At 47.4% G+C, this 70,383-nt stretch overlaps 1 protein-coding gene and 2 pseudogenes across 1 annotated transcript; 1 reads left to right on the forward strand and 2 right to left on the reverse strand.

The window, feature by feature from the left end:
- Positions 1 to 6,116: 6,116 nt before the first annotated feature.
- On the forward strand, positions 6,117 to 14,794 carry LOC132087225 (serine/threonine-protein kinase PAK 3-like). Its single transcript, XM_059493234.1, has 9 exons — positions 6,117 to 6,249; positions 8,044 to 8,107; positions 8,797 to 8,845; positions 9,613 to 9,725; positions 10,380 to 10,497; positions 11,180 to 11,279; positions 11,681 to 11,877; positions 13,215 to 13,352; positions 14,711 to 14,794. Exons 1-9 carry the CDS (start codon positions 6,117 to 6,119, stop codon positions 14,792 to 14,794), a joined length of 996 nt encoding a protein of 331 aa, XP_059349217.1.
- A 10,684-nt stretch (positions 14,795 to 25,478) lies between these two features.
- On the reverse strand, positions 25,479 to 26,282 carry LOC132087240 (cytochrome b-like; annotated as a pseudogene).
- A 5,773-nt stretch (positions 26,283 to 32,055) lies between these two features.
- Positions 32,056 to 34,553, reverse strand: LOC132087226 (cytochrome b-like; annotated as a pseudogene).
- Between the last annotated feature and the right edge of the window lie 35,830 nt (positions 34,554 to 70,383).

Genomic DNA, 70,383 nt, shown 5'->3' on the forward strand with positions numbered 1-70,383 from the left:
CAGTAGCAAAGGCATTGCTGTTGCTTTCCTTGTTTACCATTTCAGTGCTTTCAAGAACTAAAAGCTCTGTTTTTCTGAGATAACCTTGCTTGCTGATAGCAGCCAGGCAGGAGAATCAACTTCATATCCATCTAGAGTGCTGTTGAATTGTCTCTTTTTAATTTGGTGGCTGTGACTTAGAACCCCTCTGTCGCTATGAAATGTTACGACTTTTTCCTTAGAAGATGTGGTGGTAGCTGTTAAAAGAAATGAGGTTCTACATGATAGGTACCGGGCTGTCCCTCATGCTTCTCTCTTGCCACAGATGACAGAAGCAAGAGCCGTCTCTCCCCTGGCTCCCGCTGCTCCTGGAGAAGAAGCCAAAGAGGAGCAAAATGAGGTGGATGACAACAACCCTCCAACGTTGTTCTCACCGCCCTATTCCAGACCTGTAAGTGCCAGTTGTGTGTGGTGCTGTCTTTAGTGCAAGGCAGAGCTGCAAGTTTTGGAGCAGCCAGCACTTTGCTGTTGCAGGCTGAGGATGCGGGGTGCTGGAGTCCTGCCAGGAGCTAGGGATTTCCTCCAGGCAGCCACCGCACAACTTGGCCTTTGACCTGTCATGTTGAGGCCGCAAAGGGCTGGTGCCTCTGGGAGAGCATCTGGCAGCTTGGCTCAGGGAAGCTCTATCGCTTGGCTTCTGCAGTGCTATGGCCAAGAGCAAAGGAGGAGGTGCTGGAGGTGCCAGGGCTTGGTTTGTTTGTTTTCCCTTTTTGGCAAGGTGTGTTTGGCTTGTGAAAGTGGTCTGCACTTTCCTTGAGCAGTTCTTCACTGGTAGAGTCTAATTTGGGCACACTGTCTTTTGGCTTTTGATAAGCTGCAAAGGAGGATTGTGTTGTCCATGCAGCTGTGGGGGCCCATTCTTGTCCCATGTGGAAAAGGAACAAAGTGCGGAGTTGCGACGCCTCCTTGTCAGGCCAAAAGCAGAAGCGGCCAGTTTCTGTTGGGGCATATTTTGGTGTAGTCCGCAGCTTCGGCAAGTGCCTTGGAGCCATGAGTGTGGGTTAAGCTGCAAGTCCTTGCCTGCTGTCTTGTGTTTCTCGGAAGAGGTAGACCATCTTGCAATGGTGCCTGCTGTATCTGAAGTGAAATGGGCACCATTGTGTCTGGGGAGCTGCGTGGCCCAAAAGGACGCAGGGCTGGTGGCCTTGAGTAGCTGAAGATGAGGCAGCGTGTGGCCAGGGGGCCAAGAAGGCCAAGGGCATGGTGGCCTGTGTCAGCAGCAGTGGGGCAGCAGGAGCAGGGCAGTGAGCGTGGCCCTGTGCTGGGCAGCGCCGCGGCCACAGCTGGAGTGCTGTGTGCACTGTGGGCCCCTGGGAAGCAGAGAGTCATTGAGGGGCTGCAGCGTGTGCACAGAAGGACAGGGGAGCTGGGCAAGGGGGTGGAGCACAAGGCCAGTGAGGAGGTGCTGAGGGAGCTTCAGCCTGGACAATGGGAGGCTCTTGAGGCACCTCCAGGCAGACTTCCATCAATCCCTGCATGACAGTGCTCAGCACAAGGGCTGTTTCAGTGCCAAACATGCCATCACGGCATCCAAGGGCTTTAGACACTGGAGTGGGTGCCACTTCCATCTTGTGGTTTGTGAGTTTCCTAGGAGGAGAAGCCCTATTCATTTTCTCTTTTTCCAGCAAGTAGGGATGCTTCCGCAAAAACTTTCCTGTCCTTATAGGCACTGGAAGGGATTCTGAGCCCTTTTTACTTTTCCATATCTGCTAAGCAGTTGCAAAGACCTTGCTGGCTCTTTCCTACTTTTCCATTTCAGAGCTTTCAAGAACCAAAAGCTGCCTTTTGCAGAGATAAATTTTCCTGCAAATAGCCAGGGAGGAATATCGAAGTCATAGCCATGTGCTGTTTTTTTGAATGTGCCCATTTTAATCTGGTTGGAGTGACTTAGAATGCCATTGCTAACAAAGTTGATGATTTCTCCTTAGAAGAGGTGGCGGTGGGTATGAGGAGAAACAAGGTTATAGGCATCAGGTAACGTCGTGTCCTTATGATTCTCTCTTGCCACAGGTGAGGAAAGCAAGAGCCGTCTTCCCCCTGGCTCTCTCTGCTATTGAAGAAGAAGCCAGAGAGAAGGATAATGAGAAAGACGACCACTGCCTTTGTCCAGCCATGGTCAGACCACGGCCTGCTCATCATTTCAAGAGAGTAAGTGCCCGTTGTGGGGGGCGCTGTCTTTAGTGCAAGGCAGAGATGCAAGTTTCTGAGCAGCCAGCACTTGCTGTGTCTGGCCGAGAATGCTGAGTACCGGAATCCTGCAGGACGTAGCCATTTCCTGCAGGGAGTGACAGCGAGAAATTGGCCTTTGACCTGTCCTGTTGGGGCAGTGCAGAGTTGGGGGCTTCAGCTGAGCTTCTGTCTGCTTGGTTCAGGGAAGCTCCATCTCTGGGCTTCTGCGATGTCATGGCCAAGGGCACACATGGTAGTGCTGGAGGTCAAAAGGCTTTGTTTGCTTCTTTTCCCTTTTTGGAAAGGTGTCTTTGGCTTGTGGGAGTGTTCTGCAGTTTTCTTGAGTCATTCTTCACTTGTAGAGACACTGTTGGCCCAGCTGTGTTTTGGCTTTTGGGAAGGTTCAAACACCAGATGGGGAAACTTTCGGCTGATCTGTTTAGTGGTGAAGAATGAAGCTTTGGCAAGTGCATTGGAGCCAAGAGTGGGGGTGATGCTGCAAGTCCTTGACTGCTGTCTTGTGTTGCTCAGAACAGGAAGGCCAACCTGCAGTTGTTCCTGCTGTATCTGAGGTGAAATGGGCACCTTTGTGGCTGCGGAGCTGCATGGGCCTAAAGGACGCGGGGTTGCTGCCGGCCTTGAGTAGCTGCAGATGAGTCAGCGTGTGGCCAGGGGGCCAAGAAGGCCAAGGGCATGGTGGCCTGTGTCAGCAGCAGTGGGGCAGCAGGAGCAGGGCAGTGAGCATGGCCCTGTGCTGGGCAGCACCGCGGCCACAGCTGGAGTGCTGTGTGCAGTTGTGGGCCCCTGGGAAGCAGAGAGTCATTGAGGGGCTGCAGCGTGTGCACAGAAGGACAGGGGAGCTGGGCAAGGGGGTGGAGCACAAGGCCAGTGAGGAGGTGCTGAGGGAGCTTCAGCCTGGACAATGGGAGGCTCTTGAGGCACCTCCAGGCAGACCTTCCATCAATCCCTGCAGGACAGTGCTCAGCACAAGGGCTGTTTCAGTGCCAAACTTGCCATCCCTGCATCCAAGGGCTTAAGATATGGAGTGGTTGACACTTCCATCTTGTGGTTTGTGGGTTTCCTAGGAGGAAAAGCCCTGTTCATTTTCTCTTTTTCCAGCAAGCAAGGATGCTGCTGCGCCCTCTTTTCTGCCCTTATCAGGCTCTGGAAGGCATTTCGCACCCTTTTTTTACCTTGATGCAGATGGAGCATTTGTGTTTCCAAGCCTTCATGCATGGCCTTAAAGATCACTTTGGGTTTAACACTGTCTCTGTTTTTCAACAGCCCTGAGAATCACTGTGTGACGTGTTTGGAAATTTAGCAGGAGGTCAATATCCTTGCATTCCATCTGCTCCTTAGAGATCACAGAAACTGGAAGGGGCTGAGCTGCATTTCTATTCCAGCCACTTTAGCACTGTCAGTGTGGTTGAGTCCAAGAGAACTTGCCCGAGCACAGATGCACAAAGAGTGCAGTTCCCACTGCAATGCTCTGGGTCTGACTCCTTTCCATAAGGACCTACAATCTCCACATTCCCCAAGAATGTGCTTTTTTGAGGAACAGGAGAACAATTTCAGGATTGCTGCTGATCGGCACACTGGCTACCAGGTTTGATGTGTGCAGCAACAGAGAGGGCAGTAACTGGAGATTATAGTAGTGAGATCTATCTGTCTATCTTCCTACCTATCTATCTATGTAACATTTACATAACTGAATCTTCCTGGCTCTGGCCCAAGGCAGTTGGGGATGCAAAGATCACCAAAAGCATCCCTTCTGGAGAGGATTAGAGACATGTTCCCTCGACCAATTCTGAGCAGGCAGAGATGTTTCCCCCTCCAGATATGATGGTTTTTCCATTCAGAATTGTTTTCCTCCTTAGGCTTTTTGTGTCCTGATGTCTCCTATTAATTCTTTCAATTTCTGCCTGTCCTAGAGAGGTGCAACAATTCCATGTTTAGGTGGTGTTTGGTGACTCTGGTCATACATGCCATGCATTACATGACACATGGTTTCCTTCACTGGCTTCCTCAGGGCTGTAAGTGCATTCGTTCATGGGACCTTAGGAGAGTGTCTTTTTCTGCTGGTCAGAATTCTCAGTTGACAAAAGAGGGAGAAGAAACACTTTGGTCTTCCTCCATGTACTCAGGTGGCCATAGAGGCTCTGTGACCTCCATCAGAGATCTTTGCATGCATCCTCATCTCCTGAATGACCAGGTTTTCTAGCAAGAGAGTGGATGTCAGAAAGGCAGAAATGCTGGTGCAGGCCTGAAGAGAACATGAACTCCAGGAGTGTCTCTCACAAGGGCTGAGCTCACCCAGGATGCCACCTGCAGAGCCAGGATGGAGCTGTGGGACATGGTGGGGTGTCAGTCACTACTGAAAGACAAACAGGACATGGCAGAAGCAGAGGGAGGCCCTCACCAGACCCTTGAGAAATGCCTCACCTTCCCTGTCAGCTGCCTGAGAGGCTGTTTAAGCTTCAATCCCAGATGGCCCCTGATTATAAGGCCAGGGTCACTTTGGAATCTGTGCCTCCTCTCGGGCAGAGAATGACCCAGCAGAGCAGCAGCACAGTGCTTTTGGAACGTGTGAGCCCAGCAGTCTTTGAGTCTTGACCCACAAAGGTCATGTGGGAAGTTGAAACCCATCTTCTCTTGCTTTCTGTTCAGGTGCTTCTAGAGAAAGAGCAGGAGCAGAGTGCTTCATCAGAGATGCCATGCCAGACTCAGGGAGAGCTGTTCCCAGCCCGAGAGCAGGAAGAGCAGCTCAGGCAGCAGGTGGAAGAGCCACAGGAGAATGGCCAGGTGAGCCTGACTGGCCAGGAGACAGAGGGAAGGGCAGGAAGAGGGGCATAAACCAGAGCTCTTGGGACTGGGGAGGCCAGGAGTCCCACAGGCACTGAAAGCACAGGGCCTTGGAATTTGCAGAGATCAGCCCTGGGACAGGAGGTTTGCAATGGAAGCAGATGTGGGGAGGGAAGCAGAAAGAAGTGGCTGAATAAATGTGATTTTGAGGCTGCAAGAGGAAAAAGCTGAGCTTGATGGCAGCTCCCAGTCACTTGCTCTGCATTTGTGTGCACAGAAGATCAAGGCAGAGCCACAAGCAGAGCTGCCCGAAGCTCAGAGTGCCATCATGGATGTGAAGAGAAAGAACAGGGAAGACATGGGAAGAATTCAAGAGGAGAATCTCCATCAGCACAGGAGCCATCAACAAAACCAGGTGAGTGAAAGAGTGGCAGCCACTCCACTCATGAAGTGTCCTTTCCCTTCTCCTTTACAGTCTATCAAAGGACACGTGCAGGCAGAGCTGCAGGACTCTGAGGCTAGCAACAGGGCAAGGGAGAAGAGGCTGGAGGAAGAAATGAAAATTGTCAGAGAGAAACTTAATCGCCTCCCTCAGGCTCTAGAATGAGTGAAAGTGGGATGCAGTCACTGCAGTCACCAAACTGGTGGTTTCTGCCCTTCTTGCCTTTCCACTCAGAGCAGCAGGGAGTGGGGCCATGCCTCTGAGTGCCATCTTGCTCTAGTGTGTATCACAGTCATTCTGAAGGACATTTCCTGGTGTGCTCAATCTCCACTGCTGCTCTGTTCTTCTGGCCTATTCCTGCTGTCCTTGTTCCTTCAAGTGTTTGTACAGTGGAACGTGGTGACCCACATGGAGGACTGAAACAAGCTGTCTGTATCCCTTGTCAATCTCTTCTTTGCCTTTCCTCACAGTCAACGACTCCTGGCTTAAAGGAACAGGCTGTAGTGTCTGACTGCTTTGTTCTGTTTGACTTGAGGTGCGAGTGTTGACATCTCACCGGGCAGCCTGCAAAGAATTCCAGCCAATGTCTGGCAATGAAGGGCCCCAAGTTTGGAGTGAGGCACAGGAACAGTGCCCACCAGAAGTGCTCCAGGTCCAGCACATCATGGGCTCTGATCCTGCTGCCGCAGCAGCATCATCCCAAGGAAGCCTTTCTGTCGAAGCTCGGAGCTCAAGCTCGGGCAGTTACTTCATCTCCCTGAAAGAGGAGACTGAGAAGAAGCACCTGGAGATGCTGGGTACGTCTGGGGTGTTTCTTGTCTGAGGGACAGTGTGTTGTGGGCAGGTGTCAGCAGAGCTTTACCAAATGCTCCTCCTGAGTTTGGTGTCACAGGGCCATTTAGGACTCCCCAGAGGAAGTGCTGTGCTCCGAGGTAGCGAGAGAGAGCTCTGGGTGTTCCTGCTGCCTCTGAGGGCACCTTGGACTGGCTTGGGTTTGCCTGAGCTTCTCTCTCTGCTAAAGGTTGAAGCAGGGGATGTTCTGGGATCAACAGAAGGCTGTGACCTTGCAAATGATCTAGACAAGTCTTGTGTGCTAGTGCCAAACTGAACAGAATTTTTACTTTCCTAAATTCTCCTTAGACTCCTGACTTCGAACCAGTAATCAGAGCAAAAAACTTCACAGAAATGGACTGGTTTTGGAGTTTTGTCTTTTTGGTTGGGGACTTTTTTTTTTGGGAGTGGGGCCATGTTTTTGTGTTGTTTATTTTTTGTGGAGGCCTTTTTTTTTTTTCTGTGGCGGGTTTTTTTTGTGTTTTGGGTTTTTTCGGTTTATGGTTTGTGGGGCTTTTTTAGTGGAGTTGGTTTTTCTCCATCCTGAAAGCACCCTTCTGCCCCATGTCTTACTGATGGCATTTTTATGACTGCTACTGTTACCACTACTACATCTGCAGTTTATTTTGACAAGAATGCTATCTTTTTGTCAATAAGAACTATTTTGGAAGGACAACAGGTTACAGGACAAATAGAGAGCAAGAGATGTTTTCCATGTGCCCCCAAAGAAAAAAGCGATACTTTTGTAGCAACCTTTATTTAATCTTCTAGTTTTATGCTTATCAAGATGAGTCCAAGAGACGCATCCAAGTGGCATGATCAGATAAAACTGTACTACAGGCATTTCTCAGGAGAGAGCCTCCAGCCCAGCCATGGTATATTCCTCAGATCCATGGCACTTTTCCATACCCGATTCCCACTCTTTCCCATGACTGTTAGAATCCTACCCATTGGCCCAAGCCCTGCTCAGATCAGTCTCCAGGAAAACACATCAAGTCCTTTGTGATTCTGCAGCACAACCCAATGAATCTGCTTCTTGCCTGTAACAGCTGCCAGTGCTGTGCTCTCAGATAAGACCTGGTGGGGCTGAGACCAGAGCCCAGTGGATTCTGTGTCTGCCATCACCTGTTGGGACAAAAAGGGCACTGTTCCACCCCTCGGTGTGGCTGATCTCAAAGCCCATCCTGTCGTGTCCTCAATGGGGGCAACAGCTTGTAAGAGGCTCAGGCTTGCTGTGGCTTCTTCCCACTGCTTGCCAGTGCTCATGCTTGGGCTTTGCCAGCCTTGATGTGCTAGCTGCCCTGCCCCTGAGGGCTGGAGGGACTGCAGAGGCTGCAGCCTTCCTTAGCTGGGAGAGGGGCATCTTTGAGCTCAGCCTGCTCATAAACAGGTCAGGCTCCTGATGCTGAAAGCCCCTTTGGGATCAGTTACAGCATGAGCTGCTCTGGTTTACAAATGGAAATAAATTCCTTTGGCCAACTGCTGAAAGGGTGGGGAAGATATCCTTCTCTCCTGGGAATGCATCTCCCCATGCTTTGTTTCCTGTCAAGAGAACTCTTCAAAGGACTGTACAAAATCAGTCTCTGTGCCAGCCATCTGCACTGCAGGGCTGCCTGTCCTGTTGCTGTTGTGGTTGTGGTTGTTGTTACCCAGCTGACCACAAAGGGCTCAGAGCCCCAGACAGTGGGGCTGCCTTTTGTATCTCCTGGAAGCTGGGATCTCTGCTTTAAAGTCACCATCCCGCATTTTGTTTCCCTCAGAGAGAATGGTGAACCAGGAAAATCCCTTTAGGATATACACCGAAATGGAACACATTGGCAGCGGGTGAGTCCAACCACAGTTACTCCTGCACAGCCATGGCCCAGGTGTTTTTCTGGTGGAATGTCTATCCAGTGTGAAGTCAGGCCAGCTGCAAACATGTTCACACACTGGGGATAAGATGACCCCATCTCTCAGTGCTGCTCAGAATTTGTGAGTGTGCTCAGAAGGCATTGTCAGAGACATCTCCGTGCTGCCAAGGTCTTGCCTGCATCAAGGAACAGGACGTGGAAGATCTCCTTGTGTCTCAAGTGTGGGACAGCTCTGTGTTAATTTCCTTAGCATTTTTGTATGTCTCCAAATCATACTGCCCCATTAATGAGAGAAGAAGAAACTTGCTTGCCTGAAAGAGCAACCTAGCCACTATCAAAGCTGTGTGAGATAACAGTTCCCAAGAACATTTCTTTCCCCTGCTTTGCAGAAGGAAATACTCTGTGGTCAGGATAGGAACCACACAGTTTAGAAAGTGAAACCCAAGAGGAATGACTAAACTCCCTTTAGAAGTTGAATCCCAGTGCTTCAGAAACAGGCCCAGTGCCCATGCACTTGAGAGGAAAATGCATCATCTGCCTATGACAGAGCCCTCCTGCCTCCCGCAGGTTTTTGACACTTCCAGCAGACATCTCCTGTGTGGGCTGGCTTTCACTCTAGGAGCTAAACAGCTTCTCCGTTCTCTGCTTCTGTTTTGTTTCTAGGGGTTTTGGACAAGTGGTCAGAGCACTCAACAATGCCACAGGAGGAGAGGTAAATGTCAACAAGCCCCACAGACTCTGCTGCACATGAGGGCTTTCCCCTCTGGTGTGAGCTGTGGCTGGAGCCCTGGGCAGAGCTGTGCTGAAAAGGCTCAAGAAGCACAGACTGGTGCCAGCCTGCACAATACATTTGGGACTTTGTCCTCCTCAGCTGCCAGAAGGAAGGCACGGAGGCAGCGGCTCTTTTCAGAGAAGGACGTGCTCACTCACTCTCCATTGCTAAAACAAAGGTGGTGCCTTAGAGCACCTCACTGCTCTTTGGGGCTACAGCTTCAGAGTCCTGAATTCTTATTTCTGACTGTCAGCAAATCCATCTGAAAGCTACTGGTAGTTCCTTAGCCACCTGCAGTGCTGCACTTGGGAACTGCACGTAGGGAGAGATCTGCAAGGTGTCCCTAAAAGCCCTAAGCCATGCCCATAGCCCAAGATGTATGCACAGAGTATTAGGGCATGGATTACTTCTTCTGAATCCCAAACAAAGCAGCAGAGAGTGTGGTCAGAGGTTTGTGGGTGATAGCTGAGACACCACTGTTACCAAGTGGACAAGGCAAAACGTCAGTGGCCCCACATGTCCTGTAACTGTCCCCCAAGGGAGCAGAGAAATGGGCTGTTGGAATGTCAGTTCCTAATTACTGCAGTGCCTAATCACAAGGCAGTTTGGCACAGCTCAGCTGTGTCATTGCAAAATCACTTGCTCCATGTGCGTTGTCGTCTCGTGCCACCAACTTCTCGAGTTACTGATTTTTAATGTCATTTTAGGTGGCCATAAAGAAAATACATCTTCAAGGACTGAGAACGAAGGAACTAACTGTTAATGAAATCATGATCATGAAGAAGTGTAGGAGTCCCAGTGTTGTGAATTATTTAGACAGGTGAGAGGTCATGGTCTTATCCCATCAAGGGGCATTTACATACAGCAAACATGAGAGGTTAAAAATCCACTTTGGTCAGTGGCAGAAAGTAGACCTGTTAATTTTTATTTATTCATATTTCTTTACTCATCTCCAATGGATGTGAGGAGAGTGCATCTTGTCTGCATGAGTTTTCCCTGCCACTTGTCGTTTGAAAATTATTCCAAAATTATTGAAACCTGGGTCAGCTGTATCTTACTAAGTCAACACCCTCAGAGTACATTGCCTCCACATTTTTTCGGGATTGATTTTTTAAAGTTTCTTAAATGCTGATGAACCATCCTAAAGTGGATTTCTCTTAGATCGTTGCCCCTCTTTGTCATTGCTGGGCATGCCAGGAAGACTTGGTGCTTATTTCCAGAACCACCATGCCTGACAGGTTTTTACCTGGGCTGTTACTAAACTGCATTTTTCACCTGCTGGCCATCTAAGACATCTCTAAGACATCTCCTTTTTCACTGCTGTGCCTTTCTCCTCCAGACTGCACAGACTGCAGATTGTCTATTCCTTTGATTCTGTCCTAGTCACAAAGGCACCTGGAAACAAGAAACTCGGAAGCAAAACATCAAGGTAGCCATGCATGTTTATTTCCCCGGCCTTGTTTCCTTCTTTCAGCTACCTTCTGGGTGAGGAACTCTGGCTGGTAATGGAGTACATGGATGGAGGCACCCTGAGTGATGTCATCCGCAAGACCTTCCTGTCTGAAGACCACATTGCAGCCATCAGTCGGGAGGTCAGCAATCCCATCTGTGCTTCTGAGGCCTTGGGCAGGATTGTCTGGGAACAGGGGCTCAGAACAGGAGTGATTTCATGTGCCAAGCTTTGTTTCTGTGTGGCTGGTATGCTATGGGCAAGTAAAAGCATCTCAAGTGAAAGGCCTGCCAGTGGCCCTGCACTCACTGTACTCAGTGCCAGTACTCTTATCTCCTACTGTTGTACTCTCGCTCCGCCTCTTGTATTTGCTGTTCCCCATCTTGCCTCGCTAAACTTTTTTCTGTCCTCACTGCATTCCTTGCCTGTTAAAGCAAAGGTGCTGGTGGCAGGATTTGAAACAAACAGCAAAGAAAAAAGTTAGACTCGATTCTCTCAGTCCTTAGCTAAGAAGGATAGAAGTGCAGCCAAAATGCTCTTTGCTTCTGAGCACATCCACTGCAGCAGGAGTCATCCTGGCTGGTTTGCAGGGGAAAGTCTAAAAGAGCAGGTGCTGTTGCTCTTTCCAAAGCTGACATGCCTTTCCTCAGAAAGGTCCTGCTCGGCAAGTGTTGGAGCAGCAAGCTCTTCCTCTCAGTGGCACTGTGTTCTGCCATTACTCCCCATTCCCCTGGAGCGGGAATCTTTTAGATTCTTTGTTTCTTTCTCGTGTGATGAAATCACATCACTCATTTTTGCCCTCCTCTTTCTCTTTCCTCTCGCAGTGCCTGCAAGGACTGGATTTTCTTCATTCAAACAATGTGATCCATCGAGATGTGAAGAGTGACAACATCCTTCTCAGAACCGATGGCTCTGTCAAGCTGAGTCAGTAGATTCTTGGTCAGGTGCAGCGTTCCAGGGATGTGGGTGTGGGGCTGCTTGGAGTGACAGCCAGCTCCCCAAAAATGGTGCTGGTGGCAGCGCAGGGACACCCACTGTGAGCTGAGGGCACAGTTGCCATGTGCACAGAGATAGGACAAGGAACAAGAAGTCAAGAGTAGTGTTATCCTGTGTGTGTCCAGGAAGAGGGAGGGAGCTACAAGTCTAAAGTTTCCAAAGAACAAAAGCCACTGCTGGAGGCAGTGTAAAAAATCGGGGGATTTTTTAAGTTGCCATTGCCAGGAGATTCAACAGCACATTTTCAAACCTCTACTGGGGAATTCTTTTGCTTGCTTTTCCTAATTGCACAGAATTAAAATAAAACCAGTATTTTTCTTTCTCCTCAGCTGATTTTGGCCTCTCTACTCAGCTCAACTCTGAGCAGAGCAGACCGTGCTTGGTAGCCGGGACTCCTTGGTGGATGGCGCCTGAAGTGGCGACAGGTCAACCATATGGCCCCAAAGTGGACATATGGTCTTTTGGAATTGTGGGGATTGAAATGTTAGAAAAAGAACCTCCTTACTGGGACCAAAGTCATGCCTCGGTAAGCAGCAAATACTCACCGATCCCACTGTCTTTCTCACCTCTCCCATTCCCTGCATGCCATTGGACAAAATCCCATTGCCATCTGCTGGAACTACTTCCACCAAGGTCCCCTCTAAAAATGTCCCTGCAACACATCAGCATCTGCTGTAGATTTGGATACATCAGTGGTCGAACTCAAGCCTTACCACATGCAAACAAACTCCATTCTCAGGAAACACTTTCCTTTGGGTTATAAGTGGTTCCAGTTCTTTTGTCTGTGGAGATGGCCCCAGAAAAAGGAAACAAGCATCTTAGAACTTCTGTTATCTTTCCATAAATGAAGGAAGGAAACCCAAACCCAACAAAGTTTCTAAAACTGTAGTCTTTAGAGGGGAACCTAACCCAGTGTGCAGTTTCTTCTCACTGGGAAACATGCCTGCAACCTGGGCATGAGTGTGTAAAGGCCACTGAGTCTCTTCTGCTTCTTGTGCAGTGCTGCTGTACTGCATTTAGTGACCATGTTTTTTCACAGCCCAAGGCACGTTCTCTGTGTCACCAAGCCAGAGCCTGGTGATGTGGAGAGCCTGCCAAAACCTCCCGTTTGTTTCCTGGCACTTTCTGAGATGGGCCTACCACTAATGCATTGACTTGAGTAGCCAAATGAGCAGAGGGTGACCATAGGGATGGCACCTCTCCTTCTTCTGACCATGACAATTTTGTCTTTTGCTGCAAAATGGGAAGCTGCAATTTTCAGACTGCTGAGAGACAGAGCTGCAGGTGGCACCTGTGTGCCCAAGCAAGCATTTCCATCCCAATACACCACAGCAGGCATCTTAATGTGGCTGTGTTGAAGATGAGTTTGTAAATCTTTATTTCCTTACCTGGGGATTACCTGATGGATTTTCTTTCTTTTCTTCCAATTCCCATTGTTTTCAAGAACAGCACAAAAAGCTTGATGAGTTTTGTTCTAAGGCACGTGTGCTTAAAGGACCAACAAGCAGTGCAGAGATGCCTTTCATGAACTAACCCTTGAAATTAGTTAGTATAGCACAGTCCCTCTTCCATAAAGCCTCTAAAACTGGTATGAATCCTCAGAGAAGTAAACATGCTTTCGCTGATGTAGTTCCCACTAACTAGGTCAGTCAATGAAATCAGCTGCCAAGGCAAGATCTGTGGGATGGTGGAAAAGCTGTGGCCGCATCAGGGTTTGGATTTTTGGTTGGGAAAGGAAAGTCATCTCTGGGTCTCTGTCAGGGCAGTAACTGCCACTGAGGAACAGAGGCTAAACAAAGGGATCTGGGAGAGCCTTAGAGATGTGAAAGCAGCAGGTGGAGCCTCATGGGTTTTTTTCTCCAGGCTCGACGCCTGATAGCCAAAGTAGGGACCCCAAAACTGCAGCATCCCAAGCTCCTCTCAGCTTTGCTGCGTGACTTCCTGAGCTGCTGCCTGCAGAGAGATGAGGAGCAGCGCTGGTCTGCCAAGGAGCTCCTGCAGGTAAAATGTGAAGGGGCTGCAGGTGAAACAGGCTCTGAGGGATGGGCTCCTCCTCCACTCAAGTCCAAGACATCAGATGAGCCCTCTTCTTCCTCACTTCCACTCTTGGGGCTCTTCAAATGAAAATGGTGAGGAATCCTAGACTGGGCTGGGCTGGCAGGGCCCTCTAAAGGTCCTCTGGTGCAAGTGTCCTGCAATGAGCAGGGACATCTTGAAAGAGATCAGGTAGCTCAGAGCCCTTTCCCACCTGACTTGAAATGGTTGCAGGGACGGGGCACCTACAAGCTCTTGGGGCAACCTGTGCCAGGGTGGCACCATGCTCCGAGTAAACAAGTTCTTCCTTAGACCTACTCTGACTTGATCCCCATTTTGTTTAAAAATATTCACCCACATCCTATTGTAATTGGCCTAGTTAAAAAAGATGTCCCCCACGTTCTTCAAAGCCACTCTGAAGTCTTGGAAAGTGGCAATAAAGTCTCCCTGGGGCCTGTTCTTCACAAAGCTGAATAACTCCACCTCTCTCTACATTTCCTGAGAGGAGAGGTGCTCTGTTTTCTGTTTCTGTCACGCTCTTAGTTTTTTAATTTGGTGCTGTGTTCAGTTTTACCTAATGTCAAAAGAATTGAAGTAGAGCAATGCAGGGTACAGAGACATGAAATGGAGGTGCAGGAACCCAAGGAAGCCAGTCCCAGCTGAGCAGTCAGAGATTTGGCTGTGGGCAGGAGGGGCTGTGGGGGTTCACTCTGAGCCTCTGAGGGGCCCTGGTTTGTGCCCCCCAGCCCACCCTTAGAGGTTTCTGCCACAAACAGAGACAGCCAGGAGGGACTTGTCCCAGCCCCATCTGCTGCCTGGCACCCTCAAGCAGACGGGAACTGTGCCAGGGTTGCTGCCAGGTTGTGTGGCAGAGTGGGAACTGCAGGGCCCAGTGCCCCTGGGCTGGCCCTGCTGGGAAGGAAGGTGCCGACCAGCACACAAGGGGCAGGGCATGGAAAGGTAGACACTGCTCTGTCTCCCTGCGGAAATCAGCACAGTGCCTGTCTTACAAAGAGAGGGACCAATGAGAGGCTTTGGAGTTTCCTGAAAAGAAGAAACTCCAAGGACAGAAAGCACCATTTCTAGAGCACTGGCAGGGCTAAAATCTCAGCAAGATGAAGACACCTGTATCAATGGGTGAGTGAGATTCTGGGCCAGGTTTGCCTGTGATGGCAAAATCCTGCACATAAAGATGGAGGTGTAGACGGTCCCATTGTTCCTCTTCCTGCATCCTTCTAGGGGCAGGAGCAATCCTGTGAAGCACTGAGCTTGGAAAGTCATGGTTCATTGTATTTTGTTGATTTGGTTTTTTTCCCTTTGGGCAGCATCCATTTGTAAGATATGCTGAGCCTGCGTCCAGCCTGGTGCCACTGATTGTTGCAGTGAAGAGGAAGGAGACAAAAATGTGACAATCACATCAGGACCATTTATTTATTCCTTAACAGGTTTAGAGTAGGATTGTAGGTTAGGACTAGGATTAGGATAAGATTAAGGATTAGGATAAGAATAAGGATAAGGATAAGGATAAGGATAAGGATAAGGATAAGGATAAGGATAAGGATAAGGATAAGGATAAGCATAGGCATAAGGATAAGGATAAGCATAGGCATAAGGATAAACATAAGGATAAACATATGGATAAGGATAAGGATAAGCATAGGCATAAGGATAAGCATAGGCATAACGATAAACATAACGATAAACATATGGATAAGGATAAGGATAAGGACAAGGATAAGGATAAGGATAAAGATAAGGATAAGGATAAGGATAAAGATAAGGATAAGGATAAGGACAAGGACAAGGACAAAGATAAGGATAAGGATAAGGATAAGGATAAGGATAAGGATAAGGATAAGGATAAGGATAAGGATTAGGGTTAAGGTAAGGGTTAGGGTTAGAGTAGGATTGTCTAATAGGACTGCAGAATAGGATTAAAAATCAATAAAGTTTCTGAAACCACAACTCACCTTGAAGATCCCCTTCCTTCTCACTCTGCGAATGAACTCCAGAATTCCATCTGAATTGTCTGTTGTTTCTTAAAGGAGGAAAGTGAAACGGTGTCTTTGGTATGGTGTCAAAGTGGGGAAGGATCTTCTTCAGTCATCCTCTCCAGACCAGACTGCCTTTGGAATATGGCCCACTGGTCAGTTTTTGGCCATCTTTGGTACTTCTATTTGAGGCAGAAAGGACAATGGCATTTGCAGGCAAAAGCAAAGGAAGAATGGGGCAGCCCAAACATCTTATGCAGATGCAGGCCTTCAGCTGTGACTGGAGAGCATTGGAGCTCCTGCCACTTGGACTTGGATCCCTAAATGCAATAATCTCTTTGGCTGGAGGAAAGCCTTGATCAAGTGAGAAAGCAGAAAGATCAGAGAGGGTGCTCGGGAAGGTCTCCTGTGGTGCAGAGCTGTCAGCGCCTGTGAGGTGAGAGCGGGCCCGGCCTTGCCCGGGCTGGAGCCCCAGCTGAGCCGCGGCCGAGACAGGGTGGAAAGAGGCCCTTGGAGCTGCAAGAGGCAGCAGCCGGGCCCTGGGTGCCTCTTCCTGGGAGCAGGCGAATCCTCTGCCCTCAGAGCCCAGGTGGCAGCTGGCTGCTGCCAAGGGGAAGCGCAGCCGTGCTGGGCACAGCCCAGCCTGGAGGCATTGGCCATCTGCAGTGTGCCCAGGAGCAGAGAAAGGTCGAGGGCAGCCGAGGGCCGCTGGGCTGGCGGAGGATTCCTCCTCTTCTGCTGGCTGCCCTGCAACTCCTGGCAAAGGCCAGCAGTGTGTGCAGCACTCTGGGCACCAGGGCAGGGAGCCGGGCTGCTCGGCAGGCTGGAGCACAGGGCAGCCTCCTTCAGGCCCGGCACTTGTGCCAGGGGAAGCGAGACCAGCGTGAGGCAGGGACAGCTTGGCAGGGCCCATCTGCAGGAGCCAGCGCCTCACGCAGCTCTGGGAGGAAGCGCCTGCAACCCTGCAGTTCTGCACTGAGCCAGAGCAAAGGTGTGACATGCAGAGTGTTTGGCAGAAATATGCAGGCCCACCAGGCCAGCCTGCTTTGTGCTCTCTGGCGCACAGCAAGGGCTGTGCAATGCAGCTCTGAGCTCCTGGGAGAGAGGCACATCAGGGATTTGCCTGAGGCTTGTGCTTGAGGAGTGAACTGATTTGGCAGGGGGCAGAAGGGTTTCAGTAGGCAATTTGTGTTTTCTTCATTAATTTCTGAAAGAAAGTCATAATGTGCTGCACACAGGTAGGGTTATTAGAAAAGAAAGACCTTATAAAATCAGGCCTTCCTATTGCTATGTTTGCTCAGTTGTCCCATCATAAAAAACCCCCAAACAATATTAAAAGTAGTAGCAATTTTAATTTATTATTTAAAATAAAAAAAATTAAAAATTGGTTATATTATATTTGATTAAAATAAGGGAGAATTTGGTTCCAATAATAGCACATAAGCAAAAGATAACCACGGAGTGTGGAGTGCAGGGCTCTGGGACCCTTGCCAAATCACGTACGAGCTTGCCAAGTGAAGATTCTTCCTTATATGCCATCTGTCAATGCCATCTCCTCCCATTTTCGATTCAGCACACTTCTACCTCCGCCCTCATTATCATCTTTACCACGCATGTGCCACCACTCGGTTTGGTGGTCGCACAAGTCTTTGGGGGTCATCTGAGGAAGATTTTGTAGTCTTCCTCTTTGTCCTTTAATTCAGCTTTGCGTTACACATGCCCACCAAGCCAATACAATGTAAGCCAAAACTAACAAAATTACTGCATTTAGGCATCAAGGCAATAAATCCCTTATAATTAGCATTTTCCTGGGACACAACCAGAGTGTCCCTTCTTTGTTAGTTTTTAGCAACCATTATCTCTTGCTTTCCTCCTGTTCCTGAACATCTGCGGGGAGGGGGGGGAAGGTAGAGCCCCGCCTCTCCCTTTTTCTTTGGCATTACAACTTTTTACTGTTTTAATATTTCTAAATATTAATTACTGTATCAATATTGATTCTTGTTTCAATTTTTATCAGCATGAATCATACCTATTTACCACACTATGGTAAATTCCCAACTGTCCTGTTGCATCTTCTACATGCAGCCAGCTAACTTCCCATGGGAATAGTCCTGAGTGCAGTTAGCACAACAAGCTATTGTGCTGACAAAACTGTTTGCATCTGTAATAAACAAGAAACCTGTCCATGAGCGTGCACGAAAAAAAATGTAATCACCTGAGTAAGAGTGAGTCTTAGAAAGTGTGAGTCTTAGCATGTACACACTAATACACCTTCTAAGCAATAAATTGTGTGGCAAGGAAACTACCAGCCAGTTGGAGTTGAACACGAGGTCTGTGAAAACAGTATAAAAATGAGTTATTTGACTAAAGAATTGGCTTTCCCTGCATGAAGAAACTGAGTCCTGGCTGCTTTATTGACACAGCAATGTGGCTTCACTCAGCAAGAGCACTTGCAGGGTGTATTGATGAAACACTTGTGTTTGATTCCCAGAATAGGATGGAGAGGCATTAAGTCCAACAAACAGGGCATAGTCTTTTCAATTCCTTTAGCTTTAACAGGAGTGCTGAACCACGTATTCCCCCACTGCAGTGCTTACTGTGTGCAAGTGGCTATCTTGGCCTTGAGAATAAGGAGAGTGGTCCTGCTAAGAAGGTAGCTGGAATGCATTCAGGGGGAAGAAAGTGTTTTTAGGAGGCTCTTGACCACCAAAGGAGAATTTGAGGAATGGGAATATTTCCCAAAGGACTGTGTCAGGAACTGGAGTTGTGTCCCAGGCCCTGCCATATTTGATCCATGTTTGAGCAGGTTGACAAGACAATGAAGAAAAGTGTCTTGTTTAAGAGCTGGGACCTTGAGCCTTGAAAGAGAAACAATGGATTGGTCAATGGGTGGGCAGTCAAGCTTTGAAAGGAGAGCAATGCACAATAGAGCCCTTGGTGGCAGGGAGTCATGGAGTCATCCTGAGCCATCATCTCACACGCCAGGCATGTGTGAGCTGATGCTGTAACTGGGGAAATTCCGCTCCTGAGCAGGAGATACAAGACCTAGTTCTGGGCTGGAGATTTGAGAAGGACGAGATGCATAGCGTTTTGATCAAGGGGATGTCCTGCAAGTGCACTGCCTACCTGCCCCTGCTGCTGAGCACCAAGCTCCAACTCCTTCTCCAGTTGATTTTTGGGAATCCAGAGGTCAGTATGTATTATATGCTATTGCAAGTAATGGAATGAATTTGCTTTGCAAGCCCAGTTTTGTCCTGGGTTATTTTGTGCATGGGTCACCTGAACCTGTGACAATGACCAGCAGGGATCTACAGGGCACTCCTACTCTGATGTCAATAAATTCTGAGAAGTGATTGAAATATGTCAATAAATTGGAGGTAATGTTTAGCCTGTGAGTTTCAGCAAAGTATTGAATATGTCTTAGTTCCATGGATACAAACTACTAGGTGAGATTGCTGGGTGTGCTTGACTTAGGGAAGTTACTCCCTGTGCACCCAGCAATGAAATCAAGTAATGCCTCCTTTCTAACCCTGAGCTGGCAGCAGGGATCAGGCCCTGCTTGGTCACTTTCATTTTGACAACTTCTGTTAGCAGGGAAGAAAGGTCCAAATGAAACCTTCTCCAGCTGTTTTCCTCTGGTTGATCTTTTTAGGCACCAAAGCTCTGTGCCACGGGGGGCCTGGGTGTGTGCAGAGCAATGCAGCCCCCACAAAGCCCTTGGTTTCCCCACAAGTTGCCAGGTTGACTGCTTCCAAAGGGCAAGAAAGGCAGAGATGTACATCCACAGGAGTCCTGGCCATGTCCAATAAAGGTGCAAATATGTGGGGAGATTTGTTAGCAATGATTTCAGCTGTTATGCCAACCCAGTGCCTTCTTTCTTGCTTCTGTGCATTATAGGTGAGTAATGTAATAGTTGGCTCTCACAATTAAGAGATAGATATTATGTGGATAAATATTCTGTTCAAATGTAAAGTGCTGCTATTGTAATATGTCCTCTCATAGTCCTCTTTCTTTTCCCCCTTGTAATAGCCTTGGTAGTCAGGGCAGTTGGGGAGGGCTGGTTTGTGACCAGCAGGCGGGGTGTAACAACACCTGACCTCCAATCAAGATGCAAGAAAGTAATCTCCACCACTGAACGGCAGAGAAAGAGTTGACTGAAAAAACATTGGGAGGGGTTAAGGGTATGAAAAGCAGAGCATCCCTTTTGTAGATGAGCATGTGGCTGCTAATCATGGAGACTTTCCAGTGCTCCAATCTTTCCTTATACAGCCTTTTCTTAAGGTTTAATAAACCTTTAAAAAGTTAAAAGGAGGGTAATTTCTCAGATGGGCAATGCTTTGGGCCATTTTCTTGGGCTCGTTTCCTTTGCTTGGGTGCCATCTGAGTGCTCAGTTGGGGTACAGGCTGTAGGTGCTTTGTGCACTCCTGGAGTTCCTGTTGGATCCCTTGAAAGACAGGGTTTGGCCCGCAAGGGGAATTTGTGCTGCTTTGTGACAGAGGAGAACTTCCCAGGCTATTTTGTGTTTCCTGTAGGGAAGGTTGGTTATTGCTTGGCATAAATTTACAGACCAACATGGAGCGTTTGCTTTGTGATGTCAGGGCATGTTTGCCACCTTGTCGTAGCAACATCAGAAGGTTACCCTGGTGCATGGAAGGCCTGAGTGTCAGAGCAGTCCTAGCACTTGCTCAGTTCAGGAGAATCCTCCTGATTGAGGAAATTGTCAGTGGGCTGTTGCACACCGACAGGAGCCTTGCTTTTTCCAGTGTGTGAGCACAGCCTGCAAACTTGCAGGACAGTGTTAAAATGATTGAGGGAATTGCTCCTTTGCTTTTCACTGCCTATGGAATTACCTATGGTGCCTATTTTGTAGCATATTTCACACGTAAGTAGATGTTTCCCCTCTGCTTAGGTTAGGGTGTATCCTAACCTGGCTTTTGTATGTCTTCCTTCTCTTTCTTAGTGACTGAGTTTCTGGTTTTGAAACAGAAAGAGCATTAGGATACCACTGTTTTGGTAAAGCTCCTGTCAAGGCGTTCATCTTAAAAATGGGTGTCTGCAGCCACAGGGGCAGCATTTGCAGGGGAACCTGCAGGGCTTCCGATGGCTCCATGGGAGAGTCTGTGGCAGCAGAGTCTGTCATTTCCTCAGTTTGCTGGGACAAGCAAGACATCTTTGAAAATGCAGACTGGCAGACCTTCAGGAAAGGCTGAATAGTGTGACTAGGACTACTGTTGTAATGTAGCTTAGGATTTTGCGCTCTGCTAGTGTAAGGAAGGCTACTGCGATTAAGTTTGGGAGGGCATAGGAGTGGGCTATGATGAGGTTAATAATGAGGGTGGTTTGGGTTAAGCTAGGAAGAGGATCGGAACCTCTGAGTTAAAGGACTGAAGTCTTTTGCATTTTCCAAGCTCTGCCACGCTAGCTGGTCCTTTTCTTGGACGTGGTGGGGTGTAATAGCCTTTTGTAATTTAGTTGTTTTCATTACTTAAGGCGAAGGCTTGCTTGTGGTATTGGCCTCACTTTTCCTATCCTTTCGTACTGGGAAGAGTTCATCATAGATAGAAACCGACCTGGATTGCGCCAGAACTCAGATCACGTAGGACTGTTAATCGTTGAACAAACAAACCCTTAGTAGCAGCTGCACCACTACGATGTCCTGATCCAACATCGAGGTCGTAAACCTCCTCGTCGATACAGACTCTCGGAGGACATTGTGCTGTTATCCCCGGGGTAGCTTGGTCCATCGATCAATTGTATTGGGTCTGGATGCTATTAGCATGTTGAGGGGTTGCTCTTAGTCTAGAGGTGTGATCTAATTTTTGGAGGTTTTGTTTTGCTCCAAGGTCGCCTCAACCGAAAAACGCAGACCAGAAGCTTATGTGTCAGTGAAGCCAGTAGGTGAGTATGTGTTTTAAGGTGGTTGCTGGTTTTGAAATTCCACAGGGTCTTCTTGTCTTACAGGTTTATCCCTGCTTTTGTACAGGGAGATCAATTTCACTGATTACTGGTAAGAGACAGTTAAGACCTCGTTTAGCCATTCATACTAGTCTCGATTTGTGGGACAATTGATTCCACTACCTTTGCACGGTAAGGATACCACGGCCGTTGAACGTGAGTCACCGGACAGGCATCACCTTCAAAACTTGTTTTGCATTTGCTGAAGGCTATGCTTTTGGTAAACAGTCGGGCCTTGATGGGTTTGCCTAGTTCCTTTTACAGGTTTTAATCTTTCTTAATGGACGCTCCTCTGTCAGGTTAACAAGATACTTAATACTGTGCTTGTTTGATTTGACGTATATTGGTGGTTTGTTCATAATGTACAGATGTAAGCTTGTGTCATAGAGGGAGGACCCTGGTTACTCATTCTAGCACTATTTCTCCTATTTGAATATAGGTTAGCCTGTTAATGGGGAGGGAGTCATAAGGTTCTTATATTTTTGTAATGTAGAGCTTTAACGCACTCTTTGTTGATGGCTGCTTGAGGGCCCACAATGCAGTTGGAAAACCCAGTATTTATCTGCTCAGAGAGATTGTATTCTTTTTTAAAGGAGCTGTACCTCCTTTAAATGGCCCTTAATTCGCTTCATTAGGGTTTGTAGGTTTTCCTTGGAGAAGAATTAAGAGTGAACTTAGATTCGTTTCACAGGCAACTAGCTATCACCCAGCTCAATTGGCTTTTCACCTCTACTGACAAGTCATCCCACTCTTTTGCCACAGAGACGGGTTCGCTCAATAATAGCTGCTCGTAAGTAGCTCACTTGGGTTTCGGGGTAGCAAACTTAAATTCATTTTGTATTATTTTTCTTGCTAGACCATGATGCAAAAGGTACAAGGGTTGATCTTTGCTGTTTATAGCTTAGTTTTCATTATTATTTCATCTTTCCCTTACGGTACGTGGTCTCTATCGCGCCAATGGTGTCTTTTCTATCACCTATACTGGGAATAGTGAATGCTTTAGTTGGGTGCGGGGGAGTAGCTTTGTTATTCCAGATCATGTCAATTGGGCTAGAGTTTGGCATCAAGACAATCTGGTGTTAGCAGACATTTTTCAGGTGTAAGTTCAATGCTTTTGCTGAAGCTACGTCTTGGTAGCCTAAGTGCACCTTCTGGTACACTGACCTTGTTACAACTTACATCATCTTTGGCTAAGTAGCTTATTAGTTCATTGGGGGGGCGCCTGCGAGGAGGGTGACGGGCAGTATGTAGGTGCCCCAGGGCCAGCTTAAAGAGGGCTCCATTGTCCCACTCTACTGCTAAATCCACCTTCCAGGGGTTATTTCATACCCCTTTGCCGCTATGTTCTAACATAGAAAATGTAACACATTGCTACCTTTCCATAGGCTATACCTTGACCTGTCTTGTTAGCGTGGTGGGGCTATTGAACTCACTGTTGAGCTTTCAGGGGAGGTGGGCTGGTGACAGCAGTATGTAGGCTGTTTTGGCAAGGAATGGTCAGACATATCGTGGATCATTGATTACAGAACAGGCTCCTCTAGGTGGCTTTGGGGCACCGCCAAGTCCTTAGAGTTTTACGCGTTGGTGCTTAAAGCATCAGGAGGATGCTTTAGTAGGTGTAAGCATCAAGATTTAGGGCCAGGCATAGTGGGGTATCTAATCCCAGTTTGGGCCCTGGCTTTCGTGGAGTTCAATTAATCGTTGTTCTAAGATCTTCTTTGATGGGGAGGCCTTTTTGGCATCTTGGGCTTGTGACAACTCAGTTGCTTTTTAACCTTTGCTACTTGGATAGCATGTGACCACTCTTTATGCCGTTATAAAGTTAATTTGGGTCTCCTGTATGACTGCGGTGGCTGGCCCAGGATTTACCAACCCTGGATATGCTATGGCTAAGTCAAGTTTACACTCATTGCATAATATTAACTACTGCTGATTACCCGTGGGGGTGAGGCAATTGCAAGGTATCTTGGGCTACGGTTGTGGTGAGCCTGATGCCCGCTCCTATCTCCCTGATTGAGGTGTTCAGGGCATCTACACTGGAGCGCGGATACTTGCATGTATATACCTAGCAAAAACTAACAGTAAGGTTAGGACTAAGTCTTTTGTCCTTGGGTGCGTGTGGCAGCCATCTTGACATCTTCAGTGTCATGCTTTCTATAAGCTACAAGGACGTGAAATTTGGTGGGTAGCTGGTTGATGGTTTTTCATCATGACTTGTGGTTTGTTTCGGTTTTTGGAGAGGGGCTAGCTTTGGGAATAATATTATGTTTGTTTGGGGGTGGTTAGGGGAGTGTTGATGGTGGCTGGTTATTATTTTTGACAGTAGGGAATATAGAGGAAAGTTAATTGAAAGTGTATTGATGGTAAGTAGTTTGGACAATGTAGGGATATGTGGCTTAGTTATTTGAAAAAAAAAAGTCTAGATAAAAAAACAGATGCATAAAACGGAATTTAAATGTTAATTCCTAGTGAATGATAAAATAATTACTATGTCTGGCAACCATTACACTATCTGTTGTCTAGAGGTAGGTAGCGCGCCCTCCATGAATGGGGTCAAAGTGCATCAGTGCCAAGTTTGCGACAACCTTATCCGTTAGATCATGACATTCTGGGTGTTAGGGGATTCATATGCTTGGCAGTCATGTCATGGACATGTCAAGAGGAAGATAACACCTGCTCTGCACTTGAGGGGCTTATTGAAGAGACGCTAAAAGAAAACAAGTGCAAGAGGTCGGGATGCCGAGGTAATGAAGTTAGGGAGGAGTATTCAACCGACCACTTGTATCTGTGAAGGGCAAGGAGGAAGGAATGAAGCAAGTTATGATCCTGAAGTTACAACCAATAGCGCAAAAGAGCAAGTATAGGAGAGGTATGTGCTTGACGGCAATAAACTAAAGCACATATGATGTTGATAGCTCAGTTCTCGTGAGAAATGCGATCAAAAGATAACCATGTCTGGCTTGGGAGTGCTTGAAGGCTTTTGGCTGAGAATATTACCTAGGAGGTGGGTGAATCCTGTAGACTAGGGGAATTCAAAGGTGTACTGGGACATTCCTCGTTCTCTAGGTTGGGTGTTGCGTACATTAGGTAAGATCCTGGGTCTTTGGGTGACACTTGCGGCTTGGACTTGGGTAGAAATACTTGGGTTGTATGGTACCTGAAGCAATAATGTGCCTGGTAGGTAGGCTGGACGAATACCATCCGTTTGGGTTTTTGGTGGAAGAGCTTGACGTGTAATGTGGATTATCCTACATTTCATGAACTGTCTGATGGGGCAGAGAGTGCGATGCATTATTATACATACCCTGAAAGCAAGAAGAAAACGTGCTGGGTAGGGGGGGAAGGGGGGGGGGGGTAAGGGGATGGGGGAGGGAATGAAGGACGTATTTAGGTGTTCTTATAGTTAAATTTTGTAACGACTGCTTTTCAGGCCGTAAATCTCAGAGAGAGGCCAAGTGGGAATTTATGATAGAATCTGTTCTGTTTTTCGGGCTGAGTTTTGTTCTAGGGGGGTTGGCGGTTGCATTAACCTGTCTCCTTACTATGGGGTGTTGGGGCTGGTCGTAGCAGCGGTTGCAAGGTGCAGATGACTAGTGAGTTTGGGGGTCCCTTTTGTTTCTTTGGTACTTGTTATGGTTTATTTAGGGGGAATGTTGGTAGTGTTTGTGTATTCAGTGTCGCTGGCAGCGGATCCTTATCCGGAGGCTTGGGGTTGCTGGGGTGTTGTTGGTTATGGTTTTGGGATGGGGTTGGTTGTCATGGTGGAGCTTGTTATAGGGGGTGTGTTGGGGTTGTTGATGGACGAGGGGATGGTGAATAGTGGGGATTTGTTGTCGGTCCGGTTGGATTTCAGTGGGGTAGCTGTGTTGTATTCAGAGGGGGTGGGATTGCTTTTGACTGGGGGGTGAAGGTTGTTGTTGACTTTGTTTAGGATGTTGGAGCTTGTGCAGGGGTTGTCTCGGGGGGCGATTCGAGCTCTTTAGCAGTAGGGTCAGGAAGTAGTTTAGTGAAAAATGCCAGGTTTGGGAATTGGAGCAGAGGGTTTGAGTCCTTTCTTCCTGAGGTGTGTGGTGGGGTAACTCTAAAGAAGGGGTTTAGTCTTCAATCTTTGGCTTACAAGACCAATGTTTTTATAAACTATTAGAGTTAATTAAAGTTTAAGTAGCTTGTTTTCTAGGGCGGCCGCAAGGGGGAACAGAACTAGAATGATTGTGAAGTATGTGAATGAGGCTAGTTGGCCGTTGATGATGAAGGGGTGTTCTACTGGCTGGCTGCCTACTCAGGTTAGGATGAGGACATTGGCGACTAGGGTTCAGAATAGGGTTTGTGATAGGGGACGGAAGGGTATTGATCATAGTTTTGATGTATGTAGTAGTGGGGTGAGGAACAGGATGAGGATTGAGGCAGCTAGAGCTACTACGCCTCCTAGTTTGTTTGGGATGGATCGGAGGATGGCGTAAGCAAATAGGAAAGATCACTCGGGTTTGATGTGAGGAGGGGTGACTAGTGGGTTGGCTGGGGTGAAGTTTTCTGGGTCACCTAGGAGGCTGAGGGAGAATAGGGCTAGTGAGACAAGTAGGGAGAGCATTAGTACGAATCCTAGGATGTCTTTGATGGTGTAGTATGGGTGGAAGGGGATCTTGTCACAGTCTGAGGGAATGCCTAGCAGGTTGTTTGAGCCTGTTTTGTGGAGGAAGGTGAGATGGACAAGAGTAAGGCCTACGATGACGAAGGCAAGGAGGAAGTGGAGAGAAAGAATCGGGTCAGTGCAGGGTTGTCAACAGAGAACCCGCCTCAGGCTCACTTGACTAGTGTTTGCCCGATGTAAGGGATGGCAGAGAATAGGTTTGTGATTACTGCAGCTCCTAAGAATGATATTTGGCCTCACGGTAGGACATATCCTACAAAAGCAGTTGCTATGAGGGTTAGGAGGAGGATGACTCCAATGTTTCAGGTTTCTTTGTTTAGGTATGTGTCGACGGAAGGAGACCAGGACATCAATTAGATCATCACAGGCCCGATTTTATTGATTAGTACAGCAGGGTAAATACAGTTCATAATGAGCTTCATACATATTGCAAAAGTTGAGCTCAGGATTGGTTAGTTACATATCAGCAACTACGCCTACTTCTGCATTCTTATGGTTATACTTTTGATACTTTCTACATATTCTCAGGAAGAATCTCTCTTCCCTATCCTCATGTTGCAGCAAGGGCAGTCTTTCCTTGCCTGTCATTGATCACCGACTGCTGACTTCTCCTTTCAGCTTACTGACTGCTGACTTCCCTCTCTCAGCTTAACCAGCAGCATTATGTCAGCATGGCCTTTCTCAGCTAACCAACTATTAATAATATCCTCCACAGGTATAAGCCGTAGTAGAGTCCTCGGCCGATGCGTAGGTAGATGCAGATGAAGAAGAAGGAGGCTCCGTTTGTGTGGAGGTTGCGGATGAGTCAGCCGAATTGTACGTCTCGGCATATGTGAGCGACAGAGGAGAAGGCTAGATTGGTTATTAATAATATCCTCCACATTTCCCCCGTTTTCTTCTTGAGCAAGAAGACTAGTGTGCCAGGTTTTTGCTATTGTACGGCTGACCATGTTTTGAATACAGTTAAAGATACAAGGCAAAATAAGCAAAAACAGTAAAATTACACCCCGAAGTCCTATGGCATAGATCACAATGTTCCTCAGCCATGGCCCAAGTCCTAAGCTTTTAAGCCATTCACCAATTCCTAATCCTTCTTCTTCCTTGAGACTGTGAAGTCCCTGTTGCAGTTCTTTTATCTTAGTGGGAATGGACACCGAATGATCAGACAAATTCATGCAACACATTCCCTCAAACTCTTCACATCCATGCCCTTGTGCTAAGAGCAAAAAATCTACAGCAGCTTTATTCTGCAAAACAGCATGGTTAACACTCTGCACATCTGCGGTTAGCATGTCTAGAATTTGTGATGTCTTGTTTAGCTCATCCTTTGCCCAGCACCCTAATTGCTTTGCTAAATTCATAGCTTTATTGGCAGATCCTCCTGGCAAGATAGTTGAAACTACCACTTGTTTGAATGTACCCCAAAACTGTGGATCTCCTATCTGGCTGCAGTCTAAGTCATGTATGCTACGTCTCTTCCTGTTTGAATTTAGACTCAGCTGCATTAGCAAGGATACGTTAGGGTGAAACAATGACAATTTCCCCAAATGACAGGATCCACCCTGTGGTTTGGCTGGTATACCATTCCACGCCCTGTCTCCACAAATCAAAAATATTCCTATGGGTAATTTCATTGGTGCGGTGATATTTGTGCCGTTACATTGACTGTAATGCTGCGGAGAGAATTTACTCACATTCAGGGATCAATCTAGGGTGGCCCATGTTTCTTTAGGTTGGTTTAAATTCTGAGCATCCGAAAATTTGAAGCTAAACGATCCGCCAGCTGTCGTGTTAGACATACTGGCGTTTGTACTTCCAAAAAGATCCAATTCCTCAGGAGGAGAATGCAAAGAAGTGTTAAGTGATTGGATTAGTAAGCATTGGCGATAACCATCACTCTGACTTGCAGTATACCCTTGTTGTACTGGCAGTGTGATGTTTGACATGTTAGACATACATAAGGTTTGATTGTTTATCAAACTGCAAAATTCTCCAGGAGACCACAGCGGAAGTCCCACCAGGCATGTTCGAAATGGGTTAGTGACTCCTCCAAGACTAAGACAAAGCGATGATTGGTTAGTTTGATTAGCAAGTGTCACCCATAAATTTTCTCTTGGTTGACTAAAGTGTGTTATTCCTACTGCTTCACTTGCTACAGCATTGAGCAGTATAACAAGAACAAACCTCATTTTTCTTTCTGCTTGCTTTGTTTTTCCTTTCTTCGTTGTCTTTTCCCTGGTTTGCTAGATTGTCTATTGTAAGGCTGAGTCAGTTTTTGAATATACTGATCTAACTCTAAATCAGCATCCTTGCTTACAGGTATAGCATGAGGTAAGTTTGAAGGCTCACTGATATCCTTACTCAGATGAAATCATTCCCTTTTTTGCCTTCCTTTTCTTATCTATCTTCAATCTTGCTGCTCCTAATTTTACTGGTCCTGCCACTTGCAAACTCAATTTTTGCAACTTTTCAATGCAGCAATCTAGTGCTCTATCAGGATTCCTCTTGAAGGGTCCTACAATTGAATGCTGTGTTAAAGGTACTAATTTCCTACACCTTATAGAAACTATGCGTGATTTACTTTGAACCTTAATTCTATTCACAATACATTGTACCTCCCATCGATAATAAGCAAGAATTTTCTGTTCAGGAGACTCATAAAGATTTAAAGCTATATATGCATTTTGCCCTGTTTGTCTCCTTAATTCATCTTGCCAGCTTTTACCCCACGTGTACTCGTGCTCACAAGTGTGACACCACAAATCCCACAATAATGATTGTTCTATCCAAAAAGTTCTATCACAACCCCCACAACGTAGGGCTATCCAAGCAGCACAATGTGGATTGTGACAGTCAAGGCAATGTTCTTTCGCTGGATTTGTTAAATGAAAGGTTGATAATGAGTCAATAAAACCAATCAGCTCCTGGGCTGTCCGGTAGTGATGTGTCAGTGCTCTGTCCACCGCTTTCGAGTACCCCTTCAATTGTAACAGTAGTGGTTGTAGGACTAGAAGCAGTTTTTTCCCCAGTCGCTCCTTGTCCTTCTCCGTAAGGCGATCCACCAGATGCTGCATCAAAAACAGGTTTAGTCCACTTAGCAGGAACCCACAAAGGCCCTGTAGGTGAGGAAACACAAAGATACCCCCAACCCCAGTATAACACTTTTGCAGGTTTTTCCCATAATCCTGTACTCGGGTTCTTATACTTGACCCAGACCTCTGTTTCCTTAGTAGTTTCCTGACTTGACCTCGGGTGATGTTTAATTGCGGGGGGGGTATCGTCTTCCCCAAAAATACATAAATGGTTAATCACATACAGAACCTTAGCCAAACATGCTTGTGGATCTCTCAAATCTTGATGTTTTTCAATATACTGCTTAAGGGTGCCGTTTGCTCTTTCCACTATTGCCTGTCCAGTAAGGGAGTATGGAATACCTGTCACATGCTTAACAGACCACTGATTCAAAAATTTCTAGCACTTACTAGGACTCTAGCACTTACATAAGCTGGACCATTATCCATTTTGATACTCTTTGGTACTCCCATAACAGCGACGCAACTTAACAGGTGTCTGGTAACGTATAAAGCTTTCTCTCCTGCCTGAGCCGTAGCCCATATGTAATGACTATATGTATCTATAGTGACGTGCACATGCTTGACTTTACCAAATCTAGCTATGTGTGTAACATCCATTTGCCATTTCTCATTTATTTCTAAACCTCGAGGATTAACCCCGATGCCTAGACCTATTCCACCATTATGATAACTACATGTTGGACATGCTCTAACAATGGCCTTAGCTTCTGACAAACTCAGCTCAAAGTGTTTTGCTAATCCTCTTGCATTTTGATGATACCTACTATGTGCTTCTCTGGCCAATGTATGCTTATCAATAGGACAAGAATTATCAATGGGTAGGGTAACCAATTTATCTGCACGTTCATTCCCTTCTCCTAAACCTTCAGACCATTTATGACTCCTAATATGAATCACAGAATACGCTGCTTTTCTCTCCCGTAAAGCTTTCCTTAACTGTATCAGTAACTCATACAATCATTTATTATTCACTTCCTTAATTGCCGCTTCCTCTATCCGTCTGACTACTCCTGTGACATACATAGAGTCTGTGACCACATTTAAAGGTTCCTGTAAGTTGGACACTGCCCATACTACTGCTAACAATTCCAGAGTTTGTAAGCTATCTGCAAGGTCTGCTGTGAGGAGTTGATGCTTCCATTGTCCTTTTTCTTGCCAGGTGACAGCAGCACGCCTTGATTTCTTTCCTGCATCTGTAAAAGCTGTAATAGCTCCTTCTATGGGTTATTTTTCTCTCAAAGGTCGAGTGATCCAGTTCCATTCTGTCATCCATTGCAAAACTCTAGGCACTAATTTGCTAGTCTCTACTTTAGCAAATGATATCAATAATGCTTCCTGTAAATCCTTCGAATTAATCAAGTACCAGTCCAAGGTTTCTTCTTCCATAGGCAATCTAATGCTAGCAGGTTCTCTACCATCCACTTCAAGAATTCTGAGACGCCCCTTTTTAATTAATGCAGCCAATTGTTCAATTTTTGAAGATATTGTTTTCTTATGCTGTAGTGGTGGTGACAACCATTCCAACACCCGTATCTCCCCCGTTTTCTTTTGTAGTTGAGAGAGAGCACCAGGCAAATGGCAAGGGCTATTCCAAATAGTAAGGTCAATGGGATGATCAAGTTGTCGACGAGACACATACCCTTGCTGTACACAATTACTAATTTGCTGCAAAGCAAGATGATGCTCCTTTGTCAGGTGTACAGGAGTAGTAGGGTCAACGCCCTTTAACAAAGGCCAAAGGGTTTCTAATAAATGATTTGGTATTCCCACAATGGGCTTCAGCCACTGTAAGTCTCCCAGCAACTTCTGTGCATCGTGTAGAGTCTTAATGTCCAATTGTAATTCAAATTTTTGAGGTATTACTATCTGATCCGTCAAAGTCCATCCCAAATATTTCCAGGGCCTTGTAGTTTGAATTTTCTCTGTAGCAATAACAAGTGAATATGCAGCAAGAGTATTTTTAATGCTGTTAATCTGTAAAGAGGAGAATGGCTGTTGCTGTGCAAACAAAATATCGTCCATGTAATGATATATTATAGTTGCTGGCCATTTGCGACGTAGTGGCTATAATGCAGCATCAACATAAAGCTGATATAAAGTGGGGAAGTTGCACATGCCTTGCGGAAGAGACGTCCATTCAAATCTTTTATCCGGTTCTCCACAATTTATTGCTGGTAAAGTAAAAGCAAACCTCTTCATATCATCAGGATGCAGCCCAATAGTGAAAAAACAATTCTTTAGGTCAATAATTAAAAGTGGCCAGTGTTCTGGAATCATAGCTGGATTTGGAAGACCAGGCTGTAAGGCCCCCATTGGTTCCATCTGGTCATTTACAGCCCTCAAATCATGTATCAAACGATATTTCCCTGATTTCTTTTTGATTACAAAAATAGGTGTATTCCAAGGGCTCGTGGATAGTCGTAGGTGTCCCTTTGTATATTGTTCCTTTACCAATTCATGGGCATGCATAAGACTCTCCCCTTTTAATGGCCATTGCTTAACCATCACCGGTGTATCCGTTTTCCAGGTGAGTGGAATGGGGAAAGTCCAAGCAATGGCAATTACCCCAAAGGGTGCTGATTAGTTAACACCACTCCCAATTGTGTTAAAATGTCCCTTCCAATTAAACAGGAAACTGTAGGAGGCAGTTGAACAATTGAAAACACAGCAGATACTTGTCGATTCTCAATGCACACAGACAAAAGCGGCGATCTGCTTGCCAATGTAAATCCTCCTACTCCTGTGAGCATGTTTGATGATGGAAATAGAGGCCAATGTTGTGGCCACGCTTCTGGAGAAATGATGCTGGTATCTGCTCCTGTATCCAAAAATCCATAAAGGGTTATGCTTTGATGCCCATAAGTAATTAAAACCTTTTGCTTTGATCTATTTTGTAAATCCACAGTCAAAAGTGTAACGCCAGTAGAGCCAAAACCTTTTTCATTCCGTGTTTGCCCAGTAAATGATTGTATTCCCGATGTCATTTGTGATAGTGGTACCAATTGTGTGATGCGTTGTCCTTTTGTAATTTTAATCGGAGGATAAAGGGTGTAAACCAGGTGAGATGGACGAGAGTAAGGCCTACGATGACGAAGGCAAGGAGGAAGTGGAGAGAAAGAATCGGGTCAGTGCAGGGTTGTCAACAGAGAACCCGCCTCAGGCTCACTTGACTAGTGTTTGCCCGATGTAAGGGATGGCAGAGAATAGGTTTGTGATTACTGCAGCTCCTAAGAATGATATTTGGCCTCACGGTAGGACATATCCTACAAAAGCAGTTGCTATGAGGGTTAGGAGGAGGATGACTCCAATGTTTCAGGTTTCTTTGTTTAGGTATGTGTCGACGGAAGGAGACCAGGACATCAATTAGATCATCACAGGCCCGATTTTATTGATTAGTACAGCAGGGTAAATACAGTTCATAATGAGCTTCATACATATTGCAAAAGTTGAGCTCAGGATTGGTTAGTTACATATCAGCAACTACGCCTACTTCTGCATTCTTATGGTTATACTTTTGATACTTTCTACATATTCTCAGGAAGAATCTCTCTTCCCTATCCTCATGTTGCGGCAAGGGCAGTCTGTCCGTGCCTGTCATTGGACACCGACTGCTGACTTCTCCTTTCAGCTTACTGACTGCTGACTTCCCTCTCTCAGCTTAACCAGCAGCATTATGTCAGCATGGCCTTTCTCAGCTAACCAACTATTAATAATATCCTCCACAGGTATAAGCCGTAGTAGAGTCCTCGGCCGATGCGTAAGGTAGATGCAGATGAAGAAGAAGGAGGCTCCGTTTGTGTGGAGGTTGCGGATGAGTCAGCCGAATTGTATGTCTCGGCATATGTGAGCGACAGAGGAGAAGGCTAGATTGGTATCTGCTGTGTAGTACATAGCTAGCAGAAGACCTGTGACGATTTGAGTAATTAAGCAAACGCCTACTAGATACCCAAAGTTTCATCATGTTGAGATGTTTGATGGCACTGGGAGGTCGATTAGGGCGTTGTTGATGATTTTGAGGATTTGGTGGTTTTTACAAAGGTTGAGGGCCATTGGTTATTTCTGTATGTGGATATGAGGATGATGAGAATGGATAAGGCGAATGATCCTAAGTAAGCTTTGATTAGGCCTGAGTGGAGGGTGGTGGCAGTTTTGGTTGCTATTAGTTGCAGGCTGGCTAGCCCCTCTGGACCTAGTATTTTGTATCAGGAGAGGTCAGTTAGGTGGGATGCGATGTTTTCTCCTCCTTTGAGGAAGTTGGTTATACTTAGGCAGTGGGTTAAGGGGTTAAAGTATCCTAGGGATGTTGAGAAGTTTTAGAAGGGAGCTTGTTTTGTGAGGATGAGTGTTTGGTCTATTTTTGAAATTTCTAGAACTAAAGCAATGCCTAGGGCTGTTACAATTAGGGAGGTTATTTTAATAGAGGGTGGCATGGTTATTGGAGGGGTTTTTGTGGGGATGATGAATGAGGTGATGAGGAATCCTGCCAGGATGCTTCCCAGCACAAGGCGAGTGACAGGGGAAGTTACTGCGGGGTTGTTTTCACTTACTGGGGTCAAGGGCGGAATTCAAACAAAGCCGATCTGTACTAGTACGGTTATGCGGATTGTGTGTACCGTGGTGAATGATGTGGCTAGAAGGGTTAGGAGTAGGGCTCAAGTGTTTGAGGAGGATGTGTTTAGGCTTTCAATTATTTGGTCTTTTGAGTAGAATCCTGCTAGGAACGATGTTCCTGTTAGGGCGAGGTTGCCGATGGTAAGGCATGCAGTGGTTGTGGAGAGTATTTTTTGGAGTCCTCCTATTTTTCACATGTCCTGTTCTCCATTTAAGCTGTGAATGATGGAGCCTGAGCATAGGAAGAGCATGGCTTTGAAGAATGTGTGAGTTGAGATGTGGAGGAAGGCTAGTTCGGGTAGGTTTAGTTCAATTGTGACTATTATTAGTCCTAGTTGGCTTGAAGTGGAGAAGGCAATGATTTTTTTAATGTTGTTTTGGGTGAGGGCGCACATGGCTCCAAATAGTGAGGATAAAGCTCCTAGGCAGAGGCACAGGGTTTGGGTGGTTTGGTTATTATTGAATAGAGGGTGGGTTCGGATAAGTAGGAAAATTCCAGCAACTACTATTGTGCTGGAGTGGAGTAGGGCGGATACGGGCGTTGGTCCTTCTATTGCAGCTAGGAGTCATGGCTGGAGGCCGAATTGAGCGGATTTTCTGGTTGCAGCTAGGATGAGACCTAGTAGAGGTAGTGTAGGAGATTGGGATGGGGTAGGAAGTTGTTGGATTTCTCAGGTGTTTGTGGTGGAGCCTAGTTGTGCTATGCAAAGGATAAGTCTGATGTCTCTGATTCAGTTGTAAAGTACGACTTGGAGGGCGGCGGTGTCGGCCTCTGCTCGGCTGTGTCATCAGCTGATTAGTAGGAAGGTTATGATTCCAACTCCTTCTCAGGAAATCAACAGGACAAATAGGTTGTTGGCAATGATTAGGATGAGTATGGTGATTAGGAAGAATAGTAGGTAGTTGTTCCCAGAATTCAGGGAAGATTCTTTCCTTCTACAGTTTCTCCTGAAATAATCTGTCTACCTTGACCCTTGACTGAGTGCTAAAATAGTGATCTTCCCATTGCAATGAAATGCAAACTCCAAAGCAGTGAGTGTCTGCTCAAGAACCATGGAGATGCTGCTGTGCTGTTTCACAACAGAAATGCCAGAGCTCAGAGGGATTTTGGGGAAGATTTTCTGGGCAACAGTTTCCAGCAAGTTTAGAAGAATTGGTGCATGCAACTGATTTTTTTTAAAAAGTACCTGAAGGAGAGGATTTTAGAAGCATTTTTATGGTTTTGGTAGAACAGTAGCATTGAGTGTTAAAGAAGAACCTGCATTTTCTTGGTTATGTTTTTAGTCATTTACTGGCAAAACAGGCCAAATTGTAGGCACAACCAAGAACATTGTCCTGATCTCTTGCTGGCTGTGTGAATGAAACGTGTCTCCTGGAGGGAAGTTGGCAAACAGGAAATCAGCTTGTTTGGGTTTACTTGTTCTGTGGGATTCAACAGCCCAGGCAGTTTTCTCACAGCATCTGACTCATTTCCCGTGCCCACTACAGGTCACCTCAGGCGTGTATTCAGCGGTGCTGATTCTGAGCTGAGTGAGAAAGGGACATTTCATGTTCCTGGTGTTTAAGAATTCTAGAGCTAGCTGTCACCTTGGCCAGTAGCAGTAGAGGACCGGCTAGGGAGACCGAAAGAAAATCCATTTTGATGCCTTCAACAAAGGTAACAAAGGCGTAAGTGGATAGTTCCTAGTTTCCCTCTCAGAGTCCTGAAGAACTACAAACTCAGTTTTGCAGAGAAAATGTCACTTGCGGACAGCAGCCAGAGGAGAACACTGAACTAAGAGCAACATCCCAGAGAGTAGAATTAGCCCAGTTCAATTTAGTCAGAGAGACTGAGAATTCTATTCCTGTCAATTTAGTGACATCTTAGAAGATGCAGTTGTGGAACAAGAAGGCCATCTTGAAAAGGTGGATGCTGTATTTGAAGTCAAACAGGCAACTTTTTGCCTGGAGAGCTGCGTGGGCCAAAAGGAGCCAGGGGTGGTGGCCTTGAGTACCTGAAGATGAGACAGCGTGTGGCCAGGTGGCCAAGAAAGCCAAGGGCATGGTGGCCTGAGTCAGCAGCAGTGGGGCAGCAGGAGCAGGGCAGTGAGTGTGGCCCTGTGCTGGGCAGCGCCACGGCCACAGCTGAGGTCATTCTTGGAGTTCCTCTTGGATCCCATGAACAACAGGCTTCGGCCCACAAGGAGAATTTGTGCTGCTTTGTGATGCAGGAGAACTTCCCAGGCTCTTTTGCATTTGCTGTAGGGAAGATTGGTTATTGCTTGGTATAAATTCACAGACCAATACAGAGCGTTTGCTTTGTCTTGTCGGGGCATGGTTGCCACCTCGTCATAGTGACATCAGAAGGTTGCCTTGGTGCATGGAAGGCCTGAGTGTCAGAGCAGCCCTAGGCCTTGCCCAGTGCAGGAGGAACCTCGTGTATGAGTCATTTTTCGGTGGGCACTTGCACACTTTCAAACGCCTTGTTTTTTCTGGTGTTGCAGCACAGCCTGCAAACTTGCAGAGCAGTGCTATAATGATTCACCATCTTGCTCCTGCGCTTTTTGCTGTATATGGTGTTTCCTTTTCAATCTACTATTTGACTCTTTTTTCACATAAGTAGAGACAAGATAAGAAGAGCAAGAGCCGTTTTTCCCCTGACTCTCTCTGTTATTGCAGAAGAAGCCAAAGAGGAGCAAAATGAGGTGGATGACAACAACCCTCCAACGTTGTTCTCACCGCCCTATTCCAGACCTGTAAGTGCCAGTTGTGTGTGGTGCTGTCTTTAGTGCAAGGCAGAGCTGCAAGTTTTGGAGCAGCCAGTACTTTGCTGTTGCAGGCTGAGGATGCTGGGTGCTGGAGTCCTGCCAGGAGCTAGGGATTTCCTCTAGGCAGTGACCGCAGAACTTGGCCTTTGACCTGTCCTGTTGGGGCAGTGCAGAGCTGGGGGCTCCGGCTGTGCTTCTGGCTGCTTGGTTCAGGGAAGCTCCATCTCTGGACTTGTGTGGGGTCATGTCCAAGGGCACATGTGGTAGTGCTGGAGGTCAAAAGGCTTTCTTGGTTTCTTTTCCCTTTTTGGAAAGGTGTCTTTGGCTTGTGCAAGTGTTCTGCAGTTTTCTTGAGTTGTTCTTCACTTGTAGAGTCACTGCTGACTCAATTGACTTTTGGCTTTTGAGAAGCTGCAAACAGCAGACGGGGAAAGTTTCTGCTGATCCATTTTGCACTGAAGTCTGCAACTTTGGCAAGTGCCTTGGAGCCCAGAGTGGGGGTGAAGCTGCAAGTCTTTGACTGCTGTCTTATGTTGCTCAGAAAAGGAAGGCCATCTTGAAATGGTGCCTGCTGTATCTGAAGTGAAATAGGCAATTTTGTGGCTGGGGAGCTGCATAGGCCAAAACAAGCCAGGGTTGCTGCAGGTCTTGAGCAGCTGAAGATAAGGCAGCGTGTGGCCAGGTGGCCAAGAAGGCCAAGGGCATGGTGGCCTGTGTCAGCAGCAGTGGGGCAGCAGGAGCAGGGCAGTGAGCGTGGCCCTGTGCTGGGCAGCGCCGCGGCCACAGCTGGAGTGCTGTGTGCAGTTGTGGGCCCCTGGGAAGCAGAGAGTCATGGAGGGGCTGCAGCGTGTGCACAGAAGGACAGGGGAGCTGGGCAAGGGGGTGGAGCACAAGGCCAGTGAGGAGGCGCAGAAGAAGCTTCTGCTTGGACATGAGGAGCCTCATGAGGGACCTTCAGCATTTCCCCAGTGCATCCAAATATTTGAGCTGCTTTTGGAAGCAACTTCTCCCCCTTTTTTTCCTTAGTAGTTTCTTTTTGTTTGTTTGCTGGGAGGAAGAGGCTTTTTCATTTTCTTTTTCTCCCAACTAAAGTTGTTTTCATCATTTTTTTCTGCCCTTTTATAGCACTGGGACTGAGTCTGCTAGAATTTTAATTTCCAATGTATCACTTCTGGAGAATGCAGTAGTTTTGCATGAGAACACATCATTCTGTGCAGGGACCTTGGTGCAGAAGGAGCTGTTGTGGTTCCGGCATGGCCTCACACATCACTTTGAGCTTAGTAGTGACCGTGCCTTTTTGCAGCCCAGGGAATCAGTGTGTGTTGTTTGGGAATTGAGCAGCAGGTCAATGCCCTTGCATTCCAGCTGCTCCTCAGAGATTACAGGAGCTGGAGGGAGATGGGCTTTATTTCTCATTCCAGCCACTTTAGCACCACCAGTGTGGTTGAGTCCAAGAGAAGAACTTGCCCGAGCACAGATGCACGAAGAGTGCATTTCCCAGTGCAATGCTCTGGGTCTGATCCCTTTCCGTAAGGACCTACACGCTCCAGATTCCCCAGGCGTGTGCTTTTTTGAAGCAACAGGAGAGCAGTCTCAGGATTGTAATTGAGCAGGGCACTGGCTACCAAGTTCTGATGTCTGTAGCAACACAGAGGGGACAGTAAAGAGAGATTTCAGTAACGCAATCTGTCAATCTCTCTCTCTCTCTCTCTCTCTCTATCTATCTATGTAACATTTGCATAATTGAATCTTCCTGGCTCTGGTCCGAGGCAGTTGGAGGTGCAAAGCTCACCTAAAACATCCCTTTCTGGCTAGGATTAGACACATATTCCCTCGACTGATTCTGAGCAGGCAGAGATGTTTCCCCCTCCAGATATGATGGTTTTCCCTTTAGAGTTGTTTCCCTCCTCTGGCCTCTTCTGCCCTGAAGTCTCCAATTAATTCTTTCAATTTCTGCCTGTCCTAGAGAGGTGCAACAATTCCATGTTTAGGTGGTGTTTGGTGACTCTGGTCATACATGCATTACGTGACACGTGGTTTCCTTCACTGGCATCCCCAGGGCTGTGTAAGTGCATTCGTTCATGGGGCCTTAGGAGAGTCTCTTTCCCTCAGCAGCAGCAGCAGCAGCAGCAGCAGCAGGGAGCGGTGGAGGGTCAGGACGAGGAGGAGGTGCCTGCCCTGGCCCTTTGCTCCCAGGCCCCAGGCCGGGAGGGCTCTGGCTGCAGCAGGGCGCTCTTCGGGCAGCCCCTGGCAGCCTCTGCACGGAGCACAGCGCGCTGCCCCGTCCTGCTTGTGCCACTTTTTTTCAACAATACCCTAGCTCCTCTTCACAAGGAAAAAACTCCAGCAATGTAAAAAGAGCTAATTCAAGTACAGTTCTATCTGCCTTTGTATTGTAGTTCAGGGCATGTATTTTTTTGTCTAGAATTTCATGATTTTTATGAAAACATGCATTCATATCTGCACATTTTTGTGGTTTTAATTATTCATATACCAAAACACTCCTTTTTAAACTCTTGATTTATTGCAGTTGATAATTCTGACGTTGTATATTTTAAAATGTCATACAACAACACCCTTTGGGTAGTTTTTCTCACACTTTAAAAAAAACCCTGTAAGTAATTTTAGTCTCTGTCTCTCCAAGTTGGTTCATACTGGCCTGTTTTAAATCAGGGCTATAATACTTTTAGAGGCTTGAGAGAGGTCCAATGAAATGCACACCAGTGATTCCTCTTCTGCAATGTCCTGGCCCTGCCAGAAAGCCTCTTTTCACTTTTTTTTTCTCTCATTAGCTCAACTGCAAACACACGTTTAGTTGCAAACTTACACAAGATGAGCAAAATGAAAATGATGTGAGGGGCCTTTGGGAGCTCCTTGCTGATCTTTCTGCTTCTTCAGCTGTGCAAGGCTCTGATCCAGGCAAAGCGATTGCACTTAGTGCTACACAACCATTTGTCTGGAACTCTGCTGATTTCTAGGGACAGCTGGAGGCCTCAATCTCCCTAGGATGTTTTGGCTGAGCCAAGCTTTGCTGGGTTTTGGCTGCAAATACCATTGCCCTTGCTGTCTTATATCCACAAGTACCATGGCTGGGCAAAAACTGCCACGTGGGCCATCTTCCAAAGGCACTTTGGTCTGGAGTTTGTGACTGAATGAGAGCCTCATCCACTGCCAAACCACATGAAAAAAATCATGAAACACAACTTCCCATCCTTAACAAACAACTGACAATTCAGAAGTGGATCTAGAGCATCGGAATGAAAAGGAAGGCAATCTTCCAATGGAGTTGTGCTTTCGGGAGTTTTTCTTCTGACTCCCACTCACAGCTGGCACTGGAAAAAGACACGTCTCTGCAAGCGTCAGTATCTTCTGTCTGCCATCAGTTGTTTTGCTGCAACAATCAGAACAGGCAACAGGCTGGAGAGAGGCTCAGCTGATGCTAGCAACAGGAGCTGCCCCAAGGAGAAAAAAGAAATGAACTTTTACCTCCCAAACCCAGAGGCTCAAGCAGTATTCCTCTGGTTCCCAGAAATACAAAGAAATAGGGCTGAGAAGACCCTCTGCAGCTATGTGTTCATGCACAAGACTTTGCTGATGCCATTTGCGTTTTGCCTTTTTTTCTTTTCTATCTTTTCTGTATTCCTTGCACATCAATTTAGAGCTCTGTAGGCTACTCTATATGTGACTACTTTTCCCAGTCCATTTCCATGGCCTTTGCCTAAGTAGAAAGACAAACTTCCAGAGCTCCAAGCGCCGGCGGGTAGAAGGCCCCAGTGTTATCTTGGTTCTTCCTGGGACAGACCCCTCTGGGGAGATGGTGGACTCACCATCCCTGCAAGCCTTTATAAGAAGACTGGATGTGGCACTCGGGGCCATGCTTTAGTTCACGTGTTAGGCCATGGGTTGGACTCGATGGTCTTGAAAGTATCTGTCTTCCAAGCCAGGGATTCTGTGATTTTGTGACTGAGGCAGCTTTTCCTGCAGCCCTGGAAAGGGCTGCAGGGGCACTTGGCCAAGGACCGGGATCAGGGCTCATGGAAAAGAAGCGAAGGGCTCAAGGCGAAGGCCGAGAGGGCAGAGCTGCCACAGCGCGGCTCAGAGAGAGCCTCATGTCCTCCTCCTCAACCTGCGCCCTCTGCGCTGCCCTTTGCGGCGCCGGCGGCTCCTCTCGTTGCGGGGCTCCAGGGCGTGCTGGGGACCGGGCCCCTCGTCTCCGAGAAGCGCCGGAGCCTCGGAGGCGAGCGGCAGCTATTGTGACCGGCAGGGGAGAGCTGTGGCTGCGGCCCTGGGCACGGCGAGCTGCCGCTATGGCCGGCTCCTGCCGCGGCTCCTGACTCTGCTCCGGCCTCTGCTCCTGCCCTGTGCGCACAGACACGGCCGAGGGCTGCCCGGCAGCTCCCTGCCGCTCCGCAGCGGGCCCGGCCGGGCTGCTGCTCTCTGCGGCCTCTGCCCGCCGCTGCCAGCCCCGCCGCGCTCCCGCCGGCCTCTGCCGCAGCCGGACCCACACGGGGAGGCAGCACATTGTGGCCAGCTCGGAAAAGCCCTGCCCGCAAACCGCCCGCCGCAGCCTCGGCCTCAGGGCACAGGCTGCCGGCGTCCTCGCAGCTGCGAGCCGGCCCGGGCCGCCTGCCGGCCTCGGCCACAGCTCCCGCCTGTGTCTCCATGGCCGCGGCTGCTCGGCACAGCGGGCTGAGCACAGCCAGTGCCAGCAGCAGCTCCTCACGGGCCCAGGCTCCGGGCGCTCCGAGCCCGCCCTCCCCCGAATCCCAGCCCTGAGGGGCCTGGCGTCCCAATGCATCCCCTGGGGACAGCAGGGTCGGCCGCTGAGCTCAGCCCAAGATGACACCACCAAGTGAACAATGGAAAATACACCAAATCCTCATCAGAGACAAGAGAAAACTCCCATGGTGCCTGACAGCCTGAAGCAACTGCCAATTACAGATCATTCCATCCATGTGGTAAAAGAGACTTTTGCGTTAAAGCAAAACAGTTATTAAAAAGGAGGACAGGAACAAACAACAAAGTTATTTGGACTCATGCTTCTTGTCTCTGTTAGAAAGGCCAAGAAATGCAATCCTTGCTCTTCTGACACAGCTCTCTCTGTTCATGGTGTGGGACAGCGAGTGCTGATGATATGCAGGACCTAATGCAAGGGACAGGGAGGAGGATGCAGCAGGCACAGTGCCAAGCTGACAGAGGGACGATCTCTGGCAGTGGCACTGAAGGAGAAGAGTTTGCAGGCAGCACAGAAAATGGCTCTTTTTTTCCCCTCTTCTTTCAGTGTTGCTAAGAATGTAGCCTGGAGCAAGCTGGGAACACCAGAGCATGGAGCCCTTTCCAGGCAGGGCTGCATCTGCTGAAGGGGCACAGGGAGCTCAGCAAGAATCACACACAAACCAGCAGGGGACTGAGGAGCCCCTCTGGTGGCAGTGAGCAGCCTCGGGCTCTGCTTACTGCTGCTGCCATTTTCTATTGAACCATCTCCAAGGACTTCTGTTGTGCTCTGTATTTCTAAGTGGTTTCCCCCTTGTTTTTTTTTTTTTTGTTTGTCTCCTGCACCTTGATTTCTCCAAATTTTCCTATCCTGTCAGCAGCAGCCCCTGTCCAGAACTGGCTCTAAAATATCATCAAAGCAGCTAAGAACAACAACGGATGGTATCCTGTGGCTCAGGAATTCGTATGCCAGAGCCCTGCCTGTGCATTATGCTTTGTCAGGACCTCCTTTTCTGTGCAAAAACTAGTGAGCAGTGCAGTTTTTTTGCCTAAGAGCTCCTGAGAAGCAAATGTTGTGCTAGGTTTCTCAGAGTGTATCCGTTAAATTCGTTACTGGCAAACAGAAAGTAAGGCCAGGGTAGCAGAGCACCTGGGAGCTGGTCACTCCCTGCAAAGGGCTGGTGTATGATGTGAGAACACCACGTTGCAGGATGGGCGAGCAGGGTAAATGTGCTCAAGGTGCTGCAGGTGAGGTTTGGGCTCACTTACAGGGCAGTCAAGGGTGGTGAGCACTGCAAGATCCAGCTGCAGTCCCCATCCGCATCCCTTTCAGTGCTGGCTTTAGTGTGTCTGCAGCCTGGATCCAGAGTGCCCTGGGCGGCTCCTGAGGCTGCCTTTTCACTCAGGGTGAGGATGCCCAGGAGCCCCTGAGGCCGGCAGTGGAGACCAGGGCTGGGGCTTGTGGCCTGGCCGATGTGGCTCTGGGGGCTGGGACATGCCAGGGCATGGGTCACTGTCACTGCCCTCCGCAGCCCCGGCTAGCTCTGGGATGTTCCAGGGACAATGCCAAGAGTGGAGAACTGGCTAGACTAGGGTTTGCCTGAGCCAGAACCTCTAGGTCAGCTGCCTAGCAGTAGAGACCCCTGGAGGACCAAGTAGAGAAGACAGCAGAAGCTCTTCTGTGGTGTAAAGCGCAATGAATTTATTAGGAGCGGCTGAAAGAAGGTACTTAACAGAAAATCCCCAAAGGGAAGCAAAAGTTAAAAGAACCCCCAACACCCCTGTGCACAGGTTTTTAAAATCTTTCAAAAACGGGGGTGGACACCATACAGTAACCAATAAGTGACTGTTGGGGTGTGGTTTCGAGGGCCACAACAAATCAGAACAAGGGGAGGAGAGAGGGTTGGGATAGAGATTGGATCTTGGGGTAAGAGACAGGGAACTTTCTGGAACAAAGGGTAGGGTTTGGGCTGATGGATGGGCCAAAGGGGCCGGGTTGTCTTGACAGACAGGGAAAAATCTGGTGAGGAGGGAGGGGATTCCTTGAGAGACACGTAGGGAAGAGAGCATAACACGGGGGAGAAATTAACTGTAATAACTCGGGGAACACTTGAACATACCCCAAACTAACAGAACATTTGGCTCAATAAACTAACACACTGCAACACAGAAATTCAGGCTTTCAGCAGCTGAGAGGTGGCAGTGTTAGAACCCGCAGCAGCTGGTGAAAGCCATCTCTCTCCTTCAGGTTCTTGCTGTGTGGGAAGGTGCTGTGAGTTGTGGTGGCTGCACTCCCCCTTTGCTGGGAGGATGATCTGTACCAGGGGACGGCACAAAGCTGCCATGGTGAGCAGAACATGCTCAGAGCATTACAGTTCAGAGAATGGCACTGCCCCTGAAGGGCAAAAAGCTTGAAAGCATAGAATTCTGTGCAGAACCGTGTCACAAATTTTCTCTTCTAGAACATGCTCATTTTTGAATACTGTAAGCGAATACTCTGGGTTTTATAGAATACGTGGGGTTTTTCTCTTAAGGTTTTTGGGAGAACTCTCAAGTTTATTTTTAGTTGCATTTTACATCCAGCAGGTATACAGATTTTTTTTTTTTTAACTGTTCTTTTGTAAATACTTAGGGAAAAAATAAGTAAGCATTTTTAAATCTTTTGGGATATTGTGGTTAATATCCTTAGAAAGAAAACATTATTGAACAAGTGTGAAAAGACAGAGAGAGGGAAAATAGCATAAAAGTCTTTTAGTACAGGGTGTGTAATAAGGACTGCAGAACTGAGTAATTCCTCCAAGGGCATAGTTAGCAAGATATATCACCAAGAATACCTGCCAAGATACTTCCTTAAAACAAGGGAAATGTGCCCTGCAGCCATACGAAGTACAGCCAAAGCAAATGAAAACCTTTGAAAAAGAAGGAATTTTGCCAGTGACATGAGTCTGTCTGGATAATTGAGGGATGCCCATCAACCTTGCACTGAATTCCTCAATATTTGTAAAGTCTTTTCTCCCAATTTCTGTGAAGTGAAGAAGCTGCAGTTGTTTAACCATTAATTTAAGCTCTTTGGGGAATTACCAAGCACCGTGTATGTTCTTTTGTAGCTGAGCAGGACTTGAGTTTCCCAAATCTTTTACAAAGCAGAAGGGAACCACAGAGTTACTTGTGCTAGTATTAATGAAGGGTTTCATGAAAGCAGGTGAATGAGAGCATTGCATTATAGAACTTCCACATTCATGAAAACAGGAGTCCACTTAGAATAAAACCTATAAGGCTAGCATAACATCAGAACAGGATAAAATGAAATTACGAGACAGGAAGTGGTGCGTCAGAAATGAAGTGTATCATTTCTGATACATCTGCATGCATTTGCAAGCTAAAACAGAAAAAGAAGGGCAGAGATAGAAAGGAACGAAGATTTTGAAATTGCACCATGCAGAAGACACACACAAACCATCAGTGTGAACACAGCTGAGAGATTCATCTTGGAGATGGATTAGAGTGGAATCCATTCACTGAAGATCTCTGGTGCACAGGAGTGCAAAGACTGAGGAAAAAAGGAGAAAAGTTTAATTTCTGAAATCTATTTAGATTCCTGGAAGCATTGTCCAGAGACGTAAAAATCTAAAGCCTCAGAGAATCTGAACCTCAAACTTCCCCAAATGGATTGATCGGGTATTATGGGCACATCTCTGCTGTTTTCAGGGTCAATGAAATTGACAATGGGCTTCTGGAAATTAGGAGTGCCCACCCAGATTTTACCTCCATTACTTGAAGAACACCTTAATAAGGCACTTCAGGAACTGAACACTGACGTTCTCACCCTGCTCTATTTACTTTACGTTTGGGTACAGGCTGGTAGAAGGAGAGATCTGGCTTTGATTTCCAAGAGGAAGGTAAGGAGAAAGACAGGCAGCACAGGAAGCACAAGGCCCTGTCAGAGGACCTGTGGAAGGTAACTTTGTGCCCCAGCACTGTTAGAGGACGTTCCCTGTCATTGGTGCAAGTAGCTGGAGACATAAATACTGATTTATTTGGGGGCCGCAGTCTTGGTAAGTGCAGAGGTGGTTCAGTAACGTGACATGAGGGAGTTCCCTCAGGGCAACTGGGATGCCTGAAAGAAGTGAACAGCTCACCACAGCCTGGGCCGCTCGGCTGCTTTCTCTTTCCGACCCTCTTGGGGAGGCTCTGACATTTCCTCTTCCCTGATGGAAGTGCTGCTGCTGCCAAGAGAAACGTCCCCTTACTCACTCAGTGTTCCCTTTGCTTGCCGGATGCCCCATCTGCTGTCGCTGTCCAGGAGAGCTGCTCTGTACGGGAGGAGGAGCCCGAGGGAGAGGCTTTGAAGATGGGGCAGCTGGGATCCCTCTGCTTGGAGCTCTGTTTAAAGATACACGGACTTGCATGTGAACAGGGATAATTATATGGACTTGTACATATGTAGCCTGCTATTTGTACAGGCCTATTTCTGTACATATGCTATCAGATTTATGAATGTACTGTGTATATATGCACTTATAGATACCTGCATACATACAGGTTTTCAGTCACATCTTTGTGTGTATATGTATCTAGTTCTTTATGTGTATTGTAATATCTGTGTTTAGATTTCCTTATGTATACAGTTGTGTAGGTATCTATTTCTATTGATGTATTGATGTAGTTTTTTTTAAATAGCTATATTGGTATTTGTTTTGGCATGTATGTATTTTTAAATTTTTTTAGATGTGTATTGATGTATTTCTATATATATTATATTTACATATATATCCTTATATATTGCTGTAAATTTGTATTGATGCAGTTGTACAGATATTTAGATTGGTACTGCTGTTTGTCTATTTACAGATAGGTTTGTTTTATGTATCTCTTTCTTGAATGTAATAGGTAACATTTAATCTGTATTCACATCTGTACATTGTGGTGGTTATTTATGTATTCAGTTCTATTTAAAAGTGTCTGGAGTGGTATAGTGGTGGAATTCTATTTGTAGAGTACTTGGTATTACAGTACTTGGTATTTCGTATTTGTATATGGGCTGTATGTTTGCCATAATATGCAATAAATTAAGTTATTAATTTTCCCTTGATCTCTGTGTATAGTGAGTGTTTGTAGAGGTTTGCAAAAAATTAGTTTTTGTTACCAGAAATTGTTATTTGTATGTTTTTAAATAGTGTGGTGTAACAAATACATAAATTACTTTTTTAAAATTTAACAAAGATTTGTATGGTTCTGTTTTGTCAGCACTGGTGTAGCAATTGGTAAGAAATGCCATTTGTCAAGTGAGATGAATGTGTTGTAATTTGTGCTACCCAAAGCCATGGGCAGATGGCCATGCAAATCTCCAGCCATGCCCAGCACATGCCCCACCTGCACTCAGGCTGGGCAAGGGAAGCGCAGATTTGGGCTGGCAGCAGAGCCCACGTTGGCTCAGAACTCGCTGCAAAGGCCTGCTGGCTGAGAAAAAGATCAGGGATACATTTTATATATTCTATTTCTTACAGTACATATACTAAAATATATATTATGTAGTGTATTGTAGAAATCCTTAAAATCAGAGGAATTGCTGCTTTGGAAATTTGGAAAGCTGCTTCTCAGAGAAGAGGATTTCTAGGCTAGAGGAATATAAAAATAAAAAGAAGACCATGGACAGTGCCATTGCCAGAGGCCCAGGCTGTTAAAAGGAGGAATGGATCGTCCCCTTTGCCGTCTGTAGCTGATACCCCTGTCAGTAATAAGTAGCAACTCCGGGGGCAATGAGATGGGAAACCATCTCTCTAAACCAGAATGGGGCGTCTTTTAAACCAGCTAGAGGCAATTTTACAGGGTAAAGGACATTCAAACATCTCAAAATGTGAAATAAAAGACTTACTAATCTGGGTAAAAGTGAATACTCAAAATACAGACTTGAAGTCTGATTTTACCTTTGATTTCTGGGACCAGATAAAGTGGAAAATTCACAATCTAGTCTCTCTCAAAAAGGAAGAGTCTTTGGCCAAACTTACGCCTGTCTCCAGAGCTTTAATGGAGCGCTTTGATCAGAATGATTGTAACAGAGACTTTCTCAAACATCAGAACAGAACACCTGGCTCTGAGACTTCAATTCTGTGTGGTGCTGGACCTTCATCCTCCTCTGGGGAGAACTTGGATTTTGTTCAGGGTGTCCTGGCATGTCCAGGGTTTCTCCAGGCAGTGTGGACAGCACCCCGAAGCCCGGAAAAGGGGAGTCAGATCAGCTTCCAGCTTTGGTCGTGCACTCTGTTTTTTCCAGGATTCCCTGAGTCACTGACGCTGCAACCAGGCATCGTCCCAACTCCTCCGGGAAATCATCCACCCCCAGAATTCCCAGAAAAGTGTTTGGGATTTTTCTTGCATTCCAAGAGTTTGGGGGCTCATGGGACATGTTCTAGGGAGGCTGGGAATCAAACGGGTCCAGGAGATTAATGTTTGGTGAAGCTTTGCAAAACAGGAGCTGCTGTTTCTGTGCTCTGCTGCTCTTCTGAAAAAGATGCGGCTGGATCTTATTCTGAAGTTGTGCAGGTGGGGTCAGCCAAGGGGGGGCCTGGATCCGCTCTGCCTGGCTGAGAGGCTGCAGGGTCGCTCCTGTCACTGTTTGCCCTTCCCAGGAAGTCACCCCCTGGGATCGGGCTCAGGCTGGCAGTTTGCTTTGGAGCTCTGAGGACTCTTTTCATATAGATTCCTCTACCAAAACTTTCCAGGATTTTCACCACTTTTGGCTCCCCAGCCTCCGGTTACAGCAGGTGGGGGGGCTTTGGATTTGGCTCTGCCTGCAGGGGAGCGGGCAGGGGGGAGGACAGAGGTAGCGGGGGCAGCCAGGGCTTGAGCAGGGCATGAATGGCTCTGCCCAGAGAGATGGATGGGATGGAGGTGGAAGAGCTCAGGAAAGTTGCTGTGGAGGCACAGACAGTTCATTCAGAAGCCTTGAAGCCTGTCTCATTGGCTGCTGGAGTTGGGGTGGAAAGCATGCTGAGATTGCAGATCAGACCTGAGAGTTTTCCAGCTGAATCCCTGCGGGCAGGGATACAGTGTGGAACCTGTCACAATCCATTGGAAAGCATCACAAAGACAAAGTCGGGGTCTACAGCTGGAGAGCAGCCCAATTTGTATGAATCTAAAAAGATCCAATTTAGTGAATCCAGATGTGAGATAGCAGGCTCTGGCCTTTCTTCCTGTCACCAAGAACTTGGAGCTCTCCTCCCCAGCGCTTCCTGGCAGGGCTCCCAGGAAAGTTGCTGCAGCAACACTACTGCCAAGTGACGCCGGCCAGGGGCTATTTACAGACTACAAACAAGACAGGGCTGCTTTGGAAGGTGCCTAGAGCTGTTTATTTTTCAGCATCAGTCTCATTACATGATTATGATAATGGGAAGCTGCTAGCAGCTCACAATCCAGGCAGCAGGCCAAAAAATGTAAGGTTACAACTTACTTTATAAGCTTCTTGTCCAATCACACAAAGCAAAAGCATATTGACAGTAGTTCTATCCAATCACCAGAAGCACACGTAGCTTTGGTTAAAACAATGCTGTCTTATTTCGAATACAATACCTGTTGATAAGCCTTAAAACACAACACACAGAACTCCATTATTAAGCTTCAACCTTCCTACTATCTTGCTAGATAAGCTTTCTGCAGCTTAAAGAGCTATTCAGACAAGCATTAATACACAGGCTTATTGTTCAATTTGCCCTTGCCTTTTCCTACTGTTTAAATATTTTTTTCTGCTGACCTATCTCATGACTGTTGCTTTAGCTCTGCTCACAATTCTGCTGTATCTGAGGCCTGCCTTTTGCAGCTTTCCCAAAACCCTCTAATTTTATGGATTCCCTCAATTCCCTCTCTCTCTTCACCCAAAAAGAAACCTTACCAATCGTATCATTTATTACTTGCGTTTTGTAGCCTTACTATAATATTTTTGTTTCTTATCTGCTTAAAGCATGTTTTTGTTGGCACTAAGCATTGCTGTATTACAACACAGTAATTTAATGCAGTGAAGGTCCAGTCATTGGAAAGGGCATAAATTATGCCTGACAATAGTTACAAGTCATTATTCAAAAATCTCTTGTCGATTCCAGGGTCTTAACTCAAAACCTTCCTCCACTTCTATTCCTTCATCCACCACCTCCATGACCTTTTGAGCACCTGTCTGTGAATCCATTTCCTACCTCTCTCTCTTGTGTGAGAGAAACTTCTTGGACAGTTTTGTTAAACATTCATCACACACACTGAAGTGTTCAAGGTATTACTATTAATATCACTACCAAAACACCCAAAACATGAGACCTATCTTGCAAAGTTCCCTTAGCCAAGGTGCAAAGCTCTATTCTTGGAACAAATCGTCTAACCAGGACCCACTATCTTCTTTAATTTGGGCTGTCAAATCTCTCAGTTTTTGTATGCTTTTGTGGGTGGATTCAGAGTGGTCAGACAGGTTCATACAACACAATCCTTCAAATTCTTCACAACCATGTCCTTGTGCCAGTCAAAGAAAATCAGTTGTTGCTCTATTTGGAAGGGTAGCATGTCTAACACTATTAACATCGGTCAACATGTCACTGATTGCAGTGGATGTGGCATTAGTTTGTTTACTCAGCCAATATGCAAACCAATCTAATTGTTTCAATGCCATTGCTGAAGCCAGTTGGGGTGAAAACAAACCTGCTGAAACCCTTTTCGCAGCCTTCCAAGGCATGAAATCACTTCTACAGTTCTCATCTTAATGATGAGAACTTGGAGCTTTTTGGCAGCATTCATGGGATGGCTGATTGCTGTGAAAACACTTACTGTTCTGATGGATCATATACAGGAGTGATGAAAAGGAAAAACAACCACGGTCTAAATCTTCCATTGCAACTACCTAATTGGTCTAATATTATTCAAAATTTAGAAAAACTTTGAATTCAAACAAACACTTCCTTGCCTTACCGGTAAGATATGGTCATAATGATGTAAATCCACAATACAAAATTCCTTCTCACCATGAGATCAAAGAACTTATAGGAAGAATGCAAAAAAAAAATTATTATAACTTTACCTGATCAGCCTCCAACTGTAACAGAGATGCTAACAGCTTGCAGTAAGCTCACCTCTCCAAAACATCTTGCTAATGTGCTAGTCAATGCTTTTGGAAAGCAGATTGCAGATTCTTAAGAAAAGTTAGGAAACCATTGGGAGATAATTTGGGAAAGGCTTTGGGAGAAAATTTGGGACAAAAAATGGAAAAGCTTGAAAAGACCCTTGAAGCATAAAGAAACATTTTCTAAAAATCTGCTGGTACAGTTGGACTCTGATAAAAAGGCTTGTGGCTTTGCTTGTGGTAAAGCAGGACACATGAATAGAGATTGTCCTACAACAACAATCAAACTTAAACCTCTTTCTATTTGCCCTCAATGTAGGAAAGGGAAGCATCTTGCTAAGTACTGTCATTCTCAATTTGACATCGATGGCAAAGCTTTATCATTATACTCAAAAAAGAGCTCGGATTATCACCACACCTCGACACAAGTAGTGACCTCCTTACAGTCAATTACCCAGTCAAATGGCATTGGTACCTCAGTCATTTATCCCTCAGTCATCCATCCCTCAAATGGTCCCAGGTCAATACCCTCATGTACAAGGTTTGAATTGGCCTCCTCAAAAATTGATACACCTTTTAAATAAGTTCTGTTATGAAAGTATGAGACGGAGTGGGGATCCATTCTGAATTAGGTGAAGTGCCTAGAAGAGGTGAGAGGTCTGTAGGGCCAAAGCTGAAGAAAGGCCGCATTCCAGAGACAGCAAGGAGACAGAGAAAGAAAAACAGAAATTACCGCAAGGTCGATCTGCCCCAGACCTAGGAATTCCTCTGATAAAGAAGAACTAGTGCTAAATGTCACGCGGAATGAATATGTATGAACTTATTGTGAAACTGTATGCATATGCATTTGGGAGGGGATAAAAGACGACCTGAGATCTTCAGAGGTACGCATGCCTTGTTGGGGGACTTGCGTCCGGCGCGTGTCGTAAAATAAACATACCGGGCTTTACAACTTTTATAAAGTTGTGAAGTTTCTTCTTTTCTCCGCAAAACATTATGGCGAGCCAGATAGGAGTTCTCTGTCCCCGCAGGGGCAGGGGGGATAGACGGACCTCCAAGGCGCGCCCTAGGATTTTTTCCTGGTGGGGCTCCGCTCGTCTCAACTTGCCACCTGCGAGGACAGACAAGGACCTGCTGGCCTGCGGAGGAAGATACGGTATGTACTGAGGGGCCCCTGGGGGAGGGAAAGGAGAGCAAGGGAGTAAACCACCCGGAGACGTCTGGGTTCAGCTGATAGAGCGGCTGTATTAGAGATGGGGTTCATCGTTCTGATAGAGCAGACCGCTAGTGGCTCTGGGGGTGAGCCGGGTGAACCCGTGTATGTGTGTTGAGGGTTCATAGTTCTGATAGAGCAGAACCGCTAGAGGCTCTGGGGGTGAGCCGGGTGAACCCGTGTATGTGTGTTAGGGGTTCATAGTTCTGATAGAGCAGAAGTGTTGAGCCCGTGTATGTTTTGTTTGCATGTGTGTGATGTCCAGACACTGTGTTGCTGTATGGTTAATGTGTGCATTGTGTGGTCGGTGCACTGTGTTTCTAATCGTGCAAGTGTATAAGTGTATGGTGTATAAAAGAGAATAAATCTACAGTGCGGGGGGGTCAGTACTACCCGTGTTTGAAGCAGCCGAGTGAGGCCTGAGGCGCCGGCTGCAGCAGGCTGTGGGGGCAGGGACAGAAGTGCCCCGCAGAGAAGCGAGTGGAAGAATGTCAGTGATGGTACTTATCGTGTTTAAATGTAGTGATTTGTGTAGATCTGGTACATTTTAACCGTGAGTATGAGTGTGAGCTCAGAGAGTTCCTTTGCCTTGGATGTTTGATTTTGATTGTGTCCAAGAAAATTGATGTGAGTAAATGCTGAATTATGGTATGCTATGTTGTGTTGAGAAAAGTGAGCACTTTGAGAGATATGCCCTTTCCCAGTGGTTTTGTGTGGTGATTTTCTTCCGCTGCATTGTGGTAATTTGATTTTCATTGTATAGTAGTGTTTGTGGAGATTTTAAGATTTTGTTGCAACAAGAGTGGCATTTTACATAGGAGAACTATAGTACAGTGATTTATGCTTAACTACGATAGAGTTAAAGGAATTCTAAGAATTCCCCCCCTCACAGCAATTCAAGCCTTGGCTCTAGGGAATTTGAGATAAAGGGGGGTGCAGGTGCGAGTGTTTCTGTCTGAAGGCATATCAGAGTTTCGGCTGTGACTAGCACAGCCTTTTTGCAAAGCAGTAAAACAAGTGTAAGTAGGCACAGTGCTTAATTAGATTGTGCAAGGAAAGAACTAGAAAAGACTGATATTTTGTCTGATCAGAATATAGTGTCTATATCACGTTTTTGATTAGCATGCTGTGTGAGGTGACAGTGGCTGTCCCCTGGGCACAGGGACAGCTCTGGCTGCCCCGTCTCCCCAGGGAACACGGGATTGGCCTGTGAGCAAAAGCTGGATGTGCAGTTATTATTGCAGTGCGGTGTTTATGAGAAACACTGGTTTTGCTGTTCTAATAAGTGTTAGGGCACATGTAAATTAGAAGTTTCTGGTCAAGCAGATTCAGAACCTAAGGTCTTAGAACTTGTGTGTGGGAACCACATCTGATACCTGCCACCTGGAGCTGTGTGTATAGGAGGAAAACTGAGAAACTACTGTGAAGGTCTGTAAAAAGGTTTGAGTGGAAGCGAGATAGGGCAAAGAGAAATAAATAATGAGAACTGACCAGAGCAAAGAGGTTCCTAAATTAGCCCCTTTTGAGAGGGGCTCACTGGGAGAAGGCTGCCAGTAGGAGCAGCTCAGAAAATAAAAAGATTTATAATACTTCATTGCTGTTAGTACTGTTTTAAAGTAGGAGGATAAATGGGATAGAGTTTTGTATGCTGAAATGTCTTTGTGTTTTAAGAAATCACCCAGATTTCTTGAAAAGGGAAAACAAGGCAAAGAGAAAGCAAATCAAACATGTTGTTCAGCATGCAGCATAAGATAGCAACGTATGAAACCAGGCAAAGATCATCATGCTGAAATGCAAAGCAATCACAGTTCACAAAATGAGTACACATGATTTGCTAAAGGCTCCTCCCAAGGTAAGGGAGGAAGGGTAAAGATGACCTCCCCAAAAGGGAAGAAGTTTTGTTGACACAAGGGCCATATATTCAGTTTTAAATAAAACTTTAGTACCTGTGGAGAATGTTTATGTTGTAGTGTGGGGAATGAACAACTGGCCAGTCTGAGAAGGCATACTTGTGCAAACCTTTAAAGTAACATGTGTACTATGTGTACCTAAAAGCTTTTGTACAATTCGCTCAATTTGCTAAACATTCTCAAGTGAGAAAGGTTACTCTGGAGGCAAATGATATAAAGATGTTTAGCTTAACATTAACAGACACTGAAATTAAGAAAGACATTAGTAAGGAGGTATTAGAATAAGTAAACAAGTGTTTTCAAGGGTATGGGCCTCTGCTGTACCAGGGAGACTGAAAGATGCTCCCCCATGAGCATCAAGTTTAAGGAAAGAACACAACTAGTGAGAACAGAGTAGTACCCTCAAAAGAAAGATAAGGAAGGAATCAGCCCAATAACTGATAGTACTGGATTAAGAGCTGTCAATAAGATAACACAGAATTTATACCCTGTGGTAGCAAATCCATATACCTTACTAACTTGTTTAACACCTGAGCTAACCTGGTTCACTGTTTTAGGCCTAAGAGATGCCTTCTTTTGCCTCCCTATCCACGAAGCCAGCCAGAAAATTTTTGCATTCAAACACAAGCTCACATAGTCCATGTGCCTGAAGGCTTCAAGATTCCCCACTCCGATTGGAGAACAGCTTGCAAAGACCCAGAGTCCCAGGAAGCTCCACAAGAGGAAAGGAGGCTGTTGCAGTACATGGACGATTTTCTAGTAGCCACTCAGATGAGGGAAGCGAGAGAAGCCTGGACAGTAAGCCTTTTGAATTTCCTAGGACTCCAAGGACGCAGAGTCTCAAAGAAAAGGCACAGGTAGTGAAACAGAAGGTAATCTACCTGGGGTAAGAATTATGGACTGCTCGCCAGACCCCTCTATGCTCTTATTGCCAATGGAAACAGAGATCTCCAGTGGACACAAGACACCACATGGGCCTTTCGCCAACTAGAGGGAGTGCCCTCGTGTCAGTTCCAGCTTTGAAACTTCCAGATGTAAGTAAACCATTCTTTCTGCAGGAAAACATTTTGAAGATCATTAACCAGGACCTGCTTGGAAAGCAAGGGTAGAAACTCTTTCCCTCCCTGATGGGATGCGGGCTGGCAACTGCTGCTCTGAAGATGTGCAGCTGCTCCTGTCTGGAGAGGCCATGGAAGGGCTGTGATGGTCTACGGCAACCAGAGGAATGATGAGCTCAGGTTGGCATTTGAGCTTCATGGGAACAAGCAGAATGAAGAGCTCACAGTGGAGATGAAATTTGCCTGTGCCTGGCTCCTCCAGTGAAACCCCAAGAAGTCCAGATGAAGCAAACACCTTCTCCCAAGAAGCTAGGAAACCTCAGAGTCCTGAGCACCTGCACTTAGCCTGGAAAGGCCGGGAGGCAGCTCTAAATCCTCAGGTGAGGCAGCACTGAGGTCCTGGTATGAGAGCGCTGTGTAGCAGTGAGGGAAGGAAAAGGGAAGCAAAGGGAAGGCTGGGTCACTTTTGGTCTTTGGGTGTGTTTCCCTTGGCAGCAACTGTACTGTCAGGGAAAACAAAAGCTCCCTGAATTGTTAAAACTGAAAATCAGGGACAAAGACTCTCTAACTAGTCAAAGTTAGAAGGTGTTATGTTCAAATGAGCCAATATTCTGTTACTAATTGTTGTGGGGACTCATCTAGGTCATCTGCTTGTCAGCAGTTTCACCCTTAGGGGACACTGGGGTAGTACAGTTGCACCACAAACTTGAGTATCTGTCCACAGGATGATGGGGAGTAACATTTAACTGTGGATCTCCCTGGTACTGAAAGGCAGCACAGAATTCCATTAGAAATGAACCAAGAATTCCAATTCTTGAGGTTCAGAAGGTGCTTTAAAGAGATCAGGGGCTCAATGATGCCAGCTGCTTATGGGATTGGTCTCGTTGGCAGCCTCACACCAATATTTGTCACGATTGGGTATTGGCCATTCCTTGGCTGGCACTGGCACACCGACCAAACAGGTCACAAAGGGTTTGTCTGGGCTCAAATTGGTCAAACATATGGTGTCTGAGCCTGGTGACTTGGCTAAAGCAAGGTAAACGTTCATTTTTGGTTGATCTACAGGCACATATGCACTGCAAAAGCAAGCAAGCAAAACCAACAAATGCCAGTATATCATTTGATCAAGCTCCATGTTCCTGTGCAGCTGCTTTTTGGCAAAAGCTTCCCCATCTCTTTCAGTTCTCAAGCAAATCTTTTAGCACTTGTTCAGGGACTGGCCAACTATAGGGCACTAAACTGTCCCTCTGAACTCCAATTTCTACAAATGTGGATATCTTAGAATTCTTTTGAACAAAATGGGCACCATGCTTTTGCTGAAAGAGCTCTATGATACAAACAATTTTCACAGTCCAAGAATCAACAATCAGACTCAAGATTTGTAGCTTTCACAGGTTGAACAGGGAAGGTCTGGCATGAACCATAGTTTCTCGGTGTGGCTCACGTCTGCGTGCTCAGTTCCCTGCTGGTGGAATTGTCGGTGCGCTCTTGTGTATGAGACGGTTTCATGTCCTTCGCAGGGACCCACTTAGGTCTGGCACCTGTGCAAATAAATACAAGCATACCCTTTGCCCCAAGTGATTAGTGCAAATGTCCTTCAATTTGTCCTAACTCAAGGTTTCTGATCAAAATTTTCTTACAATTTTGCCTGTGTGCTGTTTGAAAAGTGCCTAAAAATTGGAGGATTATGTCCTGCAAATGAGCTATTCAAAGCATAAAGACATCTAAAGCTATGCTCAACACCTTATCAGAGGTGTTGCTTGGATCCCCCTTTTGTTGACCTAGAAAGGGTTTTAGAGTGTGGTGCGTCCTTTCAACAATTGCCTGACCTGTGTGGGAATAGGGAATTCCAAAAGTGTGGCAAACACTCCAGTCCATCAGAAATGTTGCCAATTTTTGAGCTCTGCATGTGGGGCCATTTGTCAGTTTTTGCCTCGTGGGGGATCAGTTTGGCGAGCTCTGGACTCCAGTGACACTGACAAGGACAAAAGCAAAAGACGAGAGGCGGTCTTTCTTCTCGGGACCAAAGTCCCACTGCTTTAATGGAGAACAACTCCAGGAGAGAAAGGGGAGAAAGGGAGCATCTGGGAGAGGAAAGAGGATGTCCAGGAGAGGAAAGAGAGCGTCCACCTGGTGGCAGGAGATTTTTAACCCTGGAGGAGGGGGGGTGGTAGAAAGGAACTACCATAGGTCAACATACGTAAATCACCACACTGTAGTTTTCTGCATAAATTGCTGCACTTGTTGCAAACAAAATCCTAAAATCTCCCCAAATACAACCATTCAGTCCCAAATGCTCACAATGAGGGAGAAAAACCACTCAACCCCCCTGTATACCCAGGCACCCGGTGTCACAGGGAGTACCAACCCCTGCAACTACAAAGTCCATACACACAAGCTCACCGGGAAAGGAGTATCTCTTTATGAGGGGACAGAGTGCTCGCTTTTCTCAACACAACACACACCATAAATCACAACAGCATCCACCCACATCATCTTCCTCAAACATTCACACACTGAAAACACAACCACAATTACAACACACAGGAAAAATTGCAGCAATAAAACAGGATTTGCTCAATTCACCCCCAGAATTGCTAGCAGGTCCTTATTGACACAGCAAATCCTTTCTGCTGGCGGCCAGACCCAAACCCAAACTGTACAGGCGTACGTTGTGCGCAGGACATCTCTGTGTGACTTAGGAACAGCCCTTCCCCTGCGTTCGCCGTACGGGTTACTTTATACAGAGTTAAACATTCCCTTTCTCCACAGTCCCAGCAGTCTTGTCTGTCCTCCATGAGGGACAGCCAAGAGCGGAGGTGCCTCCAGGAAAGGAATGTCCTGGCAGTGCCCAGAGACGTCCACAGCGCGGCTGTTCTCGCTGGAGCAGAGAAGCGTTCCTGGCGCGGTCACCAAATGAGGTGTGGAATAGAACTCACCACAGCTGAAGTTAGAAGGTGGTGTGTTTATTAAAGCACCAGGCACAGGAGGAGTTGTCTCCTAAAGACATGTGTGAAGAATCACTGGCTCTCTACTTATCTAAAATATCTTACACATTCATATAATTCCCAAAAAACCCAACACATATTCATTAGGTAACACTGCCTACCCTCCTTTGTATTAAAATGTATTATAATTGAGTCCAAAGTTCCTTCATATTTCTGCAGTCTTTCACTTCAAATGGGTTGGTGGGTTTTAAAGTGGGGAATGGTGTCCTTCTGATGAAGGCCAAGATGTCTTCCTCAATTTGACCTCTTTCCTTATGACCTGTTGGCAGGCTTTTGCACTTCTTGGCTATAGCTGAAGTTTCGGGGCCCAGGTGCAGGCTCTGGTCCTCTTCTTTGTCACAAAGAAATCCGCATCCCATCCTGCTTCTTTAAACATAGTAAAGACAGGCAAGGGATATATTACCCTAGCCTTAACTACCTTACCTGCAAAACATTAACTATCCCTTATTATTTCTACTCTTCTTGCTATTCTCCTTCCCCCTAACTAAATCTTGCTGAAATTTTAACTCTTCCAGTTCTTTTAAATCCTTGATTCATTGGCCTCATCTCGCCAGCCATGTGTGAGCCAATGACGTAACTGGGAAATTCCACTCCTGAGCAGGAGATATAGGGCCCGGTTCTGAGCTGGAAGGGTGAGAAGGATGAGATGCACACCATTTTCATCCAGGGGATGTCCTGAAAGTGCACTGCCTACCTTCCCCTGCAGCCGAGCACCATGCTCCACCTCCTTCTCCTGCTCCGCAGATTTTTAGGAATCCAGGGGTTGCTGTGTATTATTTGCTATTGCAGCTAATAGAATGAATTTGCTTTGCAAGCCCTGTTTTGTCCTGGGCTCTTTTGTGCATGGGGCTCCTCCTGAACCTGTGACAAAGGCCAGCAGGGACCTACAGGACACTCCTATACTCATGTCAGGAAATTCTGAGAAGTGCTTAAAGTATCAATAAGTCAAAATGTATCAATCAGTAAATCAAATAATTTGGCGGAATATTTAGCCTGTGAGTTTTAGCAAAGTATTGAAAATGTCTTAGATCCATGGGTACAAACAAGTAAGTGAGATTGCTGGATGTGCACGTATCAGGGAAGTGATTCCCCACACACCCAGTGCTGAGATCAAGTATTGCCTCTCTTCTAACCCTGAGCTGGCAGCAGGGATCAGGCCCTGCTTGGTAACATTCATTTTGAAGACTTCTGTTGAGCAGGTAAGAATGGCCCAAATTAAATCTTTTCCAGCTGTTTCCCTTTGGTTCACCTGTTTGAGGGTTAAAATTCTGTGCTGCAGGTCTCCTGGGTGTGTGCAGAGCAGAGCAGCCCCAGAAACCCCTTGGCTTGCCCACCAGTTGTCATGCCTTGCTGCCAGGTGTGCCCAGCTGTGGCAGGAGAAGGAGCCCGCAGCGCAGTGCGCACCGTGCCCTGCCCAGCCGGGGCTCTCTGGCACAGAGCAGCAGCAGCGCCAGCACTGTTCAACCCGCGCCTGCCTTGGCTTCCCCTGGCACACAGAAGCCTCTGGAAATCAGCACCGCCAGCAGCGTTCCCAGCTTGGAGCAGCTGCTGCTGGCGGGCAGATGCTGCCGGTTCGACTGCTGCCAAAGGGCAAGAAAGGCAGAGATGTACATGCACCAGAGCTCTGGGCATGTCCAAGAAAGGTGCAAATATTTGGAGAGATTTGTTAGGAAGGATTTCAGTTGTGATGCCAACAGTGCCTTCTCTCCTGGTTCTGTGTGTTCTAGACAAGTAATGCAATGGTTGGCTCTGACAATTAAGAAGCAAATGTTATGTGGATGTTCAAATGTGTAGTGATGATATTGTTATATATCCTCCCATAGTCCTCTTTCTCCTCCCCTTTGTAATAGCCTTGGTAGTCAGGGCATTTGGGGAGGGCTGGCTTGTGACCAGCAGGCAGGGGGAAACAACATCTGTCCTGCAGTCAAGGTGCAAGAAAGTAATCTCCACCAATGGACAGCAGAGAAAAAGTTGACTGACAAAACTTTTGGAGGGACTAAGGGTATAAAAGGCAGAGCATCCTCTTTGTAGATGAGCACATGTCTGCTAGTCATGGAGGCTCTCAATGCTGCAATCATTCCTTATTCATTCCTTTGTTAATGTTTAATATACCTTTAAAATGTTAAAAGTGAGAGTCATTTCTCACACTTGCAATGCTGTGGGCCATTGTCTTGGTCTGATTTCCTTTGCTTGGGTGCCATCTGAGTGCTCAGTTGGGGTACAGACTGTACGTGCTTGGGGCACTCCTGGAATTCCTCTTGGATCCCTTGAAAGACAGGGTTTGGCCCATGAGGGGAATTTGTGCTGCTTTGTGACAGAGGAGAACTTCCCAGGCTCTTTTGTGTTTGCTGTAGGGAAGGTTGGGTATTGCTTTGCATAAACTCACAGGCCAACACAGAGCTGTTCCTTTGTGATGTCAGGGCATGGTTGCCACGTCGTCATAGTGACATCAGAAGGTTGCCTTGGTGCACAGAAGGCCTGAGTGTCAGAGCAGCCCTAGGCCTGCTCAGATCAGGAGAACCTTCCTGGTCAAAGCATGTGTCAGTAGGCAGCTGCCTACTGACAAGAGGCTTGTTTATTTAGCTTTTAGAAAAGTTGCAGAAATGCCAATAATGAACCATCTCGCCACTGCAGCTTTTGCTGCATATGGCATTGCTTATTCCATTTATTATTTTACGAATTTCGCACGTAAGTAGAGGTTTCCCTTCCGTTTAGGTTATGGTGTAACCTGACCTGGGTTTTCTATGTCTTCCTTCTCTTACTTAGTGACTGAGTGTCTGATTTTGAAACAGAAAGAGCATTAGGGTGCCACTGCTTTGGTAAAGCTCCTGTCAAGGCATTCATCTAAAAAGGGAGTGTCTGTAGCCACAGGGGCAGCATTTGCAAGGGAACCTGCAGGGCTTCCATTCCCTCCACAGGAGAGTCTGTGGCAGCAGAGTCTGTCATTTCCTCAGTTTGCTGGGACAAGCAAGACACCTTGGAAAATGTAGACTGGCAGACCTTCTTGGAATGCCTTTTAAAATCTCTGCAGTTGTTCCCAGAATTCAGAGAAAGCTTCTTTCTTTTTAAATTTTGTCATGAAAGGATTTGACTAACTTGACCTTTTACTGAGTGCTAAAATAGTTGTTCCCTTGGAAAGCAAGTGCAAACTCTAAAGCAGTGAGTGTCTGCTCCTGAACCTCAGAGGTGCTGCTGTGCTCTTCCACAATAGAACTGACATAGCTCAGGGGGATTTTGGGGAACCTTTTCTGGGACACTGTTTCCTGAAAGTTAATCAGAATTAGTGCATGACACTGATTGAAAAAAGAAGGAGTACCTGAAAGAGAGGATTTCAGAAGCTGTCTTATGTGTTTGGTAGAACAGGAGCATTGAGTGTTAAAGATCAATTTGCATTTTCTAGATCAAATTTGTATTCATTTACTGGCTAAACTGGCTGCAGTGTAGGCACAAGCAAGAAGATTGTCCTGATCTCTTGCTGGCTGTGTGAATGAAATGTGTCTCCTGGAGGGATGTTGTGAAACGGGAAATCATCTCTGTTTGGGTTGACTTGCTCTGAGGGATTCAGCAGCCCAGGCAGTTTTATGAGAGCATCTGGTTCATTTTCCCTTCCAAATACAGGACACCTGAAGCGTGTATTCAGCAGTGCTGAAGATCCGGAGGTGAGTGAGAAAGGAGCATTTCATGTTGCTGGTGTTTAAGAATTGTAGAGGAAGATGTGAGCTTGGCCAGTAGAAGTAGAGTGTAGAGGGCCAGCTAGGAAGGCCGAAAGAAAATACATATTAATGCCTACAACAAAAATAACAAAGGCATGAGAGGATACTTTAAAATTTCCATCTCAGAGGATGGAAGAACGACAAATACAGTTTTGCAGAGAGAACCTTGCTTGCTGACGGCAGATAGGGTGGAATATTTACTTAAGAGCAAATTCCTGTACAGTTGAATTAGACAATTTTAATTTAGTCAGAGTGCCTTACAATTCTATTCTTATCAAACTTCATGACATCTACTTAGAAGATGTCGTTGTAGAAAAGGAAGGACACCTTGCAATGGTGCCTGCTGTATCTGAAGTGAAATGGGCACCATTGTGTCTGGGGAGCTGCGTGGCCCAAAAGGACGCAGGGCTGGTGGCCTTGAGTAGCTGAAGATGAGGCAGCATGTGGCCAGGTGGCCAAGAAGGCCAAGGGCATGGTGGCCTGTGTCAGCAGCAGTGGGGCAGCAGGAGCAGGGCAGTGAGCGTGGCCCTGTGCTGGGCAGCGCCGCGGCCACAGCTGGAGTGCTGTGTGCACTGTGGGCCCCTGGGAAGCAGAGAGTCATTGAGGGGCTGCAGCGTGTGCACAGAAGGACAGGGGAGCTAGGCAAGGGGGTGGAGCACAAGGCCAATGAGGAGGTGCTGAGGGAGCTTCAGCCTGGACAATGGGAGGCTCTTGAGGCACCTCCAGGCAGACTTCCATCAATCCCTGCATGACAGTGCTCAGCACAAGGGCTGTTTCAGTGCCAAACATGCCATCACTGCATCCAAGGGCTTTAGACACTGGAGTGGGTGCCACTTCCATCTTGTGGTTTGTTGGCTCCTTGGTTTGCAAGCACGAGACAGGCTGTTCATTTTCCTGTTTATCCAGCAAGCAACGATGCTTCTGCACAGCGTTTTCTGCTTTTTCCTGCCCTGGAAGGGATTCTGATCCAGTTTTAGGTTTCCACATCTGCAGCAGCAGTAGCAAAGGCATTGCTGTTGCTTTCCTTGTTTACCATTTCAGTGCTTTCAAGAACTAAAAGCTCCATTTTTCTGAGATAGCCTTGCTTGCTGATAGCAGCCAGGCAGGAGAATCAACTTCATATCCATCTAGAGTGCTGTTGAATTGTCTCTTTTTAATTTGGTGGCTGTGACTTAGAACCCCTCTGTCGCTATGAAATGTTGCGACTTTTTCCTTTGAAAATGTGGTGGTAGCTGTTAAAAGAAATGAGGTTCTACATGATAGGTACCGGGCTGTCCCTCATGCTTCTCTCTTGCCACAGATGACAGAAGCAAGAGCCGTCTCTCCCCTGGCTCCCGCTGCTCCTGGAGAAGAAGCCAAAGAGGAGCAAAATGAGGTGGATGACAACAACCCTCCAACGTTGTTCTCACCGCCCTATTCCCGACCTGTAAGTGCCAGTTGTGTGTGGTGCTGTCTTTAGTGCAAGGCAGAGCTGACAGTTTTGGAGCAGCCAGCACTTTGCTGTTGCAGGCTGAGGATGCTGGGCGCTGGAGTCCTGCCAGGAGCTAGGGATTTCCTCCAGGCAGCCACCGCACAACTTGGCCTTTGACCTGTCATGTTGAGGCCGCAAAGGGCTGGTGCCTCTGGGAGAGCATCTGGCAGCTTGGCTCAGGGAAGCTCTATCGCTTGGCTTCTGCAGTGCTATGGCCAAGAGCAAAGGAGGAGGTGCTGGAGGTGCCAGGGCTTGGTTTGTTTGTTTTCCCTTTTTGGCAAGGTGTGTTTGGCTTGTGAAAGTGGTCTGCACTTTCCTTGAGCAGTTCTTCACTGGTAGAGTCTAATTTGGGCACACTGTCTTTTGGCTTTTGATAAGCTGCAAAGGGAGGATTGTGTTGTCCATGCAGCTGTGGGGGCCCATTCTTGTCCCATGTGGAAAAGGAACAAAGTGCGGAGTTGCGACGCCTCCTTGTCAGGCCAAAAGCAGAAGCGGCCAGTTTCTGTTGGGGCATATTTTGGTGTAGTCCGCAGCTTCGGCAAGTGCCTTGGAGCCATAAGTGCGGGTTAAGCTGCAAGTCCTTGCCTGCTGTCTTGTGTTTCTCGGAAGAGGTAGACCATCTTGCAATGGTGCCTGCTGTATCTGAAGTGAAATGGGCACCATTGTGTCTGGGGAGCTGCGTGGCCCAAAAGGACGCAGGGCTGGTGGCCTTGAGTAGCTGAAGATGAGGCAGTGTGTGGCCAGGTGGCCAAGAAGGCCAAGGGCATGGTGGCCTGTGTCAGCAGCAGTGGGGCAGCAGGAGCAGGGCAGTGAGCGTGGCCCTGTGCTGGGCAGCGCCGCGGCCACAGCTGGAGTGCTGTGTGCACTGTGGGCCCGTGGGAAGCAGAGAGTCATTGAGGGGCTGCAGCGTGTGCACAGAAGGACAGGGGAGCTGGGCAAGGGGGTGGAGCACAAGGCCAGTGAGGAGGTGCTGAGGGAGCTTCAGCCTGGACAATGGGAGGCTCTTGAGGCACCTCCAGGCAGACTTCCATCAATCCCTGCATGACCGTGCTCAGCACAAGGGCTGTTTCAGTGCCAAACATGCCATCACGGCATCCAAGGGCTTTAGACACTGGAGTGGGTGCCACTTCCATCTTGTGGTTTGTGAGTTTCCTAGGAGGAGAAGCCCTATTCATTTTCTCTTTTTCCAGCAAGTAGGGATGCTTCCGCAAAAACTTTCCTGTCCTTATAGGCACTGGAAGGGATTCTGAGCCCTTTTTACTTTTCCATATCTGCTAAGCAGTTGCAAAGACCTTGCTGGCTCTTTCCTACTTTTCCATTTCAGAGCTTTCAAGAACCAAAAGCTGCCTTTTGCAGAGATAAATTTTCCTGCAAATAGCCAGGGAGGAATATCGAAGTCATAGCCATGTGCTGTTTTTTTGAATGTGCCCATTTTGATCTGGTTGGAGTGACTTAGAATGCCATTGCTAACAAAGTTGATGATTTCTCCTTAGAAGAGGTGGCGGTGGGTATGAGGAGAAACAAGGTTATAGGCATCAGGTAACGTCGTGTCCTTATGATTCTCTCTTGCCACAGGTGAGGAAAGCAAGAGCCGTCTTCCCCCTGGCTCTCTCTGCTATTGAAGAAGAAGCCAGAGAGAAGGATAATGAGAAAGACGACCACTGCCTTTGTCCAGCCATGGTCAGACCACGGCCTGCTCATCATTTCAAGAGAGTAAGTGCCCGTTGTGGGGGGCGCTGTCTTTAGTGCAAGGCAGAGATGCAAGTTTCTGAGCAGCCAGCACTTGCTGTGTCTGGCCGAGAATGCTGAGTACCGGAATCCTGCAGGACGTAGCCATTTCCTGCAGGGAGTGACAGCGAGAAATTGGCCTTTGACCTGTCCTGTTGGGGCAGTGCAGAGTTGGGGGCTTCAGCTGTGCTTCTGTCTGCTTGGTTCAGGGAAGCTCCATCTCTGGGCTTCTGCGATGTCATGGCCAAGGGCACACATGGTAGTGCTGGAGGTCAAAAGGCTTTGTTTGCTTCTTTTCCCTTTTTGGAAAGGTGTCTTTGGCTTGTGGGAGTGTTCTGCAGTTTTCTTGAGTCATTCTTCACTTGTAGAGACACTGTTGGCCCAGCTGTGTTTTGGCTTTTGGGAAGGTTCAAACACCAGATGGGGAAACTTTCGGCTGATCTGTTTAGTGGTGAAGAATGAAGCTTTGGCAAGTGCATTGGAGCCAAGAGTGGGGGTGATGCTGCAAGTCCTTGACTGCTGTCTTGTGTTGCTCAGAACAGGAAGGCCAACCTGCAGTTGTTCCTGCTGTATCTGAGGTGAAATGGGCACCTTTGTGGCTGCGGAGCTGCATGGGCCTAAAGGACGCGGGGTTGCTGCCGGCCTTGAGTAGCTGCAGATGAGTCAGCGTGTGGCCAGGGGGCCAAGAAGGCCAAGGGCATGGTGGCCTGTGTCAGCAGCAGTGGGGCAGCAGGAGCAGGGCAGTGAGCGTGGCCCTGTGCTGGGCAGCGATGCGGCCACAGCTGGAGTGCTGTGTGCAGTTGTGGGCCCCTGGGAAGCAGAGAGTCATTGAGGGGCTGCAGCGTGTGCACAGAAGGACAGGGGAGCTGGGCAAGGGGGTGGAGCACAAAGCCCGTTAGGAGGTGCTGAGGGAGCTTCAGCCTGGACAATGGGAGGCTCTTGAGGCACCTCCAGGCAGACTTCCATCAATCCCTGCATGACAGTGCTCAGCACAAGGGCTGTTTCAATGCCAAACATGCCATCACTGCATCCAAGGGCTTTAGACACTGGAGTGGGTGACACTTCCATCTTGTGGTTTGTTGGCTCCTAGGTTTGCAAGCACAAGATAGGTTGTTCATTTTCCTGTTTATCCAGCAAGCAATGATGCTTCTGCACAGCGTTTTCTGCTTTTTCCTGCCCTGGATGGAATTCTGATCCAGTTTTAGGTTTCCACATCTGCAGCAGCAGTAGCAAAGGCATTGCTGTTGCTTTCCTTGTTTACCATTTCAGTGCTTTCAAGAACTAAAAGCTCTGTTTTTCTGAGATAACCTTGCTTGCTGATAGCAGCCAGGCAGGAGAATCAACTTCATATCCATCTAGAGTGCTGTTGAATTGTCTCTTTTTAATTTGGTGGCTGTGACTTAGAACCCCTCTGTCGCTATGAAATGTTACGACTTTTTCCTTAGAAGATGTGGTGGTAGCTGTTAAAAGAAATGAGGTTCTACATGATAGGTACCGGGCTGTCCCTCATGCTTCTCTCTTGCCACAGATGACAGAAGCAAGAGCCGTCTCTCCCCTGGCTCCCGCTGCTCCTGGAGAAGAAGCCAAAGAGGAGCAAAATGAGGTGGATGACAACAACCCTCCAACGTTGTTCTCACCGCCCTATTCCAGACCTGTAAGTGCCAGTTGTGTGTGGTGCTGTCTTTAGTGCAAGGCAGAGCTGACAGTTTTGGAGCAGCCAGCACTTTGCTGTTGCAGGCTGAGGATGCTGGGCGCTGGAGTCCTGCCAGGAGCTAGGGATTTCCTCCAGGCAGCCACCGCACAACTTGGCCTTTGACCTGTCATGTTGAGGCCGCAAAGGGCTGGTGCCTCTGGGAGAGCATCTGGCAGCTTGGCTCAGGGAAGCTCTATCGCTTGGCTTCTGCAGTGCTATGGCCAAGAGCAAAGGAGGAGGTGCTGGAGGTGCCAGGGCTTGGTTTGTTTGTTTTCCCTTTTTGGCAAGGTGTGTTTGGCTTGTGAAAGTGGTCTGCACTTTCCTTGAGCAGTTCTTCACTGGTAGAGTCTAATTTGGGCACACTGTCTTTTGGCTTTTGATAAGCTGCAAAGGGAGGATTGTGTTGTCCATGCAGCTGTGGGGGCCCATTCTTGTCCCATGTGGAAAAGGAACAAAGTGCGGAGTTGCGACGCCTCCTTGTCAGGCCAAAAGCAGAAGCGGCCAGTTTCTGTTGGGGCATATTTTGGTGTAGTCCGCAGCTTCGGCAAGTGCCTTGGAGCCATGAGTGCGGGTTAAGCTGCAAGTCCTTGCCTGCTGTCTTGTGTTTCTCGGAAGAGGTAGACCATCTTGCAATGGTGCCTGCTGTATCTGAAGTGAAATGGGCACCATTGTGTCTGGGGAGCTGCGTGGCCCAAAATGACGCAGGGCTGGTGGCCTTGAGTAGCTGAAGATGAGGCAGCGTGTGGCCAGGTGGCCAAGAAGGCCAAGGGCATGGTGGCCTGTGTCAGCAGCAGTGGGGCAGCAGGAGCAGGGCAGTGAGCGTGGCCCTGTGCTGGGCAGCGCCGCGGCCACAGCTGGAGTGCTGTGTGCACTGTGGGCCCGTGGGAAGCAGAGAGTCATGGAGGGGCTGCAGCGTGTGCACAGAAGGACAGGGGAGCTGGGCAAGGGGGTGGAGCACAAGGCCAGTGAGGAGGTGCTGAGGGAGCTTCAGCCTGGACAATGGGAGGCTCTTGAGGCACCTCCAGGCAGACCTTCCATCAATCCCTGCATGACAGTGCTCAGCACAAGGGCTGTTTCAATGCCAAACATGCCATCACTGCATCCAAGGGCTTTAGACACTGGAGTGGGTGACACTTCCATCTTGTGGTTTGTTGGCTCCTAGGTTTGCAAGCACAAGATAGGTTGTTCATTTTCCTGTTTATCCAGCAAGCAATGATGCTTCTGCACAGCGTTTTCTGCTTTTTCCTGCCCTGGATGGAATTCTGATCCAGTTTTAGGTTTCCACATCTGCAGCAGCAGTAGCAAAGGCATTGCTGTTGCTTTCCTTGTTTACCATTTCAGTGCTTTCAAGAACTAAAAGCTCTGTTTTTCTGAGATAACCTTGCTTGCTGATAGCAGCCAGGCAGGAGAATCAACTTCATATCCATCTAGAGTGCTGTTGAATTGTCTCTTTTTAATTTGGTGGCTGTGACTTAGAACCCCTCTGTCGCTATGAAATGTTGCGACTTTTTCCTTTGAAAATGTGGTGGTAGCTGTTAAAAGAAATGAGGTTCTACATGATAGGTACCGGGCTGTCCCTCATGCTTCTCTCTTGCCACAGATGACAGAAGCAAGAGCCGTCTCTCCCCTGGCTCCCGCTGCTCCTGGAGAAGAAGCCAAAGAGGAGCAAAATGAGGTGGATGACAACAACCCTCCAACGTTGTTCTCACCGCCCTATTCCAGACCTGTAAGTGCCAGTTGTGTGTGGTGCTGTCTTTAGTGCAAGGCAGAGCTGACAGTTTTGGAGCAGCCAGCACTTTTCTGTTGCAGGCTGAGGATGCTGGGCGCTGGAGTCCTGCCAGGAGCTAGGGATTTCCTCCAGGCAGCCACCGCACAACTTGGCCTTTGACCTGTCATGTTGAGGCCGCAAAGGGCTGGTGCCTCTGGGAGAGCATCTGGCAGCTTGGCTCAGGGAAGCTCTATCGCTTGGCTTCTGCAGTGCTATGGCCAAGAGCAAAGGAGGAGGTGCTGGAGGTGCCAGGGCTTGGTTTGTTTGTTTTCCCTTTTTGGCAAGGTGTGTTTGGCTTGTGAAAGTGGTCTGCACTTTCCTTGAGCAGTTCTTCACTGGTAGAGTCTAATTTGGGCACACTGTCTTTTGGCTTTTGATAAGCTGCAAAGGGAGGATTGTGTTGTCCATGCAGCTGTGGGGGCCCATTCTTGTCCCATGTGGAAAAGGAACAAAGTGCGGAGTTGCGACGCCTCCTTGTGAGGCCAAAAGCAGAAGCGGCCAGTTTCTGTTGGGGCATATTTTGGTGTAGTCCGCAGCTTCGGCAAGTGCCTTGGAGCCATGAGTGCGGGTTAAGCTGCAAGTCCTTGCCTGCTGTCTTGTGTTTCTCGGAAGAGGTAGACCATCTTGCAATGGTGCCTGCTGTATCTGAAGTGAAATGGGCACCATTGTGTCTGGGGAGCTGCGTGGCCCAAAAGGACGCAGGGCTGGTGGCCTTGAGTAGCTGAAGATGAGGCAGCGTGTGGCCAGGTGGCCAAGAAGGCCAAGGGCATGGTGGCCTGTGTCAGCAGCAGTGGGGCAGCAGGAGCAGGGCAGTGAGCGTGGCCCTGTGCTGGGCAGCGCCGCGGCCACAGCTGGAGTGCTGTGTGCACTGTGGGCCCGTGGGAAGCAGAGAGTCATGGAGGGGCTGCAGCGTGTGCACAGAAGGACAGGGGAGCTGGGCAAGGGGGTGGAGCACAAGGCCAGTGAGGAGGTGCTGAGCGAGCTTCAGCCTGGACAATGGGAGGCTCTTGAGGCACCTCCAGGCAGACTTCCATCAATCCCTGCATGACCGTGCTCAGCACAAGGGCTGTTTCAGTGCCAAACATGCCATCACGGCATCCAAGGGCTTTAGACACTGGAGTGGGTGCCACTTCCATCTTGTGGTTTGTGAGTTTCCTAGGAGGAGAAGCCCTATTCATTTTCTCTTTTTCCAGCAAGTAGGGATGCTTCCGCAAAAACTTTCCTGTCCTTATAGGCACTGGAAGGGATTCTGAGCCCTTTTTACTTTTCCATATCTGCTAAGCAGTTGCAAAGACCTTGCTGGCTCTTTCCTACTTTTCCATTTCAGAGCTTTCAAGAACCAAAAGCTGCCTTTTGCAGAGATAAATTTTCCTGCAAATAGCCAGGGAGGAATATCGAAGTCATAGCCATGTGCTGTTTTTTTGAATGTGCCCATTTTAATCTGGTTGGAGTGACTTAGAATGCCATTGCTAACAAAGTTGATGATTTCTCCTTAGAAGAGGTGGCGGTGGGTATGAGGAGAAACAAGGTTATAGGCATCAGGTAACGTCGTGTCCTTATGATTCTCTCTTGCCACAGGTGAGGAAAGCAAGAGCCGTCTTCCCCCTGGCTCTCTCTGCTATTGAAGAAGAAGCCAGAGAGAAGGATAATGAGAAAGACGACCACTGCCTTTGTCCAGCCATGGTCAGACCACGGCCTGCTCATCATTTCAAGAGAGTAAGTGCCCGTTGTGGGGGGCGCTGTCTTTAGTGCAAGGCAGAGATGCAAGTTTCTGAGCAGCCAGCACTTGCTGTGTCTGGCCGAGAATGCTGAGTACCGGAGTCCTGCAGGACGTAGCCATTTCCTGCAGGGAGTGACAGCGAGAAATTGGCCTTTGACCTGTCCTGTTGGGGCAGTGCAGAGTTGGGGGCTTCAGCTGTGCTTCTGTCTGCTTGGTTCAGGGAAGCTCCATCTCTGGGCTTCTGCGATGTCATGGCCAAGGGCACACATGGTAGTGCTGGAGGTCAAAAGGCTTTGTTTGCTTCTTTTCCCTTTTTGGAAAGGTGTCTTTGGCTTGTGGGAGTGTTCTGCAGTTTTCTTGAGTCATTCTTCACTTGTAGAGACACTGTTGGCCCAGCTGTGTTTTGGCTTTTGGGAAGGTTCAAACACCAGATGGGGAAACTTTCGGCTGATCTGTTTAGTGGTGAAGAATGAAGCTTTGGCAAGTGCATTGGAGCCAAGAGTGGGGGTGATGCTGCAAGTCTTTGACTGCTGTCTTGTGTTGCTCAGAACAGGAAGGCCAACCTGCAGTTGTTCCTGCTGTATCTGAGGTGAAATGGGCACCTTTGTGGCTGCGGAGCTGCATGGGCCTAAAGGACGCAGGCTTGCTGCCGGCCTTGAGTAGCTGCAGATGAGTCAGCGTGTGGCCAGGTGGCCAAGAAGGCCAAGGGCATGGTGGCCTGTGTCAGCAGCAGTGGGGCAGCAGGAGCAGGGCAGTGAGCGTGGCCCTGTGCTGGGCAGCGCCGCGGCCACAGCTGGAGTGCTGTGTGCAGTTGTGGGCCCCTGGGAAGCAGAGAGTCATTGAGGGGCTGCAGCGTGT

Source organism: Ammospiza nelsoni, unplaced genomic scaffold (genome assembly GCF_027579445.1).
Source record: "Ammospiza nelsoni isolate bAmmNel1 unplaced genomic scaffold, bAmmNel1.pri scaffold_55, whole genome shotgun sequence".
Lineage (NCBI taxonomy): Eukaryota > Metazoa > Chordata > Aves > Passeriformes > Passerellidae > Ammospiza > Ammospiza nelsoni.

Bases quoted from the DNA above. Each gene is read 5' to 3' on its own strand.
- LOC132087225 (XM_059493234.1), top strand. From the start codon at position 6,117: ATGGGCTCTGATCCTGCTGCCGCAGCAGCATCATCCCAAGGAAGCCTT. The intron at 8,846-9,612 runs GTAAATGTCAAC...ATGTCATTTTAG, and splicing joins ACAATGCCACAGGAGGAGAG to GTGGCCATAAAGAAAATACA. The intron at 10,498-11,179 runs GTCAGCAATCCC...TTCCTCTCGCAG, and splicing joins TTGCAGCCATCAGTCGGGAG to TGCCTGCAAGGACTGGATTT.